This window comes from Gambusia affinis, linkage group LG04 (genome assembly GCF_019740435.1).
Source record: "Gambusia affinis linkage group LG04, SWU_Gaff_1.0, whole genome shotgun sequence".
Taxonomy (NCBI): domain Eukaryota; kingdom Metazoa; phylum Chordata; class Actinopteri; order Cyprinodontiformes; family Poeciliidae; genus Gambusia; species Gambusia affinis.
Window position 1 is genome coordinate 16,959,208 of NC_057871.1, and position 71,751 is coordinate 17,030,958.

Sequence of the window (71,751 nt, forward strand, 5' to 3'; positions counted from 1 at the left end):
AATTTTGACAAATACCCAAAGGGAACTGGGGGCTCGTTTGCACAACAGGCACAGTTCAATCATTAAGTACCAGTTACACTATCAGATCCAACAAAGATAGACACAGTCATATAGATCTGATACCTGAACAGTCATATTTTGCAGAAGAACTAAGTCAAACTCTTGTTCCATTTGAGGGGGCAACTGTTTTACTGAGTGGATAAGAATGCAACTCTGTCTACATTCCCATAACTTGTTCATAATCATAAGAAAGCCACATAGGGTTCAGACTTTCAAGCAGCTCCAGTGAAGGTCCTCCAGACCTGATATTACATTAAGGCGGAATAAAAACTTTGTGTTCAAACCAGAATGCCCCAACATTGTCTTCTGTTGCGTTTGATCCCAAATTCAGGAGACTTAAATTTTACCTCCTGAATTAGTACTCAAGTGCAAAGCAAGGTGCAAACCAAGACCCTAATGGAAAGAAATCAATGCAAACAAGTTTTGATCTAAAATCCAGTGAACAAGCAGACAACAAGAAGAAAACATTTTCCTGGACAATGTACCATACTTCAATCATCATCTGACTCAAGTGCAAGTTGTGAAGAAAATCCAACATAAAACCCACTCCTTTGGTGGAAAACAGATGAAGGATGCTGTCCGACTCTGGCAAAACAGCCAAAGTCCTTTCTGTGCATTCCTGTCACCATCAGAACGACTGTTTTCAGCAGCTGGAATTCAGGTACTAATGGAAGAGCAAGTCTGAGTTCTGAGCATGTAGAGATGCTGACTATAGTGACATTTTCTTCTACTCTTGAGTTGATCTATAAAGCTAGGTTATCATAAATATTGTTCACTATTCTTAAAAATGTAACAAAAATGTATTAATCTAAAATTAATATTTTGAAAATGCTATTTTCTGGGCAATAAATTCAAGCTTTTATGTTTTTTGCAATGACATGTTGCACTGTGAATTTGTTGGTAGTTTCAAAACAGTTAGAGGAAATCCAAGTGAGATGCATTGATTAATCACTTCCCCATGTCTTTATCTAAACTTTGAAAGAAGTAAGGAAAATAAATTGCATAAGTATCCATATGGGTGCAGTAACTAAGCTGATAAGAAAAGCTCCACCTTCACATCAATAGCATAAGATCAGCCAGACACTTTACAGACGATCAGAGCTTGCAGTCTTCTGTCAGAGTAAGACTTTAAAAACTTTCACCTAAACTGTCATTTTTGCTGTTCCAAATTCTATATAATAGGGTTATTTACTAAAAATCCTGAAGCAGAATTTTCCTGTGCATATGTGTATGTTTGTGAATCTTTTGCTATGCAATTTAAACATTTAAATTATTTTTTTTCACAGATGACTAGACTTCTGCAGCTCCTGCTCCTGACCTGGACATTCAGTCCTCTGTGTCTCTCAACCACTGTGAGTTTCATTGGTTCACTGGAGGAATGTAAAACTGCTCACTTTGTTCCAGGTTACAACCTGGGTGGAGAAGGCTTCGACATTGTCAAAATGCAAAGAAAAGCTGCCTATGTCATCGACACTGAAACATGGGACCTTGGAAATGGCACTTGCAGAATGTACGGAAACAGCTACCAGAATGGAGAGAAACAAAAGGTCCCAGTCTCTGTGGTGGACTGGAGAAATATCCCGAATTGCAATTTGAGGGTCTCCAGTATGGTCTATGATTCTGTTGAATCTCTCGTCAATAGCTCTACATCATCTGTGTCCAACAACTGGAAACTTGGTCTTGATATTCCTTTAACCTCAGTTGGTTTTTCTGTTGGAGGTTCCCATTCCAAGGTGGCTGAATATGGCATGGAAAAGTCAAAACAAGACCGCTACACCTTTACCCGCCATTCTGTTAGCTGTACCTTCTACAAGTGAGTGTCAAGGCAGAACTTACTATACAACTTTGCATTAAGCCGCTATGCATAAAGTATGACTGTGACAAAAAGTAACTTGTTCTGTTTTCATTCCTTCACAGCTACAGACTGACAACAAACCCACCTTTGCATCTTGAATTTAAAACGGCTGTGGAGTCTCTTCCTCCAAATTCTTCTGGGTTACCATATCGCAATTTGATCGATACTTATGGCACACATTACATCACACAGGTTTTCCTAGGAGGGGAGATAAAAGCAACAACATCGATTAAGACCTGCGAGGCATCCTTAAAGGGGCTGTCGGCTACCGAAGTTAGTGACTGTCTGTCAGTTGAAGCTTCTGCTAACTTTGATACTATGGCAAGCATTAAGGCTATGAATGAAAACTGTCAGGAGAAAAAACAGAAACTGGGCCGTGGTCAAAGTTTCAACTCTGTGTTTAGTGAACGTATCACAGAAGTTGTTGGTGGGGACAAAAATGATGTTGTGTTCTTCCAAGGGTTTAATGATCCCAGTGTCCATATCACATGGAAAGAGTCTCTTAAAACTACCCCTGACATCGTGAGTTACAACCTGAAGCCTCTGCACACAATTCTGCCAGATGGTCATCCTGTCAAAAGTGGGCTTAAAGAAGAGGTGGAAAAGTATATTAAGGACAATGCAGTGCTAAAAAAATGTTCAGAATCCTGTCAAATTGGACACAGATCCAACAGCAGAGATCCCTGTGCTTGTGTGTGTAACAGCAACCAGAATATTAGGTCAAACTGCTGTCCAGCTGGAAAAGGTCTTGCAGTATTGAGGGTGTACAATCTTTATGCTAGGGGACTGTATGGTGATTGTTGCTCTGAGACAGACGGTTCAGTGGTTGTTAAATATACTCACCAGGAAAAGCGTACTGAAAGGATAGATGAGTCTGACAATCCCAATTGGTCAGAGTCATTTGATTTTGGACCCATTGTTCTAAATAACCATGACAAACTTACATTCACGGTTTATGACGACGATTCAGATTTGAAAATTGACCTGATTGGTAGTTGCTCCATTCATCTCCGCAGCGGAATCGTTTCAAACAGTTGCATGTTTGATCATGGTACCCTTTATTTTAGCTACTCAGTTGAATGTGCACCAAGCCTTGGTGGCAACCAGTGTGAGGAGTACGTTCCTTCTCCCATGGATCCGTCTTTGGCTAAAGTTTTCTACTCCAGAAACGGGGTTCTGCTTGGAGATTTAAATAAGGGGTTTGTTAAATCTGCTCCTCAGCCAGGTTTGTGCCAACTGTGAGACGACTGGATGATGACAAGGATTTTGATCTGAATCATTTTTGCTTTTGGCATTTCCATCTTTGACTTTTATATTAATTAAAAGAACATAGTTTGCAAATTCAGTCTAAATGTGATAATCTGTACTGATAACTTCTGTCTCTGTTTCTTCCTTTGTACTTGCAAATTACTGCAATAAAGCATTCATAAAGACAACATTTGCTTCCATGTTGTAATTTGAGTATGACAAATAAATATTTTAACTTAAGAAGCTCCAATGCACATGATCAATAGAAAGTTACACAAAATGCTCATATGTTTTAGAAACATATTCAAATTCTTTTGCACAGTATATCAAAAATGTGGGATTTACATTAAAATGACAAAAGTGTACCGAGTCTGAATTCTGCTTTACAAGGAAAAGAAAAATGTATTGTGTGTAGAAAGTTCAATTTTCTGACACATAATAGTCAATTATTGCAATGCAAACTTAACTAAATGTCCAAAAAGTTATTCTTGAAGTCTACCATCTCATCCCTTAGCCTGCAGTAGAATAAATGTTTATCATATTTTAGTATTAATGCAACGGCCTTCTTTGAAATTCAGAGATCAATGTAATCCTTCTCATCCTGTACACAGTTGTAGTTTTAGAAATTTTGAAAGATGTAACAATTTTAACAACCTAATTTTGATCTTTTGTATTAATAATAATACTTTCTATGTACTACAAGTGGTTATTAGATTTATAGAAGTGTACAAATCAGTGTAATAAACAAAACTATTTGTGCCACAACAGTTGTTACACAATAGCACCATCATGTGGATACTGAACATTACTACCCTTTTTCTGATAGGATCTGTGTTTTTCTGTGTTTATTTTGAGTTTGTGTTTTTCTGAGTCTCCGTGTTGTCCTGTCTCCCCTTGATTGTTTTCCGCCTGAAATGCCAGACAGTACACACTGAAAAAATAAAAATAAAATAATGATAATAGTAAGCTTTCATGAAAAACACTATAGTTGCATTTTTATACTTTCCTTATGCTGTTCTACAACCTTTAAGAAAACATCTGCAAGAAAATCATCATCAAAGACAGTAGCATCGTCTGGTGAATTTAATTTTGAGTAGAATATTGGATGTGCATACTCAACTGTAAGACATGGAGAAGTGCAGCTTTAAGAAATTAATGTTCCCGTCATAATCTCTAGGATTTAGGGTTTCTTTATATTCCTAAATTTGTATCTCTGTTTATTTTAGTGTTTAATGTATTTTCTGTTCAATTTTTCCTGGTTCACTCTGGGCCTTTCCTCAGTATCTCATCCAACTGTTCCCCTTATCTGCTGACTAACTCGCCTTCGTAATATTCCAGTAATCAACCTCCACAACATTAATAGTTCTCCTTCTAAAATCCTCTGTTGTTGTTGCCAGCCCGTTCTTGTTGTTTTCTGTGAACCTATGCCAGCCTCTGGTTCTGTTCATCAACAGAATCCAGATTCACCATGCACCTTCCATATTCTTCTCTTCTTTTGGGTCTACAACCTTGGTAGCACCACTGTCAGTGTTTGACACAGATTTCTACAGAATGTTGTGCAATCTAAAAGTTCCACAACATGAGTGTCACACTTTTGACATGCTAAAAACCACAAATTTGTGGTAAATCTTTCTACCGAGTTGCAGCAATGAGCTGTATTTAAATCATTTAACTCATGCGACACTGTGCAGAGGTTCTGTCTGCGGTAATAAAGATTCAGTCACTTCAGTATGCTAAGTGGTTGAAGCAGTTCTGTCAGACACATTCACACTTGCTTTCTGATAAAGTCATGTAAGAGTTATTTGATCACTGTGTATTAAGGGTTCATGTTCAAAACATTAGGTACTGAAAAAAATTAAATGGGAACATGGCATTATCTTTTTCAGAACCTAAAGAACAGAATCCAATCTCAAACTAAGCAGATTATAGAGGCTTCTTCTCAAGGAGATCTATGATGACAACAGTGGGCAGGGCACTGTTGTCACTCTGGTACACAGTGATTCTGTAAACTGATGCAAAGATGTTGATACAGTACACTCCAACAACTCTGATGTATAATGAAAATCAGCAGATGGAGCCACATCAAAGTATCAAGATCCAAGCCTTTATCCTCGCTTTCCTTGAGCTTCCAATCAAACAATGACCCCTTCATGAGCAGACATTATTCAGACTCAGCCCGTCTTCCAAAACAGGTCATCCAGTCCTTCAACTTGACAGTCTCCTGCTGGTCTGGCTTATTCACACCCCATTCCTTTCTCCTTCCCCTGCTCTTGGAAGAAAAGACACAGAGACAAGGGATTTGCCTCACGGTAGGTAGCTGTTTTATGTGTAGCGTATGAAAAAAAAAGGGTTTCTCTTTTGTGTGTGTGTGTTACATGGTGGGACTTTGCAAAGAGAGCCAGGAGCCCACTTGAGGAGCATTGGGTTTTAGAACTGGATGATTTGTTTGGAGAAGCCCTATAGACCCAAAAGGAGGATTAGCTGCACGCAGGTTCCCATGAAACAGAGATGAAGTGAAGAGGCCTTCATGGACTGCCACACCTCTGCATGACTATATGCACAAAGACATACCTGAAATACAGTACAAGCATGAGCAGCACGAACCTTTTTCAGACTTTATAGAAATATGATTCTCTTGACTCACCAATACAAAGGTTTCCTTTATTAGATCGGACATTCACAGCTTTTCCATGATCGCATTTCCACAACTCACAGCAAATTTCTGCAATAGCAGAATAGGCCAAAAAGTTACAAATTTAAATTTTCCTTCCCTTATTTTATTTTTATCTCTATCATGGACCAGGGTTCTGTATCTTTAATAAAGTTTGAATTGAAATTCTACTATCATCCGAGTCTCATATATATATATATATATATATATAAATATAAATGTACTAAATAGAAAATGTACATGTCACTTAGGTGACGAAAGCGCAGACTCTGAATGGGTCATCATGAACTCATCTAGGGTTCCTGCTCTGTATGGCACAAATGTCTTTCAGGTGCAAATGCTGCCATCTCCTGGTCAAGATAAAAAAATATCTGTAATCCTGAGTGAAATTAGTACCACTATCTTGAAGAAAAATAAATCCATCTGCCTATTGAAGCTGCAAACTTTATAAAATCTGCTGAATTTTCTGGTCAATGTGCAAAAAGTATTTTACAACAAGCATATTAATTAGGCTTTGATCTGAGTAAAGACAGAAGTACAACAATTTATCAACTCCTTGTACATTTAAAAAAAGTATTTTATATTTGTAACTGGAATATTGTCAAACATGTTAAGGTTGTGATAAGCATAATAGCAAACAAAACCCTGCAATCAGTGGCTGTCTGTAGTATCACTGCGTGGTATGTTTTAGAAACCATACAACGCATAATGCTTTCACTCATGACAGCTGTATTAATAGGAGCGTTAAGCACTGACTCTCTTATATGCATTTAGTTTCCTTGCACCTTGTTACCTAGCCCCATTCCTCTTAGTGACAGCCAATGTGTGAAGGAACTGAATATCTGCTTGTAAGAGAATGATATTCATGCTACACTCAGACGTTCATCTTCTGATATGCAGTACATACAAGTTTGTTTGTTTGTTTCTTTGGATCCCCATTGCTGTAACAATGGTTACTCTTCTTAGGGTCCACATCCCCAGGAAGAGTAGCCATATATCTAATTAACTTCATTATACGTATATGACCTAATTAATGTAGTTTGTGTGCCGCATGCTGTTAGATCCCCATGGTGAGATCACAATGACAGCAGCTGCCATGAATAACTACTGCCATCATCAAATCAAGCAGTTGCCGTAGTTGTCCACAGTAAACTGGGAAATCTTGGGTCCTTTTCATCTCCTCGGTGTGCCAGACTGAACAACTGGTCACAGTCAACACTTCCTTGTGCATGCCACAGACAGCTTCTCTCAGCCTGGTGGCAAACACAGTGGAGATTAGCATGCCAGTGGTTCTCTTGTCTAAAATCTTTGACAGCATCAGTCGAGGACATACACAAGAGTCAGCTGTCAAGTGAAGAGAGTTCCTGGTGCTTTGTTCAAGGTTGCTCTCAACATTTAAAGCAATGGTGCTCCATCATGACTCCCATGGTAGGTGTTAATTCAGTGATGCTAACATTTTCCGTGGATGTCGACGTGTTTGGAAAAACTGCTTTTTCACAGTTTCACTACAAGACCTGGAAGGTAATCACTGCAACTGTATAGAGAACAAAATGGGACTGTCGTAGATTTCTCTAATCTTACCCTATATACATAACACCACTAGCCTGGACTGTGGATACAAAGCAGGGTGGTTTGATCCCTTCTTTTTTTTAATCCTTAATTCTGACTATCATCTGAATGTTGAATCTGAAATGTTAGTGAACCTGTTCTTAGGTGACAAGAGTGTGGTTTTCTGCCACCGAAGATCATCTACTTTAAGGTTTGGTGTGGATTTTGGAACGTTATTTTTCCACACCTTTGTTGTGACAAGTGATTATATCAGCTACAGTTGCTGTTTTATCATCTCAAACAAGCCTGCCAGTTCTCCTCTGACCTCTGAAATTAACAAGGCATTTTTATCCACACAGCCATGGCTCACTGAATAGTTTCTCAGAACATTCTCTTTAAACCCAAGAGATGGTTGTGGGTGAAAATTCCAGTAGAGTTTGGCAGCAGTTTCTGAAACACACAACCCAGCCCATCTGGCACCAACAACCGTAACATTTTTAAAGCGTCTTTATCCCCATTTCTCTCTATACGTCAGATTAATTTACTCGTCAGCATTAACTTTTAGAGCTCCAACATCTTGGTAAGGTAAATATATGCATTTTTAAAGTTCATATTCCATTTAATATTTAATTAATCTGGTAAATCATTATGTGTCAACAAGAACACTAAGTTCATAGATGCTCCTAGGTTTCATTTACTTTCAACTAAGTAAATTAAATGAAAAGTCCTTCCCCATGTTATGAATTTATTATTTTTTTTTTTTTTACAAAAGTAGATGTTGAAACACATCTAACCAATTTTACACTTGGTCACAAATTGATCTCAGCTTGTAATGTTCTATTCCACACATCGAGCATGGGTTTGGACCAGTGACGTGCGGTCAGGGGAGGCAGGTGAGGCATTTCTGGTGTCAATGAATCTCTACATCAAGAGGTGAAAAGCCGAACTTGTGACATTTATTTTGAATTGTAATGTTTTTCCCACCTTGTGACATTTCTATTTACCTCATATTAAACAATAAATACAGTGTAGGTAAAGTAAATAATTTACAATAAAATGCATTTCCTTTGATGAGCAGTTTTTGGATTTTTGGATCAATTTACTCATCAATGATGTACATTTGATTGCTTGTGTCAGGTCAAAGATAGTGTTCTTTACTTATTTTGATAAGGTTATTTTACCAAACAGAAAGTTTCTGCAATGTGTGGGCAGGAACAGATATGATTGGCTTGAGGCAACTCTAACAATTCACGCTGATTTTAATTACAGCCAACAGGGCGGTGCACACCACATTAAACACACCAGACACGCAGGGCTACGTCTCAGGCAAAGTCGTCCTCTGTGTTTTATCCTTCCTTGTCACTCTTGCTAGTCATCCCACCTTTGGATGCCCCCTCCTTCACTTTAATCCAGTGGCGGAATTTCACTCGACAAGTGATCAAAGACCAGTAGCACAATGCCAGGTGCGGCTGTAGCTTCAACTGTTGACAACCACCTAGCAATTTTTCCTCCTTTCCTTCTTTCCCCTTTCTGAAAAAAAGAGCAGGAAACCTAAACAAGGCTTGGTGAACCGCTGTGAGTTTGAGTCTCTGAAAAACAGTTTCTTCTTTTTTTTTTTTTTTGCAGAAAGGGAAGTTGGTATAGTTGTTTCCTTCTTTTGACGGTGATCTGTGCCACCTTCTCTTCCTCCCCCTCTGCGCGCTGTGTGGTGGCCGGTTTGAGGAGTTCTGTGACAGTAAATTACGGTACACTTGAGACAGACGAGCAGCAGGAGTTGTAGAACAGAGAGAGGAAGCGCGGCGGGGTTTAGGCTTTATTAAGACTCAACCACCAGTCACTGGCACAACAACCCAACATGTAGGTGAAAGATGCAGCACAAAGTATCTTTCTCAACCTATAGGTGGTCTACCAGTGAAGTAAGATTCACATCAGCTATAATGGGTATCTCATGTCAAAAAGTGTCGGAAAGTGTTGTTGGAGAATTTTCTATAGTACAGACGGACACTACTGTACAATAAACCAGAATCAGTTATAGTTAATAGTTACAGTTATGGTGCTTTGACCTGGAGTTCATTAAAAGCTTCTTGCTGAATGGAAGTGATGTTGAGGTTTGTTTTTCATTTTCTTAAATCTACAACTGTGTTTGTTCATCTATGGAGAACAAGCTGTGATTGGAAAAAAAAACAAACTTGTTCTACGCAGACACACAGCTTGCATTTTGTTTTATAAAATTAGGTAGGGAGGATTAGAGTAATCAAATGTAAGTTTTTCTGTATAACAAATGTGATGATTATAAGACTGATAGACTTTGTTTCTAGAAAAGCAGAAGAAATGTCCAACTGCACTTGCACAATTACTTTGCTTGATTTGAGCTCTTTGTTTGACTTTATAAGTTTAAGCCAAATAGAGATCAGGCCAAGAAGACCAATCACGGGCCAACAAAAATAAGATCTTGATTCAGATCCAGGAGAGCTACGGATAAAATTATCTTTTAAGAATGAGGACAGGAATTGTTTATAATAAGTCAAATACGTTTTTAGGAAAGTTATGTTGGGGGATTCAAATAACCTGCCTATTTTATTATTAACTGAATCAGAAGAACAGCAAGTGGAAGTTAATTTAGTTTTAACTTTATAAATTTCAAAATTGTGGCATTTGTCATGTTCTGGTAATATTAAATAGGTGGCATTCCTTGTCTCCTTCCAAATGTTCTAAGATCAAACAGCACTCAGTAGGAAGCAGTACCTGACATGCTCGACAGTCAAGCAGCATGAAATCAGTGCGAGTCCTTGGTCAACCTCTGTCTGAATTCGCCATGGGAATCAATGTTTGTACTTAGAGCTAGGATTTGGATACGGGTCTCTTGGCTACCAATTTTAGGTTCTTTTACACATGTACTCTACAACAGATTATAGACGGTCAGTCCAAAACCAAGGTACAACTGTGGTTAAAGAAAGAAAACACGTAAGAGGCTCCCACTGAATAAGTCCTGTATGACTGATGATATATTAAATGATCTAAATGTGACCAATGCAGTGTCTGAACTCACTGCATCAGTTTAGTTCAGTTGTCTGAACTGAAACAGTGAATAATTTCAAATTTCTTCAACAAGCACTGTTAAAGAAATCCTGTAGTCATGAAAGAAAAATGTCCGTTTCAGAAGGATAAAATTATTGGTAAGAATCATACAAAGAAATCATCTAAGGAGATTGATGAAACTGAAAAAACAAAATGGTAGAAGAAGTGTTCAAGGATTTGCTAAAAACTGAAAAGAAATTGGGGAACCAGAAGCAATGTTTTTGCAAAACATTTAAAAAATGTTGAATGACTGGTGATCAGTTAAAGGTTCGGTGTAATGGAATAATAAAAAAAACAGCAGTAATGTTGGCTATGTTCGGTAGTGGGAGTAAAAGAATTTCCTAAAGCAAAATGCAAAGAAAACTTAAGGATATGAGATTAATGAGCTGTGTAGCCTTTCTTAAGGCTTGTTCAGTAAGCACCATCATGCCTGGTGTTTACTGAACAAGCCTGTGAGATCAGTGTCCTAACCTGGAGATAATAGCTGCATTTGGTCAGGTCAACACATTGCTCATTCTTTGGGTTCTGTTTCCAAAGAATGAGGTCAGTTGTATTTTTAATGTATAGAACAGAAATAAGCCAAGCCCACGTAGAAACAAATAGGAACATTTCATCTTACTGGACTTAGGTCAAACATGCACCACAAAACAGAGAAATGGCAGACTCTAGACTAGAGGGATGATTTTAGGTTGGCAATACCTAAAATCAAGCTATATTCGAAGACTTTGGTACAGATGGGTTCAAAATCAAAAGTGCAGTTTCTTGCTTGCTAATATATTTGATACAATACAATAATTTACCTGTTTTTAAAAAGATCTATGTAAGAATTGCTTGGTCAATAATTCTGCTTAAACTTAGTCTCCAAGCATCTCCAATACCTCATGTATATCAATGTTTGTCCAAACTTATGCTCACAAAAACAGGAGACTGTTTTTTGTGGCCTATACATGATTCTTTGATAAAATAGCCTGACTTCTCATGTGTCATGGCATTAATGGATTCAGATGAACTTAAATTGCAGAGATTAATAGTTGCAAGTGCATCAAAAGGAAGGCAACTTTGTTTCACCGCTCAGCCCGAAGGACTGTTCACTTCTGAACATGGGTTGGAAGCTTGGTTGTAGCCAGAACAAAGACACAAATAGGCATCAGTGATTTAAAGAAAGATACATTTTCAGTGTCATTTCAGTCTCTGCCACACATAAAATAAAAGACTGTAGCCTCTATCTTAAAGTGGTGATGGTAAAGAATATGCCATCGATCAGGGAAATCTTGTCTGCTCTCTTCGAAGTAACGGCTATCGCAATAAATAAGGCAGAAGATTATCAAAGCGAAACAAAATAATGGAAGGGGAAATTGTTTACGTTTAAGAAAACAAATCTAACATATTCAGCCAGTTCCTTTTAAGAACAAACTAAGATGGATCATTGCGGATGGCAAAAAAAAAAACGGGCGGCAGGAGAAGCTGTTAAACTGAATGTTCATATAAAGTATTTCAAATGCTATCTAAATAAAAAAAAAGAAATGAAAAAGGAGAGAAGAAAGGGTTGGGGAAAAAAATAGATTTACATTATAAATGCACAGGTTTCCTTTCAATAGGCCTCTTCAAAACTCTGTCAGGTTTTTAATGGTGGCCAAGTTCAAAGTGGCACTAGAGTCCCACTGCTTCCAGAGATACAACAGGAACAGTGAGTGTGACCGTATCCACATGCGGTCTTTCTGTCCTACACATACACTCGCACTGTGTCCTGGTTCTTCACACCAAATCCTCTCATACTACCTGCTGTATTGTGTGAAGTGTGTATATGTGACTGACAAGTGTGTAAGAGAAATCGATTGCTGTCACTTCTTTGTCGTTCCCATGGTTCCTTCCCTCCCATCCACCTCTGCTTCACCACTCCGCACTATTTTTTTCTCACTTTCTTCCAGCTCCTTACACTCTGTAATTTAACTTCTTCTGCTTTGCTTCTTCTTCTTTTCTCCCAGTTTGTCCTGGATTGTTGGCAGGGGATTGCTGGAAATGGTATCCCGGGGAACGTTACAAACACTCTGCAAGGCGCTCCGGATCCCGGCACCAGCCAGCCCCATCTAACCAACCGTGCCCCACGGTGATATCGCTGCATCAAAGCCACAAATCCCCCCCCCCCCCTTTTTTTTTTCTTCTTTGCCTCCCTCCGCGTTTCTCTGTCTCTTTTTCTGTGGTGGCACTTCCAGCAGCTTCGAATGTTTAAACTTCATATATCAGCCTCATTACGGAGGCTCAAAGCTTTCCATCTACTACTAAAGGCGCTCATTTGAATTTTTAATCACACGTACGTACGAGTGCTGCGCTCAGCAACTATCTGACGCGGGCGTGTACATACACACCCTTTCAGTCACATCTCTGCTCCTTCAGCTCTTTCGCAGTGTTCTTCCTGTGAAGTTTTCAAGTTCAAACTCGGGGAAAAAAAAAACAAAAAAACCCCAAAAAAAAACCCCGTCTCCTTTAAATGTTCACCCGACATGTTTGGAGTCGGAGCCATAATTGTCGGCACTCGCTTCAGATGGCATTGTGAGCATAGTAGCGCTGCTTTCCTGGTGGGCGGCAGAATGTTAGCTTGGGGTAACTGTAGCCTTGGACAGGCAAGCCGAGGTGCTACTTTAGCGCTGCCTCTCTCTTTGATGTCAAATGTGTAGTCTGAGCGTAGAGAATGTTCTATGTAAAAAATACAGTGACACATCACTCGGTTTCCTTACTGGATGTACTGTAGCTATGGACGGCCTTCTCACGCTCGGTTACCATGTGCATACAGTCTTGGCTAAGCTACAGAGGGACTTTGTATCTTGAGCAATAACAGGGAGAGAGAGAAAGAATCCTTTAGATCTTCCTGCAAGAAGTACACCTTTGAATCTGAATTTCCTTACAGAAAAAAAAACCTCTTTGAAAATCTAATGCATAAACATTATCTCACCCCCACCACCACCACCACCACCACATCCTTCTTCTTACTGCTTCCATTCCCTCCCTCTCACCTAAAGCGCAAAAGCTTCCGAACGACTTTGGAAGAACTTTCTCTTTTTTTTTTTAGAGTCTTCAGTAACTTAAATAAGAGGCGATCTGGGATTTGGATATTGTTATGTCTCATCAAAGGAAGAGATCTTCTGCTGTCATCCCTTGCTGGTTTTCTTGTTGTCTGTCAAGAAAGATGCCCCTCCTCAAGACTCACTGTAGTCTGAAACACCATGCTTCGCCCTATTCCATTTCTTCTACTTTTGGTTTTTATTTTCTGAAAAGGAATCTTTGTTAGGTTGTAAACTACCTCATAGAATTGGTGGCTCTTTTGGCTCCCAAACATCTCTTTTGTTATCATCTGTAGCATCATGTATGTCAAGAAATCGTTTTGCATTCAGTGTTTTTATAAGAAGCCTAATTTTATGAATTATACTACAAAAGCTATTATTCTTACTTTTGTGAAATATCTTAATTAGGCTTAATTTTCATTTAAATCAAAGACAAAAACAGTAGATGTTCTGAACAGATATGCGTATTCAGTCTGCCCCTCTGTGTTGTCACATAATGGATGATCCCTCATCGTCATATGTGATTGGCCACAAGCTGGTTGTTGTTATTGACTACAAGGCCTCGACTCTTAGAGCGCGTGACCCATCACTCCGAGTCACCAAATAAAAGAAATCAGCCGGAAAAGTCAGCAATGGTTGCTTTTTTGCTACAAACACTTAAAAAAAAGAATAGATCTAATTACCTCAATATGGCAGTATAATATAGAGCTTTCAAAGACCAAAAGAATTGCCAAATATATTCTCTACGATGGACTATCCAGGATGTACACCCTTGGAAATAGGCAACAGCTCCCTTTTGACCAAAGACAAGTGGGCATAGAGAACGGATGGATGGATTTTAGAAAGCATCTGTCTGTGTGTGCAAAACTGTACCCTGGGCTTGTGTATTTGGCTATAATACAGCCAAATGCCCTTCATAAAAGTGTTGCCTTTTATTAAGGGCAGCACTCAGAGAATAATTGCTACTGGACTCACTCATGCTGCATTTATTGATTTATTTTTGCAATTGACAACCTTGCTGCTTTCTGCAAATCCCCACAGTGAGTGGTAGGCAGTCAAGATGGCGTCTTCCTGATGTCATCGTCAAGCTTTTGCAGCTTGGAGTATAGGACGTCATCATAAGTTTGATGGCTTGGTAATAAAAAGCCTCGCAATGACTCAAAATGAAACCAAAATTACATTACTTTGAGATTCATTTAATGCCACCCACATGTCACCCTCTCCCACTCATTCTTTTTTCCCTTTTCCATTTAAAAACCCTCTTGTACACCAAGGAATGCTGCCCATTGCCGACACCCCCGTTTCTCCTCCCCTCTTGCACCTGCCGCTGTGAACAGCAGGATCCCAGTGTGTGATTCTGTTCATCCCTCACTTTTTTTCTCTGCACTTACCGCTCGTCCTTCCATCCCTTTCTTTCATGTGTGCACTGCTGTCAAGCCCAGCTGGATCAGGCCTGGCAGTCTATTCGCATGCTGTCTTTGTTGGTGTTGAAACAAGCAGCGCTAAGCCACCGATGGTAAAGCCCCAAAACTCTTCTTTTCATGTCTATCTAAGAGACTAAGTTGAAAAGATGCAAAAGAAATGTGCTTATATAGACTTATTCAAAGTTGTCATGCTTGTTCTTGTCTTCTTGGAAAAACACAACTAAGGTCAGTAATTTTGTTTTAAGAGCTTTTTTCAGTAAGCACTTTATATTGAAGATTTTCTCAAAATTTTTGCCGCCGAACAAGGGAAGGCACTCTGAAGTATGGCAGAGTGACTGAAATTAGTCTTAATGCGAGTCTTGAAACCACATTTTCATCAGGGAGACGCGAGCTATGAAGGTGCTATTTATTTATAGATTTATTAACAAATAAATCCAAAGGTGGTTCAAATGTGCTTGTGTTCTTTTAGAAAACGTCGCTGAAGATCTTCAATTACAATCATACTTACAGCTGATCTTGGTGGATTCAACGAAAACTATGTCCAGATGTAACAAACGCGTCACTTAAAATTCGCTTAGTGCAGCGTTTCTCAGTTCCGGTCCTCACGCCCCACCGCCCGGCATGTTTTATGGGTTTTCCTTCTGCCACACACCTGGATTGAATATTTTGGTGATTAACAGGCTTCTGAAGTACTTAATGGTCATACAGTCATTTGAATCAGATGTTCTGGAAGAGAGGCTCATCTAAAACATGCAGAACCGGAGGGCCTGAGGAGCAGAATTGAGAAGCACTGGCTTAGTTAAAAAAAAAGAATGAGCCATGCTTTTATCAAATGTTCTAAACACAGAATTTGTTTTCACATGAAAGAATAGACGCATTGGAAAGTTCAAAAATATTTTAGACTTTGGGTAAATTTTTTTAAATTGACAACAGAACTCATCTCAGAAAATTTAGCTACAAAGAATATCAAAATATATCAGTCGTTTGTGAGAGCAAAAATGGAAATTTGTTTTTCCTGAAGTTTGGACGAAATCTCCTTTTGTCCTGTCCTCATGAACCCTGCACTGTATGACCTCTCATCGTGTAGTTTAAGGCTCATACAGGCCCTAAGAAATGCTGACCCCTATGTCAATCGAAACAGTATATCAGCCTTGTGTTGCAAAATTGTTGGTACTAATAACATAAGTTTGACTCAGTCAGACCTCTAATGATGGTGAGTTCAGTTATGCCCAAACAGACATATAATCTGTACACACTAACACACACAAACAGATACATCACTGCAAGCCATCCCTTTCAAATTCTAACTTCATCCTAATTCTTCTCAAAACATCCGCCGTTTTTTGATGTTTCATTTACATGGACAGGAAAAAAAGAGAAAGAAAAACATCAAAGATGAACATTTCAGCAATCAGCCATCACTCAATTAGCGCTCAGCCACTTTTCCTCTTGTGCACTTCCGAAGTAGAGCGTGGAGGGTTTTTGAAAAGTCTTTGAAAAAATATCATACTTTTCCCTTTATCACTTCATCTCATTGCAAAACAATTTCTTCCTATTATCCTCACAGCAGGGAGCCCCGATGTCCTGTAAAGGTGTGCTGCCATGCTTTATAGGCAGAGACGAGAAGCCTCTTTTATGCTTTGCACCTTGTACCCCGGATACATTAAACAGAATCAAAGACGACATTTACATACCATTTGTGTTTCATGTTTGAGGAGCCGAGACAGACTCTGCGTTCATCCTATGTGAACGTTGGAACATTTTGACTTTCTGAACTTTTGTGGAGAAAGATACAGAGGGAAGGGATGATTGAAGGATGGAAGGAGAAAGATGAAGAGTACCACTCTCAAAGTTTTGATACAATTCTGTTTTGATATCTTGTCACAAATCTCCTCGTTTACGTTCAACTTTAGTGGCGTAAATTAGAATTTGCATGAAACTTCCTCTTACTCTCAAAGCTCAAACCTCGGCTGAGACGAGTTATCCTTATGATCTTGTCCTTCATATGTTTGACATGCTAAAAGACAAATTAACTATGATCTTTACTATATTTCCAACAAAATGACATTAACATGCAGAATTAAACAGGTTTTGTTTCATGATATGCCTCACTCTTACCCCTGCTCATCTAGAGTGTTTGTTAATGTCTGCCTCCGTCGCTTTTATATCTGTTGGCAAACATAAATCAATGTCTCTGACTCATTCAGATCAAGTATACATTAAATCGTACAATGTGCATTTCCCCCCCAAAGTTACAATCATCATCTCATTTGGTTTGGTTTGATTGCAAAACCTGTTAAGCTAATGTCATGCCACAAACAAAAAATGGTTCAGCAACGGCTTGAGAAGCAAAAAGGTTGAGGTGTTGATGTGATCTCTATGTTCCCCAGAGCTCGATCCTATCAGTAAACTATGCAACTTGCTGGACAAGACGTCAGACATATGGACGACTCGCCCTGCAACTTATAAGATGTAAATAAATCTGCTGCCAAAATCTCAGTGGCACAAACCACAGAACGCCTCCAGGAGTCTGGTTGATTACATGCCTTAATGAGTCAGGTTTTTATAATGCAATGCTTAATGATGTATATTTAAACAAATATTTAAGCAAGGCAAAACCAGGAATAAAGGCATAAAATTAGGGGGGGGAAAAAACGATCAATTTCAGAGAAAATAGTGATTTTTGGTTTTTAGCTTCAAGTACTGATTACAGTCCTGAAGAAATCACCCCATGCTTTAAATAGCAGTTTTGGATGTTTTAGAAATGGTAAAAATTTGTATTTGAATTCAGTTTGTTTACACAATAAATTTGATCCACATGTTTAACATACCAGGCTTTGTTTGGCTATAACCACTTTTGTTATGGTTTCGGCCTGTAAGCTTAACGTTGGACCATTCACTCCTCCAGAACGAGCATGTAGCGACAGTCGAAAGTCACTTGTGTTTTCATTGTCTTTAGAGCAATCCCTCATACTGTTGAAAATAACTGGGGTCAAAGTGCTTGCCACGCAAACTTGCACCTGCTGTGCAACCGCTCTAACCAGGGCTCCTCTGTCCAAATACTCTTACATTACTTTTCTTTCAACGTTCAGCTCACTTCAAGCTCCTTTTCCGCTTCCCAAACTCTGCCTCTCCCTCTCTTTTACTATTCCTCTCTTTGCGTTCCTGTACACTTTTATCTCCCCCCCCACGCCACCCCACCCCACCTGCAGGTTTAATGAAGTCTGCTCTTGTGTAATCTTACAGCGATCAGGCCCTCTCACCTCCCTTCTCTGACTCAGGTGTGTTTTCCAACAAAGAGCCATTGTTCCTGAGAACCACTGCTGAAGCTCGCCTGGCACAAGCACACACCTGCAGCCAACAAAGATACCTTTATTCACCTTACAAATGCGTGCACAGACACCCGCACGTGCATGCGCCCGCACAAGACATGCCAACATGCAGAGGATCAACCAGTAATGCTACATGTTAATGTTGGCAGTTTGGAATAACTGTTATCTCTTGTGGAGGGATGAAGAAACCAAATTTTAAGAAAGTGGGGCAGACAAGAAAACGAGAGAGGGCAGAAAAATGCAGCCAGTTACATTGCTTCGTTTTTGTTTGCGCAAACTGGTAGCGTCAAACCCACATTTACCTTTTAATTCAAGATTACGTGCTACTTTGTGCTGGTGTATCTCGTGAAATCCGATAAAATAAACTGAAGTTCTTGGCTGTGACGGGATAAAATGCAAAAAGCTGAACTATGAGCAATACTTTTGCAAAGAACTGAAGAATCTCAAATACCAAATAACAAAGACGATCTCTGCTGTGCAAAAGAAGCAACACCAGGGGATTTCCCAAGCACCTGCTGCAGTTTATTTTGAAGGAAATAGACAAGTAATCTTTGTTTTCCCTCTTCGCTCTTCCATCACCTGAAACCTGAAGTCAGTGTGCACCTAAGGGCAGAAAGTTGGTGAAGGGATGATGACAGCAAGGACTGAGGAAAAGAACAGAATGGAAGCAGTCAGGGGATAAGCAACAGAAAACAATGCAGTGGGGCGGATAAGACAAAAATGGGAAGAAGGGGTAAAAAAAAAAAGAGAGAGAGAGAGAGAAGGGAATGGGTTCTTGCAGTTGAGATGTCACCTCACCATCACCAGCCAGACCTGCAGGCAGGCTTTCTCCAGTTCTCAGATATCGCCGTGTTTTAGTCTACGCACGTCTCTGTGAGAAAGGCAAAGTCTGCTCTCATTGTGATTGGATTTCACCTCGCTATGTATGGCGAACACACGTTTCGCCCGAGGATGATGTGCCGACACTAGGTAGACTCCGTCCGCCCCCCGCAAACCCCACCTCAAGGTTAGGGAGGTGGAAACATCATGACATGGCGGTGCATACGATAGCTGACTCGGAGGCGAGAACAACAACGCTGGAAGCAAGTGTGCACGGCATGTGACACAGTGTAACTACGCAACACAGGAGTGTTACTGTTTTCTGGATGAGGAAGTGGCTGGGGTTAAATTAGAAGATCTGTTTCACGCTTCAAACTGAAAGAAGTTCACAACCTCAGCTTTGCACCTCCACTTGTTTGCCTGAACTCCAATTTGCAGCAAGAGCACTGTAAAGTTGTGAAGTATTTTGAGAATAATCTAAGTGGGTTATGAGCTTCTCCGACGTTGGAACATGGGGGAGAAGGAGGGTGGAATATGACTGAAGGGGAGGGGTATGGGTGTGGGGGTAAAGGATGCTTTTGTGATTTTACATGTGACAGGAGTGAAGCGAGGGATGGAAATAGAACAATGGAAGAAATGCTGAGCTTCTGAGGAGGCCCTCAAAGACTTCCAACTCAGAGCCTGATAAAAGCTCCTCTATTTCATATCCCCGCACCCCCTTTTCTGTCTTACAAACACACACACACACACACACACATCTCACTAAAGAAAATAGTATCAAGCGTTGTGTGTGTGTGTAGCTGAGCGACAGATCGCCAGGGTGTGACAATCATGACGGTTTCAAGCTGAGGATTGTTTCTTGAAACAGAGTCAAGGCGGTGTCATATTCTGATCGCCGCAGGATGAAAGTAGAATAAACATGGTAAACATGCCAGGAAATTTTGGTAAAAAATATCTAAAAGTGAGCCATACAATGGGAGGATGGCAACTGTCTGAGAAGTGGCAGTCTCCTTCTGTGGTTGGCTGTCAGTGACACTGCCTGTAAAGAGCACTTTGTGGATTAATGGGAGTGTCCTAAACATAGAGGAAGATAGTACTGATTTTAAATATTAGCAATGGGGAGCAATAGAAACACCTTTGAATCAACAAATTGAGATAATTCAATCCATACCTCTACAAACATTGGAGAAAGAATGGGTTGCAGTCAGGAGTTCAGTGAATTCTTGAACAGTACCGTGGCTCCTGTTCGTTATGTCCAATTAGAAAATTTCTTTGCTATTAAATATTCCACAGTTAACCGTTTTATTATTACAATGTGGCAGTGAGTGGAAACAGCAGTGTCTAAGGAAGTATTCTCTAATTCAACACATCTTGAAGTTGGCATCAACTTCAAGATGATGAAGTTGATGCCAACTTCAAGATGATGAAGTTGATGCCAACTTCAAGATGTGTCCCTCGTGTTGCATACTTTAACTAAATGGTTAAACTGCCTCGGTAGCATGCAGTCATGCTCTATAGCAGTGGTCCCCAACCACCGGGCCGCGGACCAATTGGTACCGGGCCGTGCAAGAAATAATTAAATATGTCCGTTGTATGTATTGAGTGTGGAGGAGCTTTTATTTTGAAAATCCTAAACTGGATGCTGTTGGTTATGTTTTGCACGCCAGCATGCAGCAGAATGAGTAAGAAACAACAGCATCAATCCTCACAACGTGGATGACACCAGAGTGAACCAAAGGAGAAAATATGCTGAGGGTATTTACTAAGTGGGAGCAGCTGAGTGGGGAACCTCAAAGGACAGACGGAGAGAATCTATTGGAATGACCACCTGAACTGGAGCCAGACATTCAGAGATCAGAGACTGAAAAACAGAGCACAGCTTAACGACAAAATGAGAAAAAGGAACTCTGAAAGGGAAACAGAAACGGAGAGCAAGGTATTGAAAGGACCGGATTAAAAGAATAAAAACAGTCCAACATATCACAACGTTGTCCTGTTCGAACAGACAGCAGTTATGCAGACCCATGTGCAACAAATTTTGGTGCATTCTGACACCTCTCAGTCAGAACCAGCAGCACCTTCTGCAATTTGATGTGCAGTTGCTTGTCTGTTCCACACGAGTCAAATTTTGCTTCTCCAATTACAAAGGAGTTCATTGCTGAAACAGTAAGACATGCCCAGGTGCTGTATCTGCCCTAATCATCGGCCCTTCTTCACAGTACGACAGTCGATTTGAGTTCATTTCTCCTGATCCCATATTATTTCTATAATGTGCATTGGCCAAACATTTCCTCTTTGGTCTCAGTATCGTTTCAGTTTAAATATCGTTTCAGTTTGTTCAGCTGAAACTTTGCAAATCTCATGCAAAGCCTCTATGGCAGGCCAGACTCAATCACACCTCGGTTTATTGTGATTTATCTTGTTAACTCGGCCTGTTGATTTTATACGCCATGCACGTGGCTTGTGATGTAAAAACTTTTTTTAGTCTGTCATTTTGCTAAATTACAGTCTTATTTTCGTTTTATAAATAGTTTTGTAACACTCCTTAGATCATAGGTTCTTATGATCAGTCTTGTTCTTTTATGAACACTTGGTTATTCAGAAACCGGTAGAAAATCATAGTCGGGCCACAGAGCTAAAAAAAAATCTAAAGCATTAAATTCTCTGGAGAACCACCTACTGTTTCTTATTGTCTTACTATTCTTTTTGCCCTCAGCTAGTATGTTATATCACTGCAGCTGTCTGTCTGTAAGAGCAAAGCTCAGTGACTTAGAATATAGGGAAGCATGATATGGCAGATTTGTTGCATCAGCAACATATTGTGCCTTTAAACATGCGTCTGGTTAGCAGCAACAATTGTTAGAGGAAATAAAGAAATTGTTTTGTTTTCTTTGCAAAATAGCTCAAGTGCAGCAAGACAGACAGCATCTAAAAACACCAGTTTTCAACTTTCGACAGCTGGCAATGTTGGTAGGCTTACAGTAACGCCACAAGCTTTATAATTTTGGATGATGGATTTAATAACAGCGCTACAATATTACAACATTTCCCTGACTTGTCTCCCTAGTTTTCATTCTTCTGTTTGTTCACTAATATTCATAAAAAATCTGATGCCTTCAAATAACAGAGGGATTAAATTCAGATTAAATAATGCACAGAAATACTTTCTCTAATCAATAGGTGTACTCTGACTGCAGTTGGTTGCACTGTATTTTATTTTGCGGTATCTGAGTAGAGGGGAATGAATACAAATTTAAGAATTCTTTTAGATTTTTAGTTGCAAACATTGCTGAGAACCATTTCTGGATTTTCTTTGAGTTGCTCAAAGATGTAACAAAATGCAAAAAGGGGCAAATATGCCAACTGTACGTTTCCACTGTACCTCTAATATATGCGCCACTGACAGTAAAAAGCTAATGAAGGTTTTCTTTATGGTTTTTGTCTCTGTCTCTATCAAATGTGAATTAATTCATGATGGTAATGTGTGGGACGTTTTGGTGTGTTCTGCACGTATTCTGCCCGAGTGTGTTCAGAACTTTCTTTATGCCGTTCTTGGTTTCCTGCCTTCTGAAGCATGTGGAGAGAGGGAAGCTAATTAGACTTGCTCAGCCTTGGAAGTTGAGGAGCAGGGGGGATTGTTAGCTGGCGGACTCATGGCGGCTCCCTGCGACATGATTGATTTGGACTGTCACAGCACTCAGCTGGGTGTCATTGCAGGGCGACATTACGTCGTCTCATGGTAACATCTCCCCACCACCCCGAACGCAGTCACCAGTGTTCGACCCACATCAAAGCACAAAAGGAGACACATTAGCATTTTTAATCAGAGGCGAGACTGGACGCTGTGCAGGCACCCTGGATTTGAGCCGTTACTTTATTCTCCGGGTGCCCAGTCTTCCCCTCCTCGAAATGATCTCACCTACAACACCCCGTGCAGTACACACATATTTAGACAAACACACAAATAAAAGGGGCTTACCAAACGGGTTATGGTGTGACCCCGTGGTGGAAAATTAACGAGACCCATCTGCAGTCAGACTTCAATTAGCATTCAAGAGTTTGCCCTCATTTTCAGAACAAAAGTCTTTCTTTCTGAATATTTTGTTGTCTTGCGAATCAGAAAACGAGGGCCACCAGAAGGTTCTCCTTTGCGTTGTGCATGGCCTCCCTTGGAACACGCAGACGGATAATTAGGGCTACACTCCTGGTGAGAGGACAAAGATGATGCTAATTCAATTCATGAAGGGGTCTCCCGTTAATTACAAACAGAGTTTCTCTCTCTACTGAGTGAACAATTGCACAGCTGAGTGGTTAAGGTTAAAGGGAGCAGCGTTCATGTTTGGAATCAAACGAGATTAGCTGTGATTGGTGTGTCCCTTCAGCCCTCTCAGGAATAATTTAGCTAATAAAGTACCTGAACTGCCTCTTTTATGTTTTGGAATTAGCCTGAAAGGGGAAAAGGAAGTGAATAAAAGCTAGCTGTTGATAATTAAAATGCTAAGGCAGCTTATTCCAAGCTGACGTTAAAGCAAATAAAGACAGCTAGTATTCTTTTTAAATTAAAGCGACGACAAAAAAAAAAGGGGTTGTATTGAGTTACCCTTTTGATAGTTAAAAGAGAAAGGAAAACCCATGTCAACTATTAATGTGAAATCGGTATTCAAAAGCCTCATGGCTATTCTTCCATTGAATAGAAATTTAATACAAACAATTTCTGTAAAATTTTGAAAATGTGCCGACCGTTCAACCTAAGCAATAAAATGGTTACACCATTTCAAGTGATGACAAGTGGGAAATTGGCATACACCTACAGCGTGTCCGCTTGTGAAAGCTCCTGTCAAAACAATCAAAGATGAACAATCAGAGGACATGCCAGTTTTTGAATGTTAATTTAAAATAGTTTATTTTTGCGACTTTGTCTCAAAGCTAGCTTTCAAAGTTGTTCAGAAGACACAATATTTCAAGTTGCTGTGATGACTAAAAAGGAGGTAATGAATTAGAAATGCATAATTACAAAGATGCAGATACAGAAATAAATAACTGTTACTATTGTGGCTGATTTAAAACATTTATTTAGATGTTTATCTCAATATATATATATAATCACTACAATATATCTCTACTGCAATTTACAAGACTCAATGTCAGTAATGATAAAAGACCGTTAGCAGTTGTTGCCACAACCTGTTATTAGGTTTATATTTAAGACATTATGTAATCATTTTTATTTACTCTGGTTGTAAATACAACCAGAGTAAATAAAAATTTTAATGACAATTTAAAACATTCTAAAATAAAAAAGAACGACAAAATCAGTAAGGTGGCAAATTCCTTTTTATTGTATTGTATGTGCAAAATAAAAATATTTTAAGCAGTTAAGTTTCTCCACTGATGTTTTAGTAGCTCACTGTGTTTAAAATCTAAAAAAAAAAAAGAAAAATACTGTTAGCTCATAATTACAATTGCAAATGTAGCAAAAAAAACAAAAAACAAAAAAAACCAGAAAAATCTCAAAACAAGAAAAGCAAAGGCGTTTAGCACGGTGAGTGAAAGAAACAGACTTAATCTGCATGATCATCACTCTGGCAAGCGCTCGTGATCAAATACAGAAGGGGCTAAATAATAGATCACAAATGTGCTGTCACTGTCTTTTGTTTTGATGTGTGCACTGTGATGAGCCAGAAAGTGTGCCTTGCAGTTTAACTTACAGACTCATTTACAGTGGTGCAGCGCATTTGCCCTCTAACCCAGCAAACATGACTCATTTTGAGAGGAAAAAAAAAAAAAAAAAAAAGTTGAGAAGAAGCTGTCACACACTGAGGGAGAGAGAGGGGGATGATGTGATCTGTACTAAATTTAGCTGATGGAAAATTTTCGGCAGAGTCTGAATGAAAGTGAGCAAACTGAAGCGAAGGTTTTGTCACCCCTCTGCAACTGGTACGGTGACTTTGAAACAGAGGCTGTGATGTGCGCCAAAATGAAAGAGATAAAAATACAGCAAGGAGCAAATGGCTGCTGATGATGAGGACGAAGGGGAAAGGATGGGGGGGGGAAACAAACTCGAGTCATCATTGCTAATCGTGTTATCGCACTTTGATGTGTCAGCGGTGAACACAATGTACTTCCATCATTTATGACTTTTAAGTGAACACATGATGGCAGAGGATTACATTTATCAGTGGGGAGGTTGGGGAGAGGAGCTTTGAAAGAGATATGCTAATTTAGCCAAGGAGCAAAAGAACAACATCAAATATGTACCAAAGAATAGCCCAGGGACTTTCAAGTCTTAATATCCTTCAGAAGTGCTTTATCTCCACACCACAACCTGCATTTACAGCACAAACAGGAAAAGAGCCCGTTGTAGCTTCAAAGCGCTGCTGGTCCACGAGTTTAATTCCAGATCAGGCCTAATAAAGGTTATCGGCTGGACCACTAATGAAACAAAGACAAGTGCACATATGCAAAGGGTGTTAGCTTGTTTCGCGTCACGCCCTCTTTCTCCTCTCCGTCTTCTCCTTTTCCTCCTTCTTTCATGGTGGATGTTTGAATATTTTTTTTTTACTCCAAGTGTTTTAAGTTCCGCATCAAAGCGACTGAAAACAATGTGCGACCCATCTGACTCTGACTCTCTTCTCGCTCTCCCGCAGTCAGCGTTTGGAATCATAGCAGGGTGGTGCTTGCTTGATAGTTTGATAGTCATTTGTTTTGATCTGCGACTCCTTTGTCTCTATTTGGGTCTGAAACAATAAGAGATTAGAACCCTAGACTGAGGGTGGAAGCACGGAGAAAGAACAAATGCTGTCTTTGTTGTTCTCCTTTCAAGTTTGCTTCTTTTCCCACCACAAATCTTGCAAAAATATAAAACTCTGCCTCCAAGTGACTTGCTGTGCTCTTAAAGCCCTCCAAAAGCCCTCTCTCAGAGGGATGTTACAAGCTCAGGCAGTAATGATTTTGACTTGCTGCACAAGCAAAAGACTGCCTAGCTAACTTTCTAATACACGACAACAGGCAAAATTTGTTTTCATAGTTCAGTTATGGCATCCCAATTATGAGCATAAATCCAGGGAAAAAGGGTGCATGATGAGAAAATTGCAGACAGAAGGTTGGTAATTGAATGGGGACTGTATTTAAGATCTTTTTCTCCTTCTTTGCCATCAGACATCAAGGCAAGAGACAAAGAAGAACAGGAAAAGAGAAAGTGCACTCTACCAGTGGGGACCTTGACTGAAGATGAAAGCTTTCAAGGAATCAAAGAAGCCCCGTCACTCATTATACCTTGGTAGAAAACTTCAATACCTGTACACCACAGTCGCAGCAATGGGTGCCACAATAGGTGGACGGGGATTCAAGGTGAAGGTCGGAACCAATCGCGATCTTTCAAAGACACAGCCGCTTATCTATAATCTGAATGTTAAGGCAAAATGGTGACTAAATGTACAGTTCACGTCCAAGGCCTAAAATCCAAGGCTCTGGTTTCGTGTTACCGTTTTTTTGAACTCATTCTTTGCTCACCCGACTCCTCCAAAGTAAAGCCAGGCATGTTGATTATTAGTACAGCACCATTCATAGCCAGATATCAGTGCTTTACAGAACAAGCACAATAAAAGAATGTACAATACACATTAAATAAATGTTACTTACGCTATCTTGAAGTTTTACTTTACTTTTTAAAAAGTTGATTAGTGTCTAAGATAGATCATAATCAACAAGACTAAATACAGAGATTTAAGTCTCAAGCAATATGCTAGATGAGAATTTTGAGCAGAAATTAATTTGGGATCTGAAGAATTTTTATCTAGCTAGATAGTTTTCTTATTTGAGCAACACAGGTGTGACAGAAGAGGCGTTACAGCTGCAAATAATTCAGCCTTATAGATATATTTGAGCTAGAGTTAGTCTGATACCAACAAGATCCTTCTAGTCACCTTTAAGCCATCCACCACCTGGCACCACCTTACCTGTCCAAGCTCCTCTTCATTCACTCGCCCTCCCACTCCGTCAGGTCCTCTGTCTCTTTTCCGTCTCCTCCATTTTCCTCAGCACCATGTGGGCCAGAACCTTCTCTTACTCTGCATCCCAGCACTGGAATCAGCTGGATCCTGATACCTGCAACATTGATTCCCTTCTTCAGTTTAAAAACCACCAATATCAAAATCATTTGTTCAAATTTGCAAGTTCTCTGTAATGTTTTAACTTATGATGGTTGGCTGATGGTTTGTTGGTTTATTGTCATGTTTTTTTTTTTTCCTCATCTTGTTTGTACAGTGTCCCTAAGTGTTTTGAAAGGTCCTTTAAATAAAATGTATCAAGAAGCTGAACAAGCAGTGACAAGGAAAGTGTTTGTCTTTAAAACTACAAATCTATTTATGCATTCGATTCATTTTCCATGCATGTTTGCCTCTTGAAGACACCTGAAAAACAGAGTGGAGGACTTGCTTTTGAGAGGTGTGTGTTACTGGACCAGGAGCTACATTTACTACCTGGAATTTGCTCTTATGCTTAAAACAGAACCTTGGAATCTGGGACTAATTGACTGAAATGGACCCATGGTTGGTTTAAATGCCTGGGTTGGCAGCTGTGACTGGATGTGATTTAAAAAAAAAAAAAAAAAAAAAAAAACCAAACTTAAAAATCTCCAAATAGTTGACAGGTCATTTGCACTTGTGATGCCCTGCTCTGTAGACTAACACCTACTGTGGGATCCCCAAGTTAGTTTGATGTAAAAATAAACTTTTTTCAGTCAAATTATCATTTAAGAAATTGAACAACACAACACAAGACAACAGCAAACATGTTTCTGGAGACATATTAAACATCCATGTTTTGGTATGTGAAAATGAATGATTAATTTCCTCAATAAGATTGCCAAGTGAATATATTTTTAATAAACATATCTTCTTCATAATCACTAGATATTCCAAATTAGCTATTAATTTACTTATTCTTCTAAAAGAATCAGAGCAAGGCTCTAGCTGTTGCCAAATGTATGAAATATGTGGATGTAGATTTGTTTTACTTTGATTAATACTTTATAAAACTGTTGTTAAATGTTTGCAGTTTTAAATTATCTTGTGCCCTATATATTTTTCTTTGTGCATAATTGAAAAGCAAAGTATTATTTATCTTTTTTTTCCAGTCTGTTGAGCTATTAATGAAGAAATGTGTTACAGGGACAGATAATGTGGAATATATTGAAGTTGCTTTGTCAAGATTGTCACCTTTGAAATTTGGTATTCTTATTTTATAGGTATTTGCCAAATGTATGAAATATTTAGCAACACTGCTTTCCTAACTTGTGTTTTCACGTCACATGAAAGTACAAGTTTGGAAAAGTTGCTGCTTTTCCAAACTTTTTTCTGCTTATGTTATGTATCATTACAAATCCTGTCTTTATTTGCAGCTATCTGTCTCTGCCACTGTATTGAAAACTTTAAACTCAATTTTTGTCTTAGTGGGGGGACTACAAATTCAAAACACACCTGGAAGCAATAGAAAATATTATTAGATAAAAAAAAAAATGTCAGTTTGTTTAGAAATAATAACAATGCAGCATTTAAAGCACCAGTCCAGTAAAAAGCAGAAGCGATGGTGGGGAGGTCAGCTATTGTACTAAGTAGGACCCAACCCGATGATGATGATGATGATGATGATGTGACTTCACGTTGACACACATTGCGAGGCTCGTCCTGGTCTGTCACCTACTCTCCCTGCGCTTCCTCCCATGATGCCCCCAACCAAGCCATCCCCCACCCCCTGCGTCTCCTCCCATCCCTCTGTTGTTTCGTTTTATCTCTTTGAAAAATAATGAAAGCAAGCACTTGCAACTGTGGCTCCATTGATGTTCAAATACACAACCAGCAGATTCAAAAAACACATTCTGGGATCAAAGTAAAAAATAAAAAAAAAAAAAGGAGGGAGAGAGGGTGGAGTGGGGTGGAGGACGAGGTGGGGGTATCTTCTTGTTAGCAATGAAATTATGAGCGCAGAGGAGTCTAGGGTGCAGAGCTCATTTGCTAAGACTGTGAGGCAAATAGTCGTTAAAGAATGGCCTATAAGTAGGCATTAAATGAAAATGCCTGTGCGATTCCGGCGGATTAGCATAAGAACCTTTTCTTGCCTGGCCAGCTAATAATATTCATTTAAAATAAATACATGGAAAATGAATCTGTTTGAAAAGACGAGCCATTGCACATATTTACTGAAGGGGCCGACGGAATGAAAGAGCGGGAATGAGCAGAGCGCTCGCAGGGATGTGGACTTGCGAACATCGTCAGTTCTTTGAAGTTACGGAGACTGGAATATTTAAGTATTCACAAAAAAAAAAAAAAAAACTTTTGGGAGGAGAAAGGTTTTACATTTTACTAGGCTTTTAAGGAAACAACAAGGCTGAAGATGTCAAGTACCAAAGCTGCTCTATTTTTGAGCAATTTCTTGGTTTTGCTTTCACACATTACCTCACAACAACGTCTTAAAATTTGGTTACACTGCAACTACAAATTTTAATTTGGGACTTTATTTTATATGACAAAGATACATGTTTATATATATATTTTTTTTACAAAAAAAAAAATTGAAAAATGTTATGCATTTGGGTTATGTCTTTATAAGCTTTATGCTAGAGGCAGCCATTTTTACCTGTTTTGTTAGCAAAATACCTCAATTTCAGTCAGAGAGAATGGGGAGAATTTCAAATGCCAGTTTTCAAGTTTTGCTAAATCTCTACTGTATTTAGGTTTGGATTTTGATTGGACATACTTTGACTAAAACCATATAATCGTAGCCATGGCTGAATGCTTAGGGCCAACTTGGACCTGAACCTCCTCCCCAGTCTCAAATTGTTTGTACGTTTTCTCCCAAAATTACTTTGCAATTTAACTCCATTCCTCTTCCTGTCAATTCTGACCATCATTTGTTTCAGCTCCTAAAGAAAAGCATCCCACAATATGAAGCTACAATCATCTTGCTTCACTGTTGGGATGGTGCTTTCAGGTTAAGTTACAAGGGTAGATTTCTGCCATCATATTTTCAATATAGACTTTAACATCCGTGTGTTTGCAGTGTCTCTTACATGGCCTTTTGAACACTAATCCAGACTTTTTGTAGGTTTCTTACAACAATGGTTTTCTTCTTGCCAGTCTTCCCTTAAAGCCAGATTTGCAGGGTTCACAACTAAATGCTTTCTCCGTCAACATACTCTCACATCTGCAGCTTCCCCAGAATCAATATGCAATATCAATATCTTCCTGCCCACTGCTCTCTGCATGTCTCTCCCTGTCCTGTGCAAAACTCTTTCCATTTTCAGGTGATGGAAAAAGCAGTGCTACTTTTTTTTTTTTTTTTAATCCAGGCTTGGACAACAGTTTTATAATCTAACCCTGCTTTTATAATTTAACCCTGCTGGAGTTATTAAACCCGTTTCCTCTCTGACAATTCTTTAGGCTATTCAAAGAGCAGCAGGGATAATTATGTAATAAAATAAAAACAGTTTAGGGAGAAGTTTTTAATTTAGTTCAGCTTAATTCCATTTATTTTTATAGAGCCAATTCCCAACAAACGTCTCGAGGCACTACGAGAAAAAACTCACTCATAGTAGGAAAAAAATACTGTCAATTTAATCCAGCCACACGGGGAGATTCAAAGTGAATTTAGACATTTTCATCTGATCTTAACTGTAAGTCGGTGTAATTAAATGTAGTTTATTTACTAAACAGATTTTCTGTCTATAGCCACCTAAATTCAATCTCTGACTTTGCAGCAATCCCTCCTTTTGAGTGAACACCTTGGGCTTCATGAATAAAAGAGCATGCAGCTTTCAAGCTTAAACTTGGAGTAGGGACAAATTTTTGGAAAGTGCAGCGCACAAAAACATTCACAGGTTCTAAACCATGCGCACATTTCCTTCATACGTCCCAGAATTTGTGATCAGAGCGCATGTGCAGCTGCTGTGTGGACCGCCCTGTTCCCGGCCATATATACAAAAGCAAATTTGCATATCGACCCAGAAGGCTCCCACCATGCGTCCAAATAACAGCGACAGCGGATGCTGCTTTCCAACCACTATTGAAACCAGTAATACATTTTGTTCAAAAGGTACCTTTCAGGGAACACAGGGTCACCAAGCAAAATGTGAAAGTAAAAGAAATTTTAAAAGGAAAACATTCAAAATATAAAGCAAAATAGAGCATTTAGAGAGTAAAACTATGGAATGTATTGATCAATCAAAGTGAAAAATCAATGTGTGAACAGCTGAATTTTCCACCAGGATTCAGATATTGCAAAGGCCAAAAATCTTTTCTTTGTCACATTTTGACAAAGAAAATTTTCACATTTTCTTTGTCTTTTATTTAAAATAATAATAATTCTTCCACTTTGCACTCTTTGCTACTTTGTGCTTGTCCATCTCATAAGGTCCAGTAAATGAATTGAAAATTAAATGAACACTTTTGCAAAGCAATTGTGCAACACATAGTAAACTTAGACCCTACCAATGATCTATTGACCTTTTTTTTTTTTTTTTTTTTTGGATGAACCTCATAAGATTCAACTCATCTGCCACGAATTGTTCCTCCTGATCCGGGATGATTCACGGCTAACAAGAGATGTAAAAGTTTTATTTTGTTCACAAAGTCTGAAACCCAAGACATGAAAGGGGAGTTCTCACCAGTCCAAACCCATCAGCCCTCTGCTGCTCACGGGCCTTTTGATGTCCGTAACTTTGCGGGCCGAGCCAATTAAAATGGCCCCCAAAAAACAAACACCCGCACACGTTCACTTCCACAGAGCCTTGTTTATGTACTCTGTGTCAGCAAATGTGTCAATATGTGTCCTGTGTACGGCAGCCTCTAATGATGTCGGCCCATCACGATAGCCCAGTCAGACGCTGACAACCAGGCCATAAAGTGGAGGAACTCCAGCCGTTTCTATAGCTGCTGCAGAGTTCAAAGGCGGCCATCTTTTTCGAAGCATAACAAGAAAAAAAAAAAAAAAAAAAAAAGAAAGAAAGAAGCCGTCACAGAGCAAGAGACCAAAGATGCCCTCAAGGGTTACACGTCAAACCTCCCTCAACCTGCAGACCCCTCAGCCTACACCTTACCTCCTGGTGTGTCGGCATTGTCCTGAGATGTGTGGTTGGACTGTCAGAAGCTTAAGATGAGGTCAACAAAGCCAGGTAAAGATTCTCCTATCAGTATTATATTAGCCCACTTTCTTAAAGTCAAGGCTTTGAAGTGACACCAAAGTCTGTTGCAAGTATCTCTCATCTTATGTCCTTTTTTCTAAAACACTGCAGTGTCGACATTTCAAGCATCTTTCAGCGTTTAATGTTGAGCCTTTGATTTTTTTTTTTTTAAAGACACTAATTTTAACATCTTCAAGGGAGAAGTGAAGTCTCTGCGTTTGGGTTCTTTTGTCTGCTGTCTTCTGCCCTTTCTCTCTCTCTCTTTGAGATTTGAAAAGATCTCGAGCGAAGAACTTGTTAAAAGGCGGATCTCCATCAAAAGTAATGCAGAATGTGCTTTTTTGGTGACATTTTTACTACTTGGCCATTTTAGCTCGGTGCCTGTCATCTCCACAGCTTCTTTTTTACCCCCCACTTTCAAAACGAAACGTTTTCAAAGAGCAGCAAACACAAGAAGACTGCATTTCAAGTGGAAAACAAACTTGGATTGGGGAAGCTTTGATTCGTTATCATACAAAGTTGAACGGCAAGCAACGCAGACAAAAGGGCATAAAACCTGAGATGTGCCGTGGCATTTTGGGTATTCAGCACCGAGTTGTTGATACGTTTGATACATTGTTGGAGGAAAAACAAGTCCGTGTCTGAGACAAAGCTGGAAGAGCACAGTTACACTTTGGTAGTGATCAATTTAAACGAGATGAGACGAGATACTTTTACTGGTACATGTAACACATGTTTACTTACAAATGCAGCTATAGCTTTTAAACTTTCACAAAATTTGTTTTGGCACGACTGCAACCTGCAATGTATTTCATTGTGATTTGCAACAGAGTAACTCACAGAGAAGAAAAAAGATATATGGATTTTAAAAGTTCTTGTCCAGCTAAAGTAAAACATAAAATGGTAAAATAAAGAAATGCTAAAAAGCACAATCAACCCTTTGGGAAGTGATTTTTTTGTTTTTGTTTGTTTTACTCTAAATACTGCACCTTTGCTCAGAAAAACTCCTACAAGGATTTCTTCCCAAATTATATGGATTTAGTAGCTATTTTTGGTCTCAAAGTAAGAGTTGTCTGTTTCTAAGTGACATCTTGTGGTTTTCCTGAGGTTGCACGTAGCCAAATTACAGACCGAGACATTTATTGTGTTCATAAAGCGTCCATAGCTCATTTTCTTTTCTAGCACAACTGCGCCTGCAATCATCAGAAGATGGTGGCAAGATACTTTACTAAAAGGTCAACACCCAATGTTGGGGGTGGTGAAATTCAATTTATGTTTGCATTAGTTAAGTATCTAAGCTAAAAAAATCTGATAAGAGTTGCATCATGGCCATGCCAAATCCAACTAGATTAGTTTGCAAAAAAAAAAAACACAAAAAAAAAAAGCATTTCTGTGCCCTATAAAACTATGTGTCCTGGAATATTCTACAGACGAGGTACACACCCATTAAATGTACATGCTAAACTATCAAAAGACAGCCACCGAGAGAAAGATAAAATCAACTCTGTAAAGAAACGTAAGCAGAACGCCTGGCTTGCCTTTTGTCACTACTCTCGGAAACATGCTGTAACAGGTGTGGCACAGCTACAGTGTCGGGGTCTTCATCCTCCCATCTTCCCCTTTTTGCTCCTGATCGCACTCTTTTCCATCCTAGGATACCAGTTTTGTATCCATGTATGGATTCATCAAACAAAAGTGAGCCTCACATCACATCAGATAAAGAAAGCATGCCTGGGCACTTCTAACAGCTTCCATAAGATGCCTGTTTCAAGTCCTCACAAGAAGGCTGCCTCTCACTGAAGTTCAAATGAATAGCTCTTGGGCACGCGTTTTCCACAGAGGGAGGATGGGGGGTAAGCTTGCTCACCTCTGTACCAAATTCACATATCCTACCAGGGAGCTACGTGAGGGGAAAGAATTTTTTTTAAAGTGCAGCTTGTGGGCAAAGAAACTGATTCCCTCTTTTCTGTCTTTCAAGTAGCCTCCTCCTCCTCCTCCTCTTCCTCCTCCTCCTCCTCCTCCCTATCCCACTTTTATCACCCAGCAGCCCATCCCCGCCCCCCACCCCATTGAGCCGCCAGTGCAGTGTCAACAAAATTCAGTGAATGTGGCCATCTGATGAAAATCAGCTTTGCTCAATAAGATCCACATTTAAAAAGAGTTTTAAAAAGATTTCCCCTGTCTCCCCATACGAACCCGGTCTATGGTGAAACAGAACTAATTGCCTGGTTATTGGTGCTTTGTAAACCACTGTGTGGTCCTGCTGAACGGTCCTTCGCCATAAGGACCCACTATTAAATAAAGACAATTACAGTTTAAAAAAAAAAAAAAATCTTCAATTTTGATCAGGGAACAATCCTTCAACCAATCCCAATCCTCATGAGTACCTCAGGGTTAAACATTCAGGGAAAACAGTGTTAAGCTGTGGCAAATTAAGTGGAGGGGGACGTTCATTTGACTCCAGCTCTCCCACTAAATATCTTCTCCGATGAGCCTTTGCCCACTGCGCCCCTCCTCTTTCCCTTCAGTGAGGCCTAATTTTCCTGTTTTCTCCGAGAAGATTTCACGGATCATAAGATCAAAAGCTTGCATAAGCTCTGTGTTTGTTTACATCAGCCTACACCCTGGCAAAATAAAGCAGCACTGAATATCCTCCTCTTTCACTTTCCTGGCTCGCACTCATCCCGCTGTCACTCATGACCTTCCACCTCCACTTACTTCATTGCTCTGATTTGCTTTCTGGTTTTTTTTTATCCTCTTAAAATTATCCAAAGCAGGAGATGGGATCAGGGAAGCTGAATCCTTTACCCTCTTTTTTTCCCACAATAAGATCCATATTCATGAGGAAAGACCAAGAAGTGTGCAGCTAAGGCTAAAGCTAAACTTGCATCCTTTGAAAAAGTGCCGTCTCTTTCTGCGAGAGCAGCTGACTCGGCCCCGTCTCTCCACGTGACACTTCTTCTTTGACACAGCCTAAATGAGGTCCTTTGACATTTGAAATGGAAGTGTGACAAGAGGGACCAAAACAACCATCAAATCAACACATGAATAAATAATCTGTTTGCCTTTTCGGTGTCCCATTTCGACAAACGACAGGCCATGCCTCCTTGAAAGATGTCTGTGACTCATTTAGTGCTCAACTGTTTTGGATGAACACATCGCTTTGATGTTCAGCTGAGTTTTGACATGCCTTTATAGTCCTGTTGTTTTGTATGGTAATTTTCCACTGATTTAAATCAGGCAATATCTTGAAGCAACGCATACTGTTGTGATTAGTTGCTTATTGTTATTTTACTGAACACTAACTATTTTCAACAGAAAGTACTTGATAAAAGGAATGAAAAGGAGAAACACATTCTAAACAAAAAAAAAAACTACATATAATGTCCATTTGTTTAGTTGTAATACGTAAAGCAACGTGAATAAGTATATATGTATATTCAGATATTTATATAATACTTTGTAGAAAAAAAGAATAAAAATAAAAAAACAGATTAAGCCTTTGTTGGCAAGGTCAGTTTAAAGATGCTTCCTCTACAGCATGAGTGTCAAACTCCAGTTCTCCAGGGCTGGTGTCCTGCAACTTTTAGATGTGCCACAGGTACAAAACACTGGCATGGATTGGCTTAATTACCCCCTCCTTGTGTAGGTCAGTTCTCCAGAGCCTTGCTAATGACCTAATTATTCCATTCAGTTGTGGTGCAGCAGAGGCACATCAATAAGTTTCAGGACACCGCCCCTTGAGGACTGGAGTTTGACACCCCTGTAAACTAGTCACATGCATTGCTAAGGTTTGATTTTGGCCCATTCAGTCTTTAAATCTTAAAGGCTATGTGAGCCTCTTCTATCATCTCAGATTTTTTTTTAGATGATAGAAGTCCAATTTAAAATTGGGCTTTATTTTCTTCCTCTTCATCTCTTCTGGTAGATGGCTGCAGATTTTTGTCAAGAATGTCATGGTACTTTTTTTTCCTATTCATTCTCCCTTCAATTATATGAATTTTGCCAGTACCTTTATGAAGGAGAAAAAAAAACAAAACAAAAAAAAAAACAGCCCCACAACATTATCTTCTCACCTCCACAGTTCACTGTCGCTATGTTGTTTTTGGGGTGATGTGCAGTGCATTTTGTCCTCTATACATGTTGTGTGTTATGGCATACAAAGAGTTATATGATCTGACAGACTATGTTGTCCCAGTGTTTTCCAGGCTTGTTCAAATGTTGCACACAAAACATACAGTAGAAGTAGATTTTTTTATGTGTGTAATCCAGCAACAACAAACTAGGTAAATGAGTCTTGATTTATTTATTTCAATAACAGAAGGAAACAGTAAATCATGCAACCTTCAAAGTACTCCTGTATCACTAAGTAACACCTTACATCACTACCATCATCCTCGGTCACTAGCAGCCCCAACAATGGCGCCTGCAGCCCTTTGCTAACGTTCAATCTTAGCACATGCTATACAATAACCAATATAGGCATATTGGATATTCATGTAACGGGCAAAAGCTCATCTATATGACAACATTTTCTACCTCCACAACACCCAGTTCCAACACTAATCAGCTTTATGAAAGAAAAAAAGCATAACTAGAGACTAATTAGACGCTAAGGACTCACACCTGGTAAACACACAGCAACAACAGCGCACACAAACTACCAATCAGATTAAAACCCAAGTTCTATTGTTTTTAACAATAGTAGAATCAGCATGCTATGTGTAAAACTCACTGAACCAGCAGCAAAAAAATACATAAATAAACATAGCTAATTTCACAAAGCTAAATACATAAAGTCAGTCCTACCTTTGCGTCATTGTCATAATCCATGTTAGAATAAATATTTCCACGCAGATCTTGTAATCCATTGTCCTTGTGTCACACTGACACGATTCCTCACTATTTTCAACTTTTCTGTCTCCATGGATGCGCCTGTAAACTCAAAGGACTTCCTTCACGTTAGCGCGCAGCTGTGCGCAGCTGGAGCTTTCCGGTCATTTACGCAAATACGTTTTTGCTAGTTGTGATTGGTGAATGATGTTGCTATGGGAGTTTGTAATCCCCCCTGATTCTATTGGCTATTGGATGTGTCAATCACCCAAATCAACCAAGGCTTTTATAACCAGAGCGCCCAGGATAGTGCTTTAAGTATCACTCCGCTCTTATAAAAACCATTGTTAATAAACAATATTTATAGGAAGATAGATGTTAGGGGAAAAAATTAAAATTAAAAAGTAAATTTAAAAAAAAGAGAGAAATTTGTAATTGCATACATGGTGCTGAAATGTCCAAAAATGGCACATTTAGAATGTTTGCCTGTTATTTTATCAACTAATACCTTTCCAAAATGTCTATCCTTAATTTTATTGGAATGAAATACAGTAAGTGGTCAGAACCTGTTCTGTGGATTGCTAGAGATTCTGGGTTTCAACTGCATGCTTTTAAGGAAAAGCCACATTACATAATGTTTTCCACTAGAATGTATTATTTTTATTTGTTCACTGTGTGCCATATGTACTTGCCCTTATTCAGTAATACAGGTGTTGAGTTTTAGACCTCTAGAGTATTCTCTGGAATATTACCTTTGTTTTGATACCAGAAACAGTCAAATACACCTTTGTAGTTCCTGAGATATATGAAATTCTTTATGAGGATGTCTTTTTTGAGAACTGTCCAAAAAAATATGCAAGAAAGAAGCTCTTTTTTCAAGTGGTGGAGTTCCACATGCAAGAAATCACATGAAACAGCTGCCTTCCACAATCTGTGGAAAGAATCATAGCAGAATATTACAAAGTCTGATCCTGAGCAGATTAAATCCCAAAAAGAATGGAACGCACCACGGACTTCCACTACCATCCCCTACAAGGCATTTGGTTTGGTTTCAGACACTGGAGAAGAGAAGGGTGGGAGGAAAGTACCTGGTTCTGGTTCTCATAATGCTAATCAGAACTTTGCCAACAGTTCCCAAGACAAGTGAAAGAGTTGCAGGAGCAGAACTTCATGCATGGAGTAAGACACTTTAGTGTGTGAAACAAGAAGAGCTTCTATTACAATCACTAAACATATTTGCTTCATTGGAAAACTCAAGCACGCACCCTTCAGATGTGTTTTCTAAAAAAGAAATTGAGCATTACAGTGCGTCAGGCATTTCTATCAAACTGCATTTTGTTTACATCAAGTATTTATATGTAATAAAACGTGACCATTGCCTGGGCAAGAGCCAAGCTAGAAGATAATTAGGACAATGCATTTCCTTCTGCTCATCGCAGGAAACAAACAGTCCAGCTCTTAGCGCAATCTCGCAAACAAGAACCATATGCCTGTCTTTCTTCTCCCAGCATCCTCTTTCACCACCCTATTTTCCATGAGAAACATATAAATATTAAGACCCAGAAACACATGTGGTTAGTCATAAAGCTGGAAATGCACCCCACCAACTCCCTGCTCTCTTTTTTTACGCCCCCGGCCTTGACCTCCTCACCCGCGAAACAGACCCGCAAGAACCGGCGAGAGAGAAAGAACAGCTAAGAACTGGGAGACCAACAACAAAAACAAAGACCAAGAACAAAGAATCTAGTAGGGCGTTGGGAAATTTGACTTAATTGTCTCTGTATGAAAAGCAAATGAGGAGATGGGCAAGCTGGCGGCAGAATAGAGAAAGGAGACAGACAGATATGTGCAGGCATTTAACCATAACAGCAGTTAGGTGGGCATGTGGGCCAGCCAGAACATGGAACAAGCGAAGATGAGCACAAACAAGGGAAGTCACTGCTCATTATTTAAAACAGAACTGGGCAGATGCCCACATATCCATTTGCTTATTTTGAACAGATTGCCCCTGCAGACCACCATTTCTGGCCCACAAACTTTCTACCCTCTCCTCCGACTTTGTTTCTTCCCATCATCAAAACCAATTAGCCTAATCGCTTGTGCTCAAGGGGTTGTTATCTTCTTGGGTGTTAGAAGAAAATGGCTTGCAGCTGGATTATGTACAGCTCAATCTGTAACAGGTGCTTGGATCTGTGGGGAAAGAGTAAACAATGGCGGCTAAGCCCAGAGCTTTACCAGGCGCAGTGTCTTGGATGGGAAACAGTCAGAGCTCACAGCCCAGGTGATTCTCTGAGAATCATTCATGCATCTGCGATCTCTTAGCCAGGCTTTAGAGTTATGGGGGATATGAATCACCAATACTCAAAGGGAGGTGTAATTGACTTACAGTTTTAAACGGTTTAATAAGGTGTATGAAAATCCAGCGGTTAGCCCTCTAACTCCTCTCATCGGTTTTCTAGGTGTCACATGACAGGGTCACATGACCAAGGCCAGTTTTTATCCCTGTGGTGCCTGGGAGGCGTCCAAAGCCAGAGTGGCCTCACCACATTTCCCACAGCTGTCTGGGGAATGGACTGCGGAGCTGAAGGTATGTGTGAGGCACAACACTGAAGCACTGTGGTCGTCTTAGGATAAAAGCACAGAGAAATTCCCCAGTTTCTAAATACAAGCTCAGTTCAATACTGTCTGTGGCAGCCACACCCAGGCAAGACAACATGTACGGACAACAATGTTGGTCACTGCTGCAGTTTATTTTTTCAGGGCCACTGAACATTAACTGCATCTGTCTTATGACTCACCTGCTTTCAAATTCAATGATCTCAGTGCTGATCTTGCTTTTGTTGCCTATTAATATGTTTTGTACCGGGGAGGTTTACTGCCAAGAGTTGAGAGCATACATTTTCAATTTGAAAACAGGATTTCTTCCACTTGCTGTCAGTTTACTTTTTTCAATTTGAAAACAGGAATACTCGCAAAACTTGCGATGCTTTTTCAAATATTTTCTGTATTCTCTCAAATCTTTGTGTTCGCGCTCAGATTTTTCCCTCACGTGCAAACCTTCTCTCTGCACGGATCAAATCTCCACTTGCAAACCTCCACTTGCAAACCTCCACTCACTTATGAATTCCGTCTGCTCTCTCGCAGAACAAGGAGTACCATCGCCTTGAACTGGTAGTCACCTGAAGTCATGACCGTAAAATTCCTCCATGATTTTGGCTCATCTTAATTCCCCCAAAATAGTTACTGCTGGATCTAGACAAGCCTGATCACTGTTGAAAAAATAAACCATGAGATTTTATATGAGGATGAGTTTATGACCTCTTAGTCTCTCTACAGTTTCCAGTCATTTATCCATTGTCTTTGACAGTGGCCCTCAAATGGCAGCCCGTGGTCCACATCCAGCTCGCGACCCACCCATTTATGAACTCCTGGCTGTCTACATGCTGTCTGCAGCTTGCGATTCCTCCACCTCACTGACCTAAGTTTGTCTTGGTAGATTTGTTGTTGTGACATGCTTTTTACATTTTCAGAAGACGGGTTGAGAACTGTTGTGTGAGAAAATAAAACTCGAGATATTTATAATCTAACACAAAAGCACACTAAAAGTTTGGCATGCTTACTTTCTTTTGTAAAAAAATATATATGTATACAAATTATGACAGCTTGATAAGACTGAATACCGAGTGGCATTGTTTCTTGACATGCTATTGTCTAGGGTTTGGAAAGCAGCCAATCCAAAGGTTCATTGATGACCACTCACCTCCAGCACAAGTCCTGTGTGCAGGTAAAGCACCTGGTAGTAATGTTGTTCTAAAGCAAATTACAAACCAAAACTCAAAATTAGAGGTTGTGTCACCGGGCATACCATTATGTATATTAGGGACATTGGGCAAGTTCTTCACCACAATAGGAAAAAAAAAAATCAATAAAAGTTTATGTAACATCAATATTAATCCTACATTCTTATTCACAGACAGGCCAATTTAAGAAATATTTTTACCACAACTGAATAGTTGGAGGGCCCCTAATCCACCCTGAACCGAGAACATTTACCCCCATTATCCTCTCCCTGTTGATGTCAGCGGCATCTACTATCATTTCATTGTTCTCATCTTTCCCAGATTTACTTCATTACTGCAATGTGTTGAAGCCTTCTCTTATCCCAAACTCCAAATGCGTTCTCCTGCTGCATACCCAGCTGCGCACACTCTGATGTGGGCTAGTGTGTTAACCAGACTCAAGGCTGAACTGTATTGGAACAGTGGCGGACACTGTATTTGTACCACGGTGCAAACAGAGTTTGATTGAGCCATTTATATGAATTACCACAAAGTCCAAATCACAGTAATTTTAGAAATGCCCAATCCAATTTAAAAGACTGTACAAGAAAAGACAAGCTTGAAAATATACCAAACAGCATCCAAACAGAGGCCACAGGCGAAGTCTTTTGAGGAACTGCATTCCAGTTGGTCACCAAGGAATGTGGAGTGTGTGTCATGACAAACCTGCGTTATCGGCTCATTTAGCTGCTCTGAACTTCCAAACAATGGTGATTTGAGAAGTGGCTGGTACGGACCAAGCTTAAACCACAATGCATAATTCTATCTCTATTTTTCCTTTTGAGATCAGACAAAGACTCTGACCTGTGGTGTTTACTGACGAAAGAACACTGCTAAATAGAGCTGTGGTTCACCAATCTGTAAATATGGCTGTTGCCAGCCAAATTGTTCTCCTTGTTGACAGCGGTTTTTGGCCTGAAGTCGAGTCTTGCCCAAAGAACATAGGCTTCCCTTGGGGGGTGGTTTGCAACCCCGACAGGGGGTAGTTAGACTAAATAGACAATGCCTATCCTAAGCTGAAAGAGAACTGGCAGAGGAAGAGAGGGAGGGAAAGAGATGAATGGATGCACCCAAAATAAAATGAACAACTGCCCAAAAAGAATGCTTTTATATCAGAGCAGAGCCAATATGCTCCTTCCTCTGCTTTTAGAATTCCTGGGGACGCAGAGAATCTCTTGGTAAGATAAAAAAAAAATGCTTTTCAGCATTGTGCAAAACAAAACATGACTTGAAAAGAATGATGGTATAGGTAATCTTCTAAAAATCCAGCTTTTCACTCTTTGGGAGCCACTGAGTAATCTCTACCTGCTGATTAGGTGGCTCTGAAAAAGCTGTGGACTGGAAAAATAGGAAGGCGAAAACATTGTGGAGGATATTTAGTGCCTGTTAAGCAACATGTTTTGAGCTTTAATCTCCGAGTGTTTGAGGTCAGAACACCTCAAACCACTTTAGCTCCACCCAGATTATCTAAGATATTCAAGTCAAGGTTTTGCCTGGACCACTACACCTGAGGGTAAACTCTGAAATGTCCTAAAAAATACCTCCAACAACTAGAAAATCTTTCTTTCATTAAAACTATAAAGAAAACAATTGTCAGCGTGCCATTCTGTACCAAGGTACATTTGGTAAAAAAAAAAAAAAGGAGCAGTGTCACATCGCCAACACACCCTTTTCGACCCTCGCACCCACAAAGACCCTCACTAATAAATTGAAAGAAAGACAAGATAGTTCAAGGAAACTGAAAGTCATGAGCACAGCTCATAACAAAGAAGAGTAAAAGAGACAGATGGCTCGACTGGAAGAGAGAGACAGAGAGAGGGAGATCTCCAGCAGTGCCGGTCGAAAGAGGATCAAGGTGATTTTGGATAAATTTCTGAGGTAAGCTGTGGTTTAAGCTCCAAGCTTGGACCAGTCACTTACGAGAGCCAAGTCCCATTGACAGCATCATGAAACATGAGGCAACGTTCAGAAAACATGTTGATGGGAGCAAGTGCAATCTATGCATTTATTTGGCTTGGTGCTTGAGAAAGACTAATGTTGGCATCATGGGGTTGTGGAATTGTCATAGCGTTACCAAACGTATTCTGGGTGTTATTTTATGTCTTGTAAATCCTTGTTCTTAAAGTTTGTTTACTGTGATAAATTATAGAAAAAAAAAACAAAAACCTAATTAAAATGTGGCCACAATTTAATTCTCAGTCATTTGTATTTTGTTGTAAATTCTGTCAACTTTTTCAGAGTATTCAGAATATGATTTTTACATATCATTTGGAGATATTTGTGAATACTAACATTCAGAGTAAATGAGTAAATGTTAGCAGGGGATCTTGCAAGTTTTATTGTGTAAATTTGATCCTTTTTGGAGGTTATTTACTTATTTAGTGCTTGTATATGCATATCAATTTCATTGTATCACAAATAATTTTGGTCTGTTTCAAAATGTTTGTGATCATTCTTTGTGGAATATGTCTAAAGAATTTTGTACCATTCCAGATTTTTCAGTTTAATACCCTTGTTTTCATGAATGCAAAACTGTCCGGATGTATTTTTGCAGAGTTTAATGATTTTCTTTACATCGTTCGACAATTAGTGTTTTTTTCTACCAGTTTTTGTCAAAGCATTTTGTATGTATTGTGTGTTTTGTTTGTATGAAAAGTGTACATTTTTTCTTGGTTATCCCCCCCAGCTATTCAAATGTCAATTTAAATATACAGCCTCTAAGTAATATTTTGTGGCCCATCTAAACTTTCTTTAATATTAAGATACAGTGCACATTTCTTCTGTTTTTGCTTTTTCTCGTCACACCTAAATGTCTCAGCTACTCAAGCAACTTTTCATACTTAACAAAGATAACCTGAGCAAATAGATGAATCCGTTTTGAAACTCTCTTTTGTGGGAAAAAAAAAGGTAGCTAAGCCTTTGACCATTCAGCCAATCAAAGTATGGATTAACTTTACTGTAATAAAACAGCTTCAGGACCGATTTAAAACAATCAAAACAATATAAAACAATGTTAGTTATGAAGGCGACCTAATCACCTCAGATCAGTCCATTTGACTCATACCTCTCTCCAAAACTCAGTCTTTAGTCATTACAGGAAATAGAAGTGTGCAATCTAAATAGCTTCCCTCAGTCTCTTTTTCTTTATCTCTGTTCAATGCTCTAACTTGTACCGGCTTCCAATGTTTATGCGTTTACTGAGATGGCTGGCGGGATTGTCAGAGAAAAAGGAAGGTTTATTTTTTTCTTCTCTTTTTCTTTTTTTTCTTTTTTTTCCTCTGTGCAATCTCTTGCCTTCAGAAACCATTAATGCCCATTCAACATCAACATCAAGGCACAGCTTTGATGTCTATTCTGGCAACAGACTCCTTTCTTTCTCCGCTGCCTGCTGCTCTCTCTCTTTTTCTCCCTCCTTCTCCCTATCCCTCTTTATCCCTTCCACTTCCCCCTGCTCACTCTTTACGGTTTACTGTACAATCAAATAATTAAACGGATTGTCGAGCAAATGATTTTACCTGGCAATTAAATATGCAAAGTGAGGCGGCAGGCGGCGCATGAGAAGGCGATTAAAAAGGGGGCCCACTGCAAATCTACAAAGGCTTCAGCAGTACAATAGGCAGCAGTCTCTGCCCGCTTCGCACACTGGCTTAGCCCGCGGAGCGTCTGGTGCCTCTTTATACCCGTTTCACGCGGCCATGTTTACAATAGCCCCAACCATGCTATGCCAATTACAAGGCAACGCGAGAGGAATAAAAGACACCATTAGGAGGAAAGACAACAGCAAAGGCTGCAAAGGCTGCAAAGTTTGGGACGTCGGCGAAAGAAACTGAAGTCAAATTTACGGCTTGGAAATGTCTTCCATTCTCAAAAAGTCAAGGAACTGTGTGCCTCAAATGAGAATTTTAAGGATCAGAAGCATCAAACTCAAGTCAAGTCGCTGTGAAAGCTGGAACCTGTACATAACCTGCACTCTACCTCAACAAAGCACCTTGAATGTCATAGAGGCAATGTGAAAAGATCTAAAAATGGGCTCGAGGTGAGGGCTGGTGTGGGCGTCAGTGGGCAAGCTGATGTTGGGGAAGAGAGAGGGTGTGCAAAATGTAAGCAGATTCCCTGGACAGGTTGTTCTTCAGAGCCAGAGTCCCCAAGAGGCTGCAAAATTAGAGCAGGGAAGAGTCGGGGAAGATGGTGCCTGTGCAGGTGAGAGGGGCGTGTGGCGGTACACCTGCCCCAAACCCGACAGCTCAACAGAAACTAGCTGCTTAGGCCTGATTAATCCCTCGTCACTGTCAAGTGAAATCCACAGCATAATTGATTTCAGGGTTTGTGGGGTATGTAATGCAACAATTATGTCGCAAAGCCTCGCCGCCCTGAGCTTTGGCGAAGCCTGGAAAATGAATCTGTTAGTGGTCCGTCTAAGCTGTTTGGCTTCAGAGGAGCATTGATTGTTAAGAAGTGAGTAAAGATCTTGGATGGGACAGTTTTCCCTCTACTTTGTTTTCCATGTGTACTCCCTTATAGGGAAAAGGAAACATAGAATTAAAAGAAATATTTGTGCGTAGCATAAGCTCATCGGTAATGACTGTTTGAATCTTATGATGTGGCAACTTCTGTTTTTTATCAACAGCAAGCCTTTCCCCCCCACGCCCCTCTTTGAATGGAAACAGTTTGAACTCAAATGCACGAGCGAATGCATCTGCATGATGCAGACAGCATCGCAGTCCCCAGCGCTGAATTATTTCCATGGTGTTAAACGATTTTTTCCCAAATGCTGATAAAGAGCCAGATAATTGAAGCAAACATGGTGAGGCCCTCTGATAGGGGAGGCAGGGTGCTTCATTAATGTTTGTGTTGACTTACAGAGAGCAACGCTGGCCCTCGTTGCTCTTTAATAGCACCAATTAGCACCATGGCTTCATTTTCATGCTTAATGTCTCGTTTAAGAGCCGAGCAAAAAGCCTGCAGAGTTAATCACAGAGGGGAACTAGTTGATTTCTGCTTCCCGTTCCATTCTTGTCTTTTCCAAAGACAAGAAGCAAAGATGTTTTCAGTTTTAGAACTTTTTATTTGAGGAAGCAACGTCAAAGTTTAACTGATGTTAATATTTAGTGGTTTATTAATTGCAATACCGATTAAAGCGGCAGTATGTAGAAAAAAAATCTGTGAAAAAAATCAAGTCCCTCCTCCTCCTAGAGCTCATCTGCAGAAATGCACCGCTCCCAGTTAAAAAAAAAAAAAACATCCAATAAGAGCCAGGAGAAAAGCATTAATTCTGTTAATCATCCTCGTGTACGTGCTGTTCAAAGAGCTCATGGCGGACAAAACAACGTACAGTCACAGGAAAATAGTTTGTCTATCACCACCAGCCTTAGCATTTGTGGCAGCCTCTGCTGTCAGGAAGAAGCTTTAGAATAGCAGAAAGCAAGGGGGGAGGGTGTGAGCAGCATGTTTACCAATATGATTGACAGCACTAAGACCTTCTTGGCTCTGATTAGTTGTTTCTGACCAAGCCATGTATTTCCATTGTTAGCTCTGACAGAACTGGGAGAGATAAGAGGAGCTGGAATTTTTTTTCAGATTATCCATCTCATATCACTGTCAGAACATGGTGACAATTTTTTTAAAATTATTTTTGTAGGTTTTGTCCGCTCTAGTAGTTTATATGTGCTAGTTGTCAGACGGGGAAGTAGGTTGTGAGAGAGGGGGAAGACATCAGGCCGGGACTCAAACCCATAGCATGCATGGGTCATGCTTTACCTCTGAGCCACCGCCACACATATTAGATTTTTATTTTTTAAATATAAATTCTACCACTGCAGTATTTTTATACGATAGCGCCATTTGTGTGATACAAGATTTGAAGTTTCTAAGACATGAACGTTGCAGAAGAAGCAGGTGACTGTTCCAACTGTTCCGGGCCTGCTTTACTTTAGTTCATGCTGTTGTGATATTGCCTCATTCGATGATGCTGCTCTTTGCTTGACATGCTTGATTCTGAGTAAACTATGACCTGCAGCCACTTCCATAAGTTATGGCGCCCATGGTGAGGAAGTGCTCCGAACCTCAAAGTAAAACATTTTACTGTACGAGCTGAATCTTACGCTTAGAATGTAGAGAAAAGAGTTTAACCTTCACTTTTGTTCAGTGGGGAAAACAATTAATAATAAGACTTTTTTTTTTTTTCAACTAAAGCTCAATGGTGACAATTTTTGATAAAAACTACAAACCTATGAAAACAAGGCTACCTACTTAAACTAATTAATCAAAGCAGCAGCCAGGAGGGTGACGGTGACTGGAGGACCAGCAGAGATCCACGGCTCAGTCCAGACACTGCAGACGGTCAGTCGTCCTGCTCTGTACAAATCAAGTCTTACGGAATAGTGGTGAGGAGAATACTATTACTGAAATAAATCCTTCATACGTTCTGTTTGCACCAACATTGCTCATCACTTTGGCATCAGAAAAGCGGAATAAAATTAACTCGTTAAATAAAACACGTCAACTTTCCTTTGAGCGTCACCATTATTGTCTTGGTCTATCAATAAATAAAACAATATGGATACTTATGATGTCACTCTGCGAAAACATGAAATAAGTACACCTGCTTTCATTTGAAAAATATAAAACTTTAATAAAGGCTACATCTCTCAATAATTACAATAATTATAGATCCATGTAAATCTTTAAATGAAACTCTGTATATAATGTATAATTTACAGTTTAGATATTATGAACCAAAAACAACAAACAAAAAAAGGCCATGGTGTAAAAAGAGGAACCCAAATAAAATAAAATTTACAAAAAGAAAAAAAAAAAACATGATTACAGGACATTATTAAAAGCATAAAAATATCTTCTCAACATAAAACCCTTCTGAAAACCAAGGGATATATATTAAAACCCTGAAACAGGGTAGCACATGGTATGGCATCCATGTAGGCACAGGTGCTGTACTCAAGAAACACCAGCAGTCATGTGTTTGTGTCTGTGTGTGTTTCAGTATTCATACTTCAGAATGCATAATTACAATATACGCAGGAGCTCTGCTATATTCGGTCTTACTGTAACAACATTCAAAAGATACTGGAGCGGAGATTCTTCACGATGTTTTTGCTGTTTTGTATATATATATATATGTATATATATATTTATCTTTTTTTTACATTTTTGTTTCTTTTTTCCTCCCGCACTTGTCGGCCGACTTTGTCGAGAAGTCGCTCTCAGTGGCTCAAACCGATTCCTGTTACCATGAGTTATTTCGGTGTGCGGGATGTAAACACTGTCTTTATTAGGCCTTCTCTCTGTGTGAATCTGCCCACCCCTCCATCCAGCCCCCCCCTCCCCCCCTTTATTTCCCATCCCTGTGCAATGCCTGGTTTACAAACAAAGGCACAACAAAAAAAGATTGAGCTCTGTCGCTAAAGTCAGGGAGGAAGGGAGGGACGGGGGAGAGAGAGAGAGAGAGAGACTATGAGTGCTGGGAGATCCTGGTGTGACAACTTTGAACAAAACTATCAGCAGCATATAAAACGGGGATCCACCGTGAGCGTAATGAAGCTTTGGATTGGACCCACGCTCAGGTCGTTATTTTGGGTCGAAAGTGGCAACAAGGCTAGTGTGACGACCTTTGCGGAACATAAAAACGGACAAAACCTGAAACGGCATCGCTACAGTATTCTCCCAACATTCAAAGCAGCTTGATTATTGGCTGGAGATGGGGAAAGGGGGCGGGGTCAACGGATTAAGAGATGGGAGAGGGAGAGGGAAGGGTTATTTTAATAAATACTAAATAAAACTTTAAACTCAAGACAAAAAGGATTATATATACATATATAGATATATATGTATGTATATATATATATCTATATATATATAAAATATGTGTATATATACATATATATGTATGTATATGCACACGTATGGGCGTTTCTGTTGGCGCCTGCTTAGCCCTCTGCACAGGACACCATCAGTCTGCCGTCGCGTCGCAACTCGACGGTTTCTTCAGTGGTTATCTTCAAGAGGAGTCGGGGTCTCTCCTCCCCCCTGGCCTCCGATTCTTGCGTTGGTCTTCAAAGTTTCGTCCCTTTGTGTGATCTAAGGCTGATTGGTTGAGCGAGTCAGGGAGGGGGCGGCTCCTCCTCTGAGTTCGGCATACTTCATTGGCTCGTCTTCCTTCAATCGCGTTTCTTGTGCTGGATATATTAACTCTGTTTAGCTTAACAATAAGAAATATATATATATATAAAAAAAAAAAGTCCAGAGGTTTTTTTTTTTGTTTGTTTGTTTGTTTTTTTTCATAGAGTCTGTTGCTCAAGGTCTTAAGGGAAAGCTTAACTTGTGGTTGGGCATGGGAAGGGCACTGGTTGTTTGTGTTATTGTTTTTTTTTTTGTTGGTTTTTATTTTCAGTCCATCCTCTCCACTTTGCCCAGGACCTTGCCCTCGTACATGGGCAGCACAGTGGCATCTTCCCACACCTCCTCGAACACCGCTCCACACTCAAACTCATCGCTCGCCTTCTTGAAGTAGTACCTGAGGAGGGAAAGAAAGAAAAGAGACACACAAAGAGAGAAGTTTGTGATTAGGAAACACGTAGGTGAGTGTTGGGAAAGAAAAGAAAACTAAGCTCAAACAACAGCTGACAGAGCGGCAGCAGGAGGGCAACCGATACATTTCATCTTGTTCTAAACAGCTTTGAGGCTCCTACACGACTACTTACGTGTACACGCTTCCTTTAGTCCAAATCAAACACTCACACTCTCTCAGAGCCAGAAATGGATCTTGTACAAAACAACTTAGTCATAGCCTTCAATGCCATCCCTGAACACTTCAAAGGTAGAGCCTGACTCCACATCGCACCGCTGCGCAAACACAGCTGAACCTCTCGTTTAAACACCGCCTGTGATAATTCGAGCCGCTAAAAACGGCTCGTCCGCGAGCGCTCGGCTCCTCGTCGCAGATCTGTCCTGCCAGGTCTTATTAAAGTTGAAGGGTTAATTAGAGGCTGTCCTTAAGCAAACCCCCCCCCCCCTCCCTCCCTCTCGCTCTATGGCAGCCCTCCTTCCCCCGCCTCCACAACCACCACCACCTTCCTTCCTCCCAGTGTCTCCATGGCTTCTAATTGGGCTTGTTGTCAAATCAAGGGCCTCTCTGTCACACAGATTGACGTTTCAGGTGCCCGAAAGTCTGCCTGCGACTGCCCTCCACTGCCTGCCTCAAAACCCGAAATTCTTCAGACACAAACACGCACTGTGGGAAGCTTCCAATCGAAACGGTGCTATTTCACACTTACAACACTCTTCAGTGTGGACGCAGAATTTTCAGGAAGAGTGAGACAGGCCGGGGTCGAAATGAGGTTCTCATGCAATAACCCTATGTAAAAATAATGTTCTGATGAGATCAGAGTACTGACGTTTTTCAAATACACTCCACAAACGAAGTCTTACCAAATATATTTTGCCTAGATTTTAGTGCAGACTTCTTAGTACACTTGAATTAAGACAAAATTTACTTGTAAGTAACTTTTCAGCAAGATATAGCAACTTATTTTAAGTCAATAATTCATTAATATCGATTTAAAAAATACTAGTTCCACTGGGAGATTATGTTACTATTTCCCACGTTACATATAAAATAATCTGCCAGTGGAGCTAGCACTTTTCCATTAATATTAATGAAATAATTACTTAAAATAGCCTCCTATTTCTTGCTGAAAAGTTACTTTTAAGTCAGCTTTATCCTAATCCAAGTGCGCCAAGATATCTGCACTAAATACAAGGCAAAATACTTGGTACAATTTTATGTTCTTGCAGTATAAAAGTGCATAGCGTGATCATATTCAGATCTTAGAGAGCTAGACTTCCAGGAAAGCTGAACATAGTTCAGCAAAATTGCTCCATTTTCTTTAAACCTCTGTTATAGAACACGCTGAATCTTGAAATGTTGGCAGCATTTCGAAAGTCTGAAGTGAAGATAATCAACATTAAAATAACATACAATAATGCTAATGACTTCTGCATTCGACTATGTCAAATTCTGAAGTCAGAAGTAAAATCACAGCCCTCAAGTCACTTTCTCTTTGGATAGAAGGGTTGGAAAAACAAAACAAAACATGATGTTATTATATTCTTGTAGAAGTCATAAAAAATTTGTCAAAACTCGCCAAAATCAATATGAGCACCACAACAACTGGCGGCTGGAAGGAGGCCACAAAATGTGGTGCATCTGCAGCAGCGGCTCAGCAAATGTGTGCAACAGTTTGGATGAAGGACCTCTGCCCTCAGACGGTATTCCTTGAGGTCACGGGTCACCTCGCTAACCTGCTGCTCTTCTTCACACAGGCGGAGATAACTCCCCAGGCTAGCTCAGTCCCAGTGGCTGCGAAGTCTCCTGATGTTTCTAATGATTCAACTCTCTACTTTAAACCCAGCAAAAAGATCAGCAGGAGGGGATTTAATGATAAGCTTTGTAATGGAAAAATGCCTCATTTTGTGCATGTGTGCCTGCATTCAGAATATAAAACGGAAGAAAAAAAAAAAAAAAGTAGGGGGAGCCGAATGTTTTATGAGCTCAGCTTAGAGTCATTCAAACAACACATGTACGGGGAGGGTGTACATAAATATACACATACGTCGTCATTTTTCTGATTGTGATCACAGACGAATGTTGAAGGAGGCTTGCTTCATCACAGCTGCAGAACAGGCAGCACCATTAATGTGACAAAAAGCCAAAAGCTTGTAATCAAACTGCATTTTTAACAACAACAACAACAAAAAGTTTCATCTGTTGTCGAACTTTTTCTTGTGCTTTCTTGTTTTATTCTTCTCATAAAAACAGCCACACCGCCCATCTTAATCTAACTGACTGCATTTAAATAAATAAATAAACAAATAAGACTACATTTTATGCTCACAAATAGTTCAAAGTCATCATTTTGTTGCAGAGGCAGAGCGACAGAAGGAGTCTTTCCACTGGAACATGTTTTATGTGGCAGGATTTTTCTCTGCTCACAACATCTGGCACCAATATTGTCTGGCAGAGCTGCGGAGTACTGTTCTCTGCTGAACCGCTGCCATGTCCAAATTAACCAACTCCACACATTCTGCTGCCATTGAAGCCAGGCGCTTCATCCCCACCCCCTGTTCTCACAGGCTTACTGAAGAGTTATGGGATAGCTGGGGGAACGCTGGCTTGTTTGCGAGCCTTCTCCTCTGCTCTTGCCTAACAAACAGATGTGGCTGCAGAGGCTTCACTTGCTGAAATACCACAGATTCGTCCCCCGAAACAGGTATTTCTGTAGCTTCAGCGGCTGATCTTCAGCACTTGTTGGTACTTACAGCTGAAGTTACTTATGAAAGTCCTGATGTCGGGGGTTTGGCTTCGTCGTGTGACACCGACAGCGGTCGGCTTTATCGGCGTGCCCAATGCCTTCACCAGAACAAGGTGCTTAGCGCAGCGTTCGATTTCAATGTCTGATGCAATCGTCTGGCGGAGGAATTTGAAGGCATTGCGATGGTCTTTGCACACAAAATAAAATAACCTTAGCTTCAAAGCCATATTTATTAAGGCTGCCTTAGCATGTAAATCAGGACCAGATGTGAGAAAAATTCACTCCAGATCCCCTCTTTCTCTCCCCCTCTTTCTGAAAAAGCTCTAAGTACAGTGGATGAGCCCGGCTTAGTTTCTTTGTCTGCTTTCAGGCTCAAGTGCTTCACACATACAAACAAGAGCAATATATATATATATATATATATATATATATATATATATATATATATATATATATATATATATATATATATATATATATATATATATATGTGGGAAGTTTTCTAAGTCCATTTGCAGTGATTCTTGTCCTGTCTCAACAGGTGTCAGTACTCTAATTCAGAGTGCAGTGAAGTTGCTCTGTCCTCTTTTTGAAAATTCAAGTACTGTGATAAGCCCCTAATTGTTCCCGTTTAAATTTCCTATAATTTGAAAATGAAATGAAAATATCAGCTTCAAATGAATTTCGACCTCGTTCTACAGTGACGGCCGTTTCACACTCATGACATCGGGTAGCCTCTACTCCTAATGTAAAAAAGGAAAACATCTCCCAACATGAAGACATACAACGTATTTTAAATGCTGGTAAAGACGGCTCTTAAGAGAAATCAGAATCAGCGTAGATATGTCCCAGCAAGTGAAAGTTTGAGATTGTAAGTCAGACACAAATTTCTAATCAGTCCAAAGTTGTTTGTAGTTTGATTTGTGGCGTCGCAGCAGCATATTTACCGGTAGTTGCCTTTCTTGCTGAGCTGTTCTTTGAAGTGACCCAGGGTGAGGCAGTGGGTCTTCATCATGCTGCGATAAGGAATTTCCTCGCCACAGAAAAAGTATGTTACCACCAGCTCCTTAGACCTGAAAATACGAAGTAAAATCAGCTTTTAGATAACTACTTAAAAGTTATTCTTTTTGGTTCTGGTGGTGCATGTGTCTTTGGGAAATTGCTGAGGCTTGTGGATGTTGTACTTAAGCAGGATTAATGCTGAATGACTAAAACGGCAAAACAAGAGAGGTCAACTGCTCATTACATGAAGGACGTGAGAACACCAGGGAGGAAACAGAGAAGCCCATATTTCTTCACCAAAAAAAAAAATCAAATCTCAAATATGAATCTAATCGGATATAATTTGGGAAATTAGAAAGCAAGTGTTCAAAAAGTAAAGAGCAACCAACTAAATCAAAATAAAGAAACAGAGCTGGGTTTAGTCAGGGCCAGGGGATACGTACTCTTCAGGGTTGGTTTGAGAGGAGCCTGCACCGGTTCCAGCAGGTGGATGGCTCCTGTCTCTCTGAAGGCTGCCAGACGTTGTTGAATGCCTGTTAGAGAGACCCGATATCAGAGCCTAACCCATCAATCAGTTTGGCTACAGTCAATAGGATGTTAAAGCTGAAGTACGTAACTATTGTAAAAAAATATGTTTTGGCCATATTTGTTAAAAAATGTCACCATGTTGTGATAATGAAAAGAAGAGATAGATAATCTGTAAAAAAATGAACAAAATTTAAGCACCACCAGTTCCTCCCAGTGCTACTATTGGGATCTACACAATGCACCGCTACCAGTTAGAAACCACCAATCAGACACAAGAGGAGGGTCTTAGCGCTGTCAATTATGCTTGTAAACATGCTGCTAAATGTGCTAATGGTGAAGAAGCAACTTATTGTTCCAGAAAAACTGTTCATTCGTCGTTATCAGTGGCCATGCTAACTGGCCTTAGCATTTACGGCAGGCTATGTGGTGGTAAACCAGCTACAGTGTAGCAAAGAGCAAGGGGGAGGAAATGAGCAGCACATACACAAGAGTGATTGACACTCCTCCTGGCTTATTTGGTTGTTTCTGGCTGAGTGGTGTATTTCTGCAGTTAGTACTGGGAGCACTGGGAGAAAACAGAAGCTCGAGTTTCACAGATTATCTTGTTATACTCTCACAACGTAGTGATAATTTTGATCATTTTAAGAAACATGCAAAAAAACAAAAAACATATGTTTTTATAAAAGTTACATACTGCAGCTTGAAAGAAATAAGATTTTCTTCACGATTAAGCATACTACCTCTGCTTTGGCGACTTGGAAACCTCTTCCAGTCTGCGACAAGCCTCCTCAAGCTGTGCCAGGGTGTTGGGAGGGGGTAAGGGTGGCATCGCAGGATCCTGGATGAAAGGATGGCCTGGGTGATGGCCACGGAGGTGACTCCCATTGCAGGTGCCAGCTCCACCCCAGGTGTTGGTCCTAGCAGGAAGGATCTTGGAATCGAGAGGACTGGACTTCTTTAGGCCTTGAGTGCTGTTGAATTGTTTGAGGGGAAAATGCGGGTCAGTACAGGACGTGACTCAGACCTTTTGGTCGTACAGGTGGTGTTGCGACCCTTGCCTGTGGGGCTTGTGCTTGCCCTGCCTCTCGCTCTCCAGGATCCACTGCCAAACATTCTGAGAGCGGTCGGTGGAAACCATGGGAAGGCATGGTGAAGACACACCCTCATCGGAGGCCTTCACTGGTCGTCTGGACAAAGTGCTGCAGCGACTGAAGTGTTAAACATGGAGCCATTAGGTCTTTTAAATAGCAAAACACAATGATAGATAGGAGGGGTAGCTAGGATGCTGCACTCACGCAGGTGTGAAGTCGGAGTAATTGGCGCCCCCTTGAGGGCAGAGGCACTGCACGCGCTGAGCCGCTTCGGTCTCAATCTGCTCCTTGGTTTTGGGCCCAGCATGGTGATGGTGGATGTAGTGGTGGTGGATGTGCTTCGTGGACTGCCTGCCTGTCATCAGAACCTTAGCGGACCCTTGATAAGCACCAAAAAGAGTCGCGTGGCCAGAGGACACCAGAACGCCAGTCTGATCCGGGGAGCGAGATCGTGGCGAGTGCCGGACGACGCCAGGCGACTGGCAGCCGGGCGTCTTCAGGACACGGGAAAGGTGCTCGTCTAAGATGGCCTGGGGGTCTTCCTCACATTGGCTTGCGGATGGCAGCAGGGGATGATGAAGGCAGCTGCTGCTGCTCAGGTCGTTGATTTCCTCCCTCTCGTCCTCCTGCAACCCAAAGGGAAATGGCGATTAACAAAACAATAATCACATATTGTTGAGAAACTTCTCTGTCAGCTTCCCATCGACTTCTCTCAGTCGCCCTGTGAAGTCAGAGAGAGCAAATGCCTGAATAACTTGATGTGAGTTTTCTCCTTTGCTGCACTGTTATCTTCCCTAACAGGCTTTGGGTGCGCTTCATCTATAATGCAGAATCTGCCTGTGCTTCACAAAGAAACTGGCACTACACATATTCAGCAAATGTGCCACTGGAGAGTAACTAAGTGCTATTTGAAGGCACTTAAAGTGTGTCTAGAAACATAAGTTTGAAAGTTCCTCCTTCCAAATGAAATAGGAGAGAACACAAAGGAAAAGTGAAGAAGCAGCTAAATCCAGACAAACTTTGCAATCCCATGGCGCGTACCCTGTTCTTCGTCATGCTAAAGCTGGCGTAAAGGCATTTGTACTGAAGTTTAGAACTGCTGCCTGAAATTAATTGGATCCAAGTTGGAATTTACAAAGTGGGAGGCATGCTTTAAGTAGCTGTTAAGACTATTTTTGAGGAGGCATAGCGCCTGGCAGAAATGTTCACACTCCTTACATGTTCCACATTTTTGTTGTTTCACAGGATATGGTTCGCATGTGGCAGGATGTGTTCTGGTCAGATGAGGCTAAAGTTGAACTTTTTGACAAACGCATGAAACACTGTGTGGTAGAGAAATACGTTGAGCACAGCAGCCCACTGAAAAACACGGAGGTGGCAGAAATGTGGCTTAAATGCATCTGTTAGAATGGCCCAGTCAAAATCCAGACCTAAATCTAATTGATAATCTGTGAACAGACTTGAAAAATGGACATTTGCTAACTCTGTGCAACAAGCCTCACTGACCGTAGCTGTATTTTTCAAATAAGAATGGGCAAACCTTTCTCTATGTAAATCAAATTCGGAAGCAACATATGTGATTCTAAAGCGGATTTTGTGCTGGTTTGTCACATAAAGATCACTAAAATAAAAAGTGTGAAAAGACAACACTTCTGGAAAAGCTCTGTATTTGTCAATGCTCACCTCCTGAATTTGCTGCAGCCTCTCCTCAAGAGAGCTCATCGTGTCCTGCTCACGCTTCAGCTTCTCCAGTTTGGCGATGAGCTGTGCAGCAAAAGCTGAGGGCTCGACTGGGGTCATCTCCTTAGGCAGCCGGTGTGTCCTCTGCGGGGTAAACAGCACAGGGAGGGGAGGGACACTTTAACAAGTGTGCAAGTGTGGCTACATGGTGTTTCAGATGGATGCAATATGGTGCATTAATCCATTGCCCTTGCCCTAATCCTATCTCGTTCCAAAAAGCCTGCTACTTTTCCAAAAAAAGGGACCTGACACACACGCCCTTGCCCTCAAGCTAACCTGAACCTTTCTTGCTGCCCATTCCGTCCCAGATCTTCTCATGCCCAGTGCCCTTGGCGGTGCCAAGCTGCCGGGTGAGGGGAAAAGACGGGGGTAGCAGTAGCGGGGTAGCAGTTGGTCTCGCTCGGAGGGGAGGCCCCCTGCCTGTACCCTCTGTAGCCCGACCAAACCATCAGCAAGGCAGCCTCTGAAGTCAGCACACTTCAAAGGGCCCTTGTCAAACATCAAACGCACACTAGGGGTGGGAGGGACACGCGGCTTTAAATCTCCGAATAAAAGCCAGATATCGACGGAGAAGAGAGCGAGAGTGCGTGTGTGTGTGAGGAACGGGGGGGGGAGGAGGGGGGAGTGACAAAATTAACAGCATGAAGGGAGAGGAAGAAGATTGAGATGTGTGTGTTGGTGGAGTGGCATTGGTGGCAAAGATGGGAGGAGAGAGAGTAAGAAGACAGGGGAGTCAAATACTGGGAAGATCTGAAGGAAAGTAGTAATTTGTTTCCAGGCTGCATGCAGGGCAGCTCAGAGGTACTCTAGTCACATTATCCTCCTTTTTCTTTAACTATATGCGCTGGCTTCTCTTTCTCCATTTCATACTATTTTTTTTGTTATTTGGCACACTGGCTTTCTTGATTTTGACTTTTTTTTTGTTGTTTCTCTCATCTCTTTGTAGACATGATAAAGGGAAGAAGAAAAAAGGCAAGCGAAGCTGCTGGCAAAGGAGCGCCAGCCCTGCACGGGGCCCCCGCTGCCTGGGGCTGGTGCATCATGGGAGACAGAGCCATCTCCAAATCAGGAGGGAGACATTAAAGAAGAGCAAGTGGGAAAGAAGGAAACAGACAGAGAGAGAAGGATAGACAGAGAAAACTGGGAAAAACAAAACAAAACAAAAAAAATTGCATGCACAAACACACACACACCCAAACACATTTCTTCCACAAACACACCTGTGTTTGGATATGGGAACAAAAGAAATGTGTGTTTACTTTCCTCCTTCCTAATCTGTGTCAACCTGTTTTCACCCAGTTCTTTAAACCATCCTGCAGCAAGTTCAGCAGGTCAGAAAATATCTCAAATCATCCAACCTACACTGTCTGGTTCACACACACACACACACACGCGCACACACGCCCACACACACAAAAGAAATTAAACCAAATACACAATCTTGAGGAATTTCTGGTCTGTAATCTGATATCATGACGATTGTTGGCATGTAGTTATGGAGACAGAAAGATTTCAACTATTTTTTTTTAATAAAAGCCACAGAAGCAACTGAGATAGAAATATAACAGAGACATTTAGACATTAGAAGTATGCAAAGATATTTATTTTAAGGATCTTTTGGAGATATATAAGAAATTGAATTTGTCACACTCTGAAAATAAACTGAAACTCAGAATGTAGATTCTAACAGAGACGAACTTACAGGAAAGTGGGGTAGCGTAACTTGGCCGTTGATCTTAACGTTACGATGCATCTCTCGCTGCAGCTGCTTCTTGCTGCACATCTTGTAAGGAGGGATTCCATCTCTGCAATAAAAGCAAAAAAATACCAACCATTTAATGTTGTAAAAAGTAACTAAAATCCAATAATAACCAATTTATTTTGTTATATGGTGATCACTGTATCAAAATAGCTCTGCAACAACTGCTCTAATGTTTTTTTGTTTTTTTTTTAAAACTCATTTAAAGCACCATAAAAGAATACAATACAATAACCAATATTTACTTTCATAATGTTGCTGTTTGTGTTTTTGGGATGGGGTACCATGTGATGCAGTGAAAGACTGTGGTGTAGAACTGAAAGCGGAGAAGCAATATCAGCTATTGGCAATAATAGTAATATTTATACCAGATATCATTATCGTCCCAGACTTTTTTTTAATCTATGAATATTTAGTGCAGAGTTTAAATTTTCAGCTCTTTAGTATCCTTTATGCATGATTAACAAGGTTGGTGTTGTTAGCATAGCTAGCATTAGTAAAATACCGGAATACCAAAGTATTCGCTTCAGGATTCGGACCCTCATCTTTACTCTGAGGTTTTCCAAAGTTCCATCTCAAGCAAGTTTTATTACATAGTCATTTCATTACGACTTTTCTGTCCATCTTACTGTAATCTGATTTAGTAATCTGTTACTCTTGGCCTGCTCTCTCACAGCCTGAATGAATGACAGACATGTTTCTACATGGAGAGAATAGGGTTTGATTTAAGATAGCTTCTTAAATCTCAGTCTTAACTTTCATTTAATACCTCACCAATACGGAAAATAATAAATGAGTCTTCACTCAGTAACAGCTTCCTCAACAAAGAGTGCTGTAGTTAGCATATCGCGTGTGTATGGTGCATTAACTGATCTGCAACTATTCCGATTTTCGAGTTCAGACTGGTCAATGGACAGGACCCCATTAAAATGTATGAATTCAGTTCAACAGAGGACTTTTCAGTGCATCTCAGACATTAATACAACCAAACGCTCAGGCAGCTGTTAAAGTCAAGATAAATACAGAAACACAGAACAAAACATAAAAGAAAATATGAGCTTAAGACAGCCTTTCTGATTTATCTACTCTGTTATTCAAACTGAGGAGGAAAAAAAATGCAGCTTTCAGTATCTGGTTAGTTTGAAGCTACAAAAGACTAAAGCAGCATGCCAAACGGTACTCAGGTTCTTTTTGCTTTACAGCTAGATGAAATAGAGATGTTTAGCGAGCAACACTAAAACTCTCTGGACAATTAAGAATTTATTCTGGGAATCTACCGTACTCCTCCAATTCTGTCTGCCGGCTTCCTCCAGTCAGCTGCCACTTACTCTCGGCCAATTATTGCGGCCGCTTTGGCCGCTCAGAAGTGTCTGACCTAGCCCAATCGCTACTTTTTTTCTGCTGCCTCTTTGAAATCTCACACTCATGCACATATGCACCCGCTGCCATCTTCGTTTGGCAAGCGCTCCGCAGCGAGCCTCTGATCTCGGCAACATCAAAAGGCTGGTTTGTAAGATAAGGTAATGTTTGAAGTTGGTGCAGCAGCATTCCCCAGCGTCCAAGTAAATCCATAAATAAGATATAAGCAAAAAGAGGAAAAAAAATAAAAAAATAAATCCCATCCTTCCAACCATCACCACCACCACCCTTTCTCCTCTTTCTAAAATCCATCTCTTTTTGTTCTTTTTCGGGGAAATTAAGATTCAAATTTGCTGACCGTCTTTTAAGTGATAATCAAGCTGTCCTCTGGAATAAAGAGGAGGCAAGGATGTGCTAAAGAATACGGCTTTGACAAGTGATGCTGCTCAGCAGTTAGCTCATTTGTTTCATCTGAGGAACTTTATCACATTTAATACCAGAGAAATGTGATCATGGACACAAGGTTGGCAATGTGACCTATGCTGATTCTTCTACCTCAAATTCAACGCTTCCCAAACTACAACCTGCGACAACAAGCCGTGAGCACCTGAAGGAACAGGAAGTAGCTATGGGAAACCCAACCAGAACTCCAAAATTAGCAGCAAACAAAACTAACCAACTCCTCCCTGACCAACTTCATTATTTATCCAAACATCCCGGGCCATGTGACTGGACAGCAAGAGAATGGTTTCATGGCCCTCACTTTTATGGGGATCTCCTATTCAGCGGTGCAAGTCATTTTCAAAGCAGCTAGCCACCCTCTTATTCCGCTAAGCTCCCCTCACCTAACAATAGGCTGAAAGCGATTCGGTTAAGCCCTTTATACTCCGTGCACTTTACTTTCTCACTCCCTTGCACTTGGGAGCCTCGCCACTCTTGCTTACAACTCTGGAAGATGGAGGAGAGAAGCTGGATGGGTAAACTACACCGACCAGGAGGGGAGAGGGAGGAGAAGGGGGCGGGGGTTCCTTACGTCTTGCCCCGGGGTCTAGAAATGAGTAACCCCCGTGAAAGCCTCGCAGACACATGATCTCAGCACACTGCAGAGGCCGGTGGCAGGAAACCGACCCACCATGTGAGTAAGCCGCCTTTCATTTGGTGCCAACATTTTTTCAACGGGTTTGTCTTGAGACCCGAACGGACAACCCCCCACACCCCTCTTTACTCTCCTTACTCCTACAAGTCTTCAAAAGGGAAAAGCGATTAGATAATATGAAAAAAAAAAAAAAAGAAGAAAAAAGTCTGGTGGCAGAAGGGTGGGTGGGATGAATACATATCAACATTGAGGAAATGAGGCAACGCCCCCACCCACATCAAGATGTCTTTTTTTTTTTTTTTTTTCTTGTTCCAGCCTGCAACACATCAGAATAAACTTCAAAAGGCCTTCAGACGTAATGGCTTTCCCAGAGTTATCTCCCCTGAGGCCATAGTAACAACTGCACATTAATAGAATTACCTGGAGTCAATCACACAGGATAATTAAAATACATTACACACCATTATTCTTCGGCAACGCAGTCCCAAGGCAAAGCTAAACCTGTTGGATTGCAAGACCAAATGTTTTTCTTTACACCCCTGGACTTTTTCCTGGAAAGGTGTTGACTGACTTCTGGCCGGGGCTCATTCAGATATGATGGAAGTAATAAATTGCACAGAACTTGGGCTGCGCGGAAATGAGCCTCCCGAAAACGCTGCAGTTTCATCAGTTTAGGGCCGGCATAAAACACTTACACACTACTGTCAGTCATCGACAGAGAGTCGTCTGTCGCTGCGTCGCTTGAGATCTCGCTGTCGTTGGCACTGGTGGCGGGGGCGAAAATGTAGCCGGAGTTGATGAAGTACGGGCTGGCGGGGTCTCCTCGTCGATGGGTCCTGAGAGAGATCAAAAGATGCATTTTAACGTGGGTTTCTGATAAAATGTGGGTGTAAAGGGTCTCAACAGATTTTTCTCTTCAAAATTCCACACACCATTTTTACGGATTAACCAATAAATCGGCCAGAAATTGGAACTCTCCTTCCTTTGACCAGCGCAGAAAGATGACTGATGAGTCGAGGGCTGAGAATTTCTTTATTACTTATTAAATACAATAAAACCAAACACTCCACCACCAGGTCTTGGTCAGTAAAAACCTCAACTAGAATAAAATTTACTACTGTCAAAATCAAAGAACAGGTGTAACATTTTGCTTCTCTTTCAGTGCAATAGTGCTCAAGAGAAAAAAAAATGACCAGAAACAGTAAAAATTGGGATCAGAAAGTCAGACCTTGAAGAAAACAAAGAGGAAATTGATTTCAGGCAGTAAACGCTTGATATCTATCTGTTTTAATAACAGTTGAGAAATATGAGTAAAACTCATTTACCTAGTTTGGTTTTATTTTCTAGATGTTCCATAAATGATGGAGCACAATTCTCAAGTTGGCTACATTTTAAGTGATCTTTTTCTTTTTTTGGCCTACAGACCTAGACTGGACTTCCTAAGGTCAATTTAAATCCTTTAAACTGAATCTTGGACCTTTGCTTACATGCTTTACCTTTATGGCAAAAGTTAATGTGGTATATCAAATAAAACCCAGTCCACTTATATATAAGTCAATGTAAAATGCACTTTTTCTTAGATATTTTTTTCTGGATCACTGCTTCCCAAAGTTGGAGTAAAAAATTAGCAAGTGTAGGAAACCACCTTAGAAATTAAACTGAACAAAACGGATTGTGAGAAGAAGAAAGATTTTTCATAAGTGTGTTATTTTCAAGTAGACAAGAGTAACTCTACTGGCTGCTACTGGTGTTTCAGGTGTCACTGTAGTCCTGTTTAATTGACACAGTTTGTATATTCTATTATTGGGGATCAGATGTCTCTTCTGCTGTTCTTAGGTAGGTCAAAAGCTGAACAGTTTGGAAACCAGAGCTCTAGATAACAGAAACTCAAACATGTTTTCACCCTCCACTTCCTTTTTCTCCATATTTATCCATATGAAAAATAACCAAAGCAAATGTCATAATCTCCAGACTCCAAGACAGAGAAGGAAGGGTGAGGTGACACAGTTTTTTTGCTCTTTCTTGCTCCTGTTGGTGTAAAGTCAAACAGCTCGGAGTTTGTTTTGCTGATGTCCTCTGCAGATTTCTGTAATTAGAGCGGCGTGTGTGAGAGATGTCCAGGAGGAATGTGGCATCAGCTTTATTCTACAGGTTGTTGTTTACTTTCGTGTCCTTCCTTTCTAACATGTAAGGACTGCAGCCTGTTGTTGGGCCCAGACTCCTGATCTCTCCCGCTTTCACCTTCCTGACGAATTTACTCCTCCATCTCTCTCAGCCAGTCTGCCCCCCTTGCCACCTCTTCCCTGCCTTCCTTTCTAAAGTCTCTCTGTCTCTTTGCTCTCTATCCTGCTGTGTTGCATTCCTGCTCCAGGAGTGAAGGGGTGGACAGGGAAGGAGAGGAAGGGGGAACTTGAGCTTTAGAGAGGGAGTGAGAAGGAGAGAGGGAAAAAGGGGGAAGGAGGGCCCCTTTCTTTATGAGAATGCCTTCTGCCGGGAGAGCTGAGGAGAACCCCAGCATGACTAAAGCCGTAGGCCCCAAGCACAAATCTGACCTTTGGAGGGTCCACGCAAAGAGTCAGGTATTTAGCACAGCTGGGCTCTCTGCACACCCCCCTCCCCATCTTTCTTTTCTTTCTTTCATGACCCCCCGCGCACCCTTCCTGTTTTCTCCCTTTTCCCCTCCTCTTGTCTTTCTGTCTCCCTCCAAAGCATGCTTAGTCTCTGTCAGATGGATTTTTCCCCCCTCTTTCATACAGAAGAGATAAAAGCGCAGGACAGAAATGAAAGAGGAGGGAAAACACTGACGCACATAAATCCATTGCGGAGCGGGATCTGCGGTCGGAGCGGCGGAACTGAGACGAGGATGTTTTGTCGTGCCGTTCCACCGCTTTGGAGTCTGGGAGCGTTGGAGGTCCCTCCGAAAACTGACGAGAGGAGTCTGTGCAGTGGCAAAATTAGTTCCACATGTTTGAGATGGAAATTGGTTGACCCACAGAGATGGTGAGGGGCAGTGGGAAAGGGGGACGAAAGGGTAGAAGGAGGGTCTCTCTCTCTCTCTCTATCCCTCCTGCTATTCTTTTTAAGGAGGAAAAACAAGAACACAGGAGATCACACCAGGAAAGCAGGATATGCCCACATGTCAACAAACCCTGCACTTATTGGTTCCCCCGCTCTCCACATGGCCACTTCAAAGCAAATGAGCAACTGTTGTTATCTCACATCTGCTCCCATGAAGGGCAAAAAACTCTCAGGGGACAAACTGGAGTCGAGTTATTACACCATTATTACACTACATTTTTTTTTTTATACTTTTGCACTATGTATGTGCCAGTGAGGGATTCCCACGGTGTGATAACCTTGAGTAAAAAAAAAGTATAACAGTGTCACGGTTTTAGAGTTTCAAAACAAAAATGTACAACATGATCTGACTGCTTTTTTTCCAACAGCTTCACGTTTCCAAATTGGTTCTTTCTAGAAATATGAAAAAAGATCTAGCAGCTGTTCATCAGCTGACCAGCAGTGTGCAGGAACAGTTTGTTGAGAAGTAGCGCTACGTAATTCATTCATTCATCTCATTAAACCTTAGAAATGGTTCACAGAGAAAATTCCAGCAGTTTTAAAGCTGTAATTTGTTTAAAATCTGGATATGCCTACAAATTTAGATTAAAACTTTTTTTGAAGTCCTACTGGAAACTTTTTTCCACCATCACTAGGAATTAGCTACGGCCATTTTCATACCAAAGAGGCAATTAAATACTTTAAAGCACCTGAAGTGGTCGTTTGTTGAAGTACTATAAAAACAGGAAGCCTTCCTTTAGCCAGCAACAGGTGGGGAAAGGGCAGCACTGCACGACTCTAAGCTCTATTCAGTCGGCTAAAACTTCAGCCTCCCCAACACTGTGGTGTCTCAAACTAAAGCCAGACTTTTCAAAACGTCAGCATACCTTTTCACCAGTAACAAACCCATTTAACAGGAAGGGCACAAATGATCTACAAACTTGGCATTTTCTAGCCAAACAAGAGTATAAAGCAGTGACTGCCTTCAGATAAGACAGCTTTCTTTGGTCGAATAAGAAACAAGTTCTTGAATTTCCTTTGATGAAGCCTCATGCACCCAATCCAAGTTATGGAAAATTGGCCTGAAAAGATTGCAGCTGTTGGACAATGTGTGGGATGACTTCTTAAGATAAAACGCAAATGCTTTCCACACAGCTCTGCTTTCATCTCAGACCAAAAGAGAGAGATCTGCAAAAGTTAGGGGTCTTTTGCTCTTTTTTTTTCTTAAACTGTGTTTGAAATTTCAGACATTAAGTAGATTCTGTGGCAGTAAACAAAATTTATAAAGGCTTGGAGAGGGCAAATTCTATACATATATATAAATAAAAAACTATCATCGCACTGCTTGATGTAGCTGTAACAGTCATGAGGTTTTTTTTGTCTGACTTCATTCCTGAACCGGAGGAACGGTTTCAAAGCACAGGAAACTTGAGCAAACCAGCAGAGGGCTGCCTGCAAGACACCATTTACTTAAAAGGAACGCTCAGATGCATTGATGTTCTGTACCCATCCCCGCCCCCTCCACCCCTCCAACCTCTTGACTAACTGCAAGGCAGGAGGGCACAAATATACAGGCATGTTCCTCTGAGACCCTTTGATCATGTGGGTTTAACTCTCTCCCCTCAATCATTTGTGAAATAACTAAAAATGCTCCAATCTGTCGTCCACGGATCAGAATCAGCCAATTTTCTCCTGCGCTGCTCTGATCGGTTAAAGGCAGGTCAGATACATCAGGACTAATAATTTCCATCATTTCTAGTCTATAAAACACACCAACCAGCAGCTATTTTGAGTTCTTTTAAGCTGAATAAAATTCTAATAAAGGTTCCATATGTTTTGAGCCATACGTCGGGATCCTTCTTGATACTTTTTCTAGTTTGTGAAAGGTGAGCAGGAATGCAAAGGTTACCTGTAGGTCTTCTCCAGCACTTCAGCTGCTGTCCGGATAGTAGCAGTAGCCCTCAGGTTCTTCGCAGACAGTCCCACCACAGACCCCAAAGCTTTCGCCTTCAGGTCACTGCAACTCCACTCCTCTTCCTCCATGAGAGGAGGAAGATATCCGCACATCAGCTTGAGGCTGCCCAGCCCGCCGTGGTTCATGTAGGCGGCGTTCTCGCAGCCAGTGCGCACGTATTCGAGGTATATGTCAGAGGTCAGGAACATCTGGTACGCGTTCTCCTCCATGTGGGACTGGATCTCCGTCTGCGCCTGGTCGAACATGGCCGAATCTATCTGCTGCTTCTTGATACTATCCCTTATGAAGGTCTTGGTGGCCGGTTTCAGCTGCTTCGCCACCACGCTGTTGTTCTCGATGTACCGCTTGAAGATAACTTTGGCAACTCGCAGCGTTTTGGTATCCTTTAAGTCCATCTGCCGGAAGCCGTTGCAGGCGAACCAGAAGTCCAGCGCGTCGACGCAGCGCTCTCGCTCCAAGAAGGTCCTGAACAGGTGAGCGCCGTCCAGGTCGCCGAGAAGGAAATGCAGAGACTTGGTCCACCGAACGAGCGGCGAGTCCGGGGACGCGCTGCCCTCCGGCTCCCCGAGTCCATCCTCGTTCCTCCGTGGCATGGAGCCGACAAGAGCAGCAGCGGCGGCGGCAGCGGCGGTGGGGAGATCTTTAACTTTACTCTGGGCTCTCATTTTGCCAGATCTGCTCGGGTTGTAGCATGACGCCTCTCCCTCCTCCCCCGGCACCGGAGGACGGGGAGCATCTTCTCGGAAGCTACCGCTGATGTGCTCCGTGAGCGCCCTGCTCATGGCTCCGGCTGCCTGTGTGAGAGTGCCGCCGTGGTGCCTCCGCTCCAGCTTCCAAGCTCCCCCCACCCCCCACCTCCAAAAAAAAAAAAAAATCCTCCTCGCTCACTCTCTAAAAGCAGCGGGGGAGCTTCTCAGCTCCTCTTCACTCTGAAACACAAAGTATTGATCTAATCAAAGCCAGATCCTGCCTGAACTTCAAAAGACAGACATCAAGTAAACAGTCCCTTTCAAAAAAAAAATTAAAAAAAAAAAAAAAAAAAAAAAAGAAAGAAAGAAAGAAAAAGGAAGAAAGAAAAAAAAACCAAGGGTTCACAGATAAAGGGAAAAAATGAAAGCCTTTTTTCTCCCTGGTTTCATTTATCTATTTATAACCTAAATGAGAGATCAACTGCAGCCCACATTCTCTTCGTGCATTGATCTGCCACATCAAAACCATTTCAGCAGAATAATCATCTCGCACACGGTAACTCTCTTCATAGAATCGCATACTATAGCGGCTTACACGTGTTCTCCTAACGAGTCCGTGTCACAGGCTTCAACTCCAATTAATTCCCAATCACACACGACCACTCACTTCCACTTGTCCGCACAGACTCCCCATATGCACCGCAACGAACTTGAGCGGAGACGTATCTACACCGTGCGTGATTATTATCAATCAGAGCGGGTGATTACAACATGTTTTTTACAGTCCGCAGACGTGTCTGAACTACCAACGACTGAGTTGATTCTGAGGAAGAAGACGAAGAAGAAGAAGAAGAAGAAGAAGGGAGGGAAAAGCTAAGCAAAAGCTATTCGGATCGGGAACTTCTAAGAGCGCGTAGCCACAAGGACAAGTGGAAACTGATTTCGAAGTAACGCACCAAACAGCATGTAAACAAACAAACAAAAAAGAAAATGTGACATAGCCTACCATGGCAGAGTAGATCGGAATAAAGCCCATAAAAAAGTGAAGGAAAAAAAGTTGAGCTCTTAGTCCATTTTTAGATCAGTCCAAAACTCTCCGAGTGGTTATATAGTCCCCAATAAGAGAAGAAATCAGCTACGGGCGGACTTATACCGAGGCTCCGCCGCGCCACATGCACGTCAAGTAAGCGCTGGTAGTTTAACGCACTCTGTCCCATTCAACAACTGACCTCAGAGTAGGCAGGCTCTTCGCCTATGTAGATCGCTGGGGGTGTCAAAAATCTGAAAGAGGGTGGAGAAGAAGAGGGGTCACACGTTTTTGTTTTGTTTTTTAAACCCAGTCAAAAGAAGAAGCAAGACCGCCCGACGAATACTCGGTGTTTTTTTGTTTTTTTTTATCTTAGCCACACATTCATGCGCTCCCTCTCGCTCCTTACCAAACGCGCAGACACACACAAGCTTCTTATCTATCATACCGTATTTCTCGCCCACAAACAAGGAACACAGCCCACATTTCTCAACTTCAAAGCTGAGGAGCAGCACATCAAAGCGGCCGAGAGAGGGGGCCTCTGGAACAGCTTCCCTACACAACTCACCATCCATGTTGCCGCTCTGATTAGAAAACGTAAAAGTGAAGTAAATATGGTCCTAAACAAGCAGTCTTGGCTTCGCTCCCTGTCCTATCCCTCGCTTTCGAGAAGTTTAATTCAGTCACAAATAAAATAAAGCTGTTTGTTTGTTCTCCTCTATTCCTCTTTTTGTCTCCGCAGGTAGGTGTTTCGAGAAGTCATGGCAGGCGGTTGAAATCCTCCCGGCTGTTTCTACACCAACTGGGCTAAAGGTTTAAGTGCGGACTTCAAAGTGAAGAACCGCTGGCCTGGTCCCGGAAGAGACATAAAAAAAATGCTGCATCCAGTCTTCACAATTAGAAGCAAAATAAAGCAAAAATTAACCACCGGGGGGCGAAATAATAATACTCAGTACATGATTAATATATTAAACTGTTTTCCATGCAAATTTCTACTCTCAAGCGTCATAAGGAAGGCGTTTACGGGGGTTTATTAAACTTTTACACATAGAGAAGGACTAAGTTGTCTGCCAGGACCTTATCAAAGAAAGCAATCTTCAGCCAACTCCCTGAGGCTTTGGAGCTTCAGAAGTATTTGATCCACCGCGCCAGTACTATTATTCTCACTGTCTTTCTGTTACAACACAAAGTTTCAACAGGGACACAAAGCAAACAAAAGCAACTGTATGTTGACTGTGACCTCCTTAAGTGACAGGAGAAGGGTTAGCGCTCGCCGCAGCATTTTGTTTTTACAATGGTCTCCTTTTTGTAGGCTTTTATCATCATAACTTGCCTACTTAAAACTTTTCTAATATATTTTTATTGTACAGTAGCGGTTCTTGAATGAACGGTGCCCTGGGGAAGAGCCCCTCCTTATAGATCCCTTTAGCAGTCCATGCAGCTTAAAGCTACAGCTTATCAGAACAACACGGAACTAAAAATGTGATTTGTATAAGAGGGTTTTCAGTCGAGATGGACAAGGTCAATATGTAAATGCTGTAAAATAATTTTGAATAGCTTTGACTTGTTTTTCACACTTGTCTCAAGCTAATTAATGCCAAAAAGTGTTGCAAATCTCTTTTTCAGCAAGGTAACACATTCTGGGACTGGTAGTAAGCTTGGGGAGTGGACTTGGCCTCCCAATTCTTCAGCTTTCAGTCCAATCAAACCTATGTGATGTTCAAACAAGTTGAATCCAAGTGGCGGATGATTAATTTCAGTGAAATATTTAGTTTTTGCTTCCTATGTTTTCACATGGCTGAATTGCCTGAACTACAAAGGGGAAATCATGTATAATGCAGAAACATTTGAGTAATATAAAGGAGACATTAGTTGAGCTGAATTCTGTTTTGGGCTTTCATGTGGCCTTGGACCTTGGCACTGGCGTACACAAAGATTTAAAACTTATTCTTTAACTTTTGGGCCCAATTTAATAATCCTGTGGAGTGAAACTGTCAAATAATTTACATATTAGTCACAGGATTTTAGCCACAAAGATGTGAGTGTAACACACTTGCCAGTTCCACATTCAGGGGAAAATGGCACAGCATGACATTTTGATTGAAATTGGACACAGAGCAAAGGCAAAGAGCTGTTCTCTAGTCTTTTAATTCACATGACTTCCCTAATGTCATTGTGACAGAATCTTAAAGAGTGGGTTAGACAGTGATCCAATCCCATGGTACTTCAAAGGCTATATTGTCCCTTTGATGTTGAAAATCAACTTTAAAAGAGGATATAATTATATAAGTCAGCGGATTCAAATTCACAAAACTCCCATGATGGTACAGGACAGGACAGCTAATGAAATCCAGCTTCTCTGAGGTCACTAAAAGATGATTAATTCATGCTGAGTTTTAGGAAGCAGGGAAAGAAACATAATGTCACAACAATGTGCGCTTAAATTAACGAGTGAAATCTTTGCCCCTTAATTGATCTAGTTTGGCAAATATATATATATATATATATATATATATATATAGTAGGTATTGCTGTTATTTGGATAATTGTAGTGTATCTATCCAGGTTATACCTTAACTTCATATATACTTTGTTAAGTAATTTCAAAATGGCTGATCTGACATCTCTGAAAAATCACTTCATATATTGTTTGTCATCAAAGCACCATGTGATGCTTAGTTGTTTGATTAGTTTGATGTAAAAAGCATGTTTTCCACAAAACATCAGCATTTCTGTAAAATCTTAGCAAAAACTTGTGATGACCAAAGTCAAACTAGTTAGCTCCACCATCCATGCACCTGCAGTGCCTCATATACTATTCCCACCACAATCGTTCCCGTCAACACCAGAGAGAAGAAGGAGGAAAAGATCTAATTGCTTAACAGTCAGAAAGACAAATGTTGCCCCATGCCCGTCCCAAACTATTGCATATGCAATAGTGTGGAATAAATAAATGGAAACAAACAAACATGGTCTTAATTTTGTTTAGCAAAGTGTGGCATGCATTTGTGATTAACCCCCTTTACAAATATAGTCCCCAATTAAACAAAATACATTCAAATTTGTGGATGTAACTTGTCAAAATCTAAAAACATTCAAGGGGTAGAAACATTTTCAGTCTACTGCTGTGCTATAGATGCTCCCTCCTTTAATTCTTCTTTTTCAGATTGTTGTGAGATGTCGAACCCAAGAGACCACACCTGTTGACCATGGAGAGAGCGCGCTTGTGTTGAGCAGTAACAAAAGTGTGAGGTTGCTCTAAACTATCCACAAGAAACTCCTTTTTAAAGTTGACCTCGCCCTGACCCCTTTGTAAGGACTCTAACCAACTTGCTGGGGGGATCCAAATGCACTAAAAGCACAATACAGGAACAAAAGTGCTGCCACGACAGGCTGTGAAGCCCCCCCACCCCAATAAAATAGGGTGACCTCAAGGCTAATTGAGAGCTCGTGATCTGGGAGAAATTAAAGGCATCTGTTAGGGCCACCGCAAATTGGAAATGAAACTCGTCTTTAATTAGAGCCTCCCTTACATGGCAAGGGAAAATGTTCATTTCGCTCCTGTCAGCAGAGGTGTCATCAAGACGCACAGAAATAGACAGAGGAGTTAAATGATGGCGCTGGAATGGAAGAGATGATTTGTTTGAAAGAAATCGTCTTCCCTCCTTTTTTCATTTTTTGTTTTTGTTTCTCTCTCTGTTTCCTTTTTAGCGACATCGCTGCCGAACTGCGGAAGTCTTTGATGGTGCATCATTAGTTGCATCAGTCAAACATAAGGCCCGTATTCAACCCCTTTTTGTCACTTTTTTCACAAGAACCTTTGGGTTTGCATCACATCACAGCCAACAGCCTGTGTTCCCACATCGCGGACAATAAATCCCATACAGCTTGTTGTTTTTTTTTGGTTTTTTTTCTAATCACTCTTTGCTCTTCACAAAATCCCCATACTTGCACTGAAATAGCACAGGAAAAAATAAAAAACACAGAAGAAAGGGTGGATAATTGCAAATAACCCAAAATTTGGCTGTTCAAAGGCTGTGGAGGGTTGGAGTGATAATTTTGGCTGAAGCATCGCCATAAACACTAATAAAATTAAGTGCGTCGGTGGGGAGGAGGGGGCGTGGCCAGGCGTCCCTTTGAACAGATCCTGTGATCAGT

The 71,751-nt window shown here is 40.8% G+C and overlaps 2 protein-coding genes and 1 long non-coding RNA gene across 7 annotated transcripts; 1 reads left to right on the plus strand and 2 right to left on the minus strand.

The window, feature by feature from the left end:
- The first annotated feature begins 258 nt into the window (after window positions 1-258).
- On the plus strand, window positions 259-3,351 carry LOC122830010 (perforin-1-like). Of its 2 annotated transcripts, none has more exons than XM_044115035.1 (3): window positions 259-721; window positions 1,347-1,873; window positions 1,978-3,351. In XM_044115035.1, the coding sequence occupies exons 1-3, from the start codon at window positions 626-628 to the stop codon at window positions 3,155-3,157; spliced, it is 1,803 nt and encodes a 600-aa protein (XP_043970970.1). In that variant the 5' UTR covers window positions 259-625; the 3' UTR covers window positions 3,158-3,351. The 2 variants fall into 2 exon arrangements, with proteins under 2 accessions (XP_043970970.1, XP_043970971.1); XM_044115036.1 differs by lacking the exon at window positions 259-721 and adding an exon at window positions 1,142-1,180.
- LOC122830023 lies at window positions 1,711-37,227 on the minus strand. The gene is made up of 4 exons (XR_006370472.1): window positions 37,081-37,227; window positions 27,053-27,200; window positions 2,001-2,113; window positions 1,711-1,797 (listed from the first exon to the last, which is right to left on the minus strand). It is a non-coding gene; the product is annotated as an uncharacterized LOC122830023 (long non-coding RNA).
- A 9,659-nt stretch (window positions 37,228-46,886) lies between these two features.
- Window positions 46,887-68,401, minus strand: LOC122830009 (axin-2-like). 4 transcript variants are annotated; one of them, XM_044115032.1, is made up of 12 exons: window positions 68,162-68,401; window positions 67,796-67,847; window positions 65,812-66,806; window positions 61,541-61,681; window positions 58,334-58,436; window positions 56,575-56,715; window positions 55,096-55,517; window positions 54,859-55,008; window positions 54,541-54,771; window positions 53,716-53,805; window positions 53,218-53,343; window positions 46,891-49,473 (listed from the first exon to the last, which is right to left on the minus strand). In XM_044115032.1, the coding sequence occupies exons 3-12, from the start codon at window positions 66,657-66,659 to the stop codon at window positions 49,347-49,349; spliced, it is 2,379 nt and encodes a 792-aa protein (XP_043970967.1). In that variant the 5' UTR covers window positions 66,660-66,806; window positions 67,796-67,847; window positions 68,162-68,401; the 3' UTR covers window positions 46,891-49,346. The 4 variants fall into 4 exon arrangements, with proteins under 4 accessions (XP_043970969.1, XP_043970967.1, XP_043970968.1 ...); XM_044115034.1 differs by lacking the exons at window positions 67,796-67,847; window positions 68,162-68,401 and adding an exon at window positions 67,573-67,789 and having other exon boundaries at window positions 46,887-49,473; window positions 54,859-54,999; XM_044115033.1 differs by lacking the exon at window positions 67,796-67,847.
- Between the last annotated feature and the right edge of the window lie 3,350 nt (window positions 68,402-71,751).

Excerpts from the sequence above, each read along its gene's own strand:
- LOC122830010 (XM_044115035.1), top strand. The coding sequence starts at position 626 with ATGAAGGATGCTGTCCGACTCTGGCAAAACAGCCAAAGTCCTTTCTGT. Across the intron at positions 722-1,346 it reads TTTCAGCAGCTGGAATTCAG|ATGACTAGACTTCTGCAGCT; the intron begins GTACTAATGGAA and ends TTTTTTTCACAG. Across the intron at positions 1,874-1,977 it reads GTTAGCTGTACCTTCTACAA|CTACAGACTGACAACAAACC; the intron begins GTGAGTGTCAAG and ends ATTCCTTCACAG.
- LOC122830009 (XM_044115033.1), bottom strand. The coding sequence starts at position 66,659 with ATGAGCAGGGCGCTCACGGAGCACATCAGCGGTAGCTTCCGAGAAGAT. Across the intron at positions 56,716-58,333 it reads TTACGCTACCCCACTTTCCT|AGGACACACCGGCTGCCTAA; the intron begins GTAAGTTCGTCT and ends TTTACCCCGCAG. Across the intron at positions 53,344-53,715 it reads TCTCAAACCAACCCTGAAGA|GTCTAAGGAGCTGGTGGTAA; the intron begins GTACGTATCCCC and ends TCGTATTTTCAG.